The sequence below is a fragment of the Chenopodium quinoa genome, unplaced genomic scaffold, assembly GCF_001683475.1.
Source record: "Chenopodium quinoa cultivar QQ74 unplaced genomic scaffold, ASM168347v1, whole genome shotgun sequence".
Classification (NCBI taxonomy): domain Eukaryota; kingdom Viridiplantae; phylum Streptophyta; class Magnoliopsida; order Caryophyllales; family Amaranthaceae; genus Chenopodium; species Chenopodium quinoa.
The window spans coordinates 351,092-423,180 of NW_018743262.1; the positions used below are offsets into that span (position 1 = coordinate 351,092).

The window sequence follows — 72,089 nt, forward strand, 5'->3', positions numbered from 1 at the left end:
TTATTTTGGTAACGTTTTCTCCTCTCTTAATCTTAGTTGTTAATTTTATTCCTTTAATCATGTCTTTCTTTATTGCTTTGATTAGTTTAATCTCTATTATGTGTAAGTAGTTTTCTTTCTAGGGTTTATGGGGATTCATAAATAATATGAAGGGGTAATTTATTGTTGTTAATTATCAATGCTAGATTAATTTCCTATTGTTCGATTTAATGCTCTGTGACTAGATTAGGCCTGATCTTTTATGCATGAGTTTGACAATATTGATTCGAGATTCGACAGATGAGAATTGATGTTTAGGTCTAGTTTCAATAGGCAAGTTAATTTATAAATGGTTAGGTCGAGATTCGAAAGAGATTTAATACCGGTAAATTAATTGTGTGATTATAATACGTAGCGAAAGCCCTTTATAATATGATTAATATATGCATTGATGAATGATTATTATATTCTACCCTGGAATATTATTTATTGGTGAACCTATGCCCTAGGTCTTTTTATATATTATTTTCTCCCTATTCTTGATCTCCGTAGTTTAGTTTATTATTCAAACTTATATATTGGTACTTCATAATCTATATTATATTAGTTAATTAGGAATAGAAAGATCTGTTTCTCTGTGGATTCGACCCTACTTCCCTATCTACATTATTTAGAAGATTTAGGAATTATCTTTTATTTGGTGATACGACTTTACCCTGTCAAAATTTGGCGCCGTTGCCGGGGAAACGGTTTTTATTTTTATTTCTGATTATTTTTGTAGTCTAGGTTATTTTCTTTTTGTCTCAGAGAACGTTAGTTCTTTTAGGAAAATCTCACATTTGCTTCTAGTTTTTTTTTTATGCCCAGGTGTTCCAGATCAGGGTACATCCCATTCGATCCTGAGATCGAACATTCCTTCCATAGACAGAAAAATCTCTACAAGCAAATCCTGGCGGATTCTTGTGATAATAATAATCACCGCGATCCTCCGACTGGTTCTAGCGATTCAGAGGTATCATCAGACGCAGAATCGGAGATTTCGGTTCCAAAGAAGCTTAGTGATTATTCACAACCAAAGCTCACAGATTTTCCACATCTCACTCCCACTTTGGCTCTTGATGGGGTTCAATTTGAAATTAAACCTTAATGTATAACGATGATAGAAAGGAAGCAATTTAGTGGAGCAAAGGGTGAAGACCCAAATCTTCACATTGCCGACTATTGTCAATATTTTAACACTATCAAGCAAGCCGGGGTCACTCAAGACCAAGTCAGGGAGATTCTATTTCCCTTCTCTTTAACTGAAAAAGCTAAATTGTGGTTTAATGGCTTAAATAGAACTGCACTTGGTATAACTGACTGGGAAACTCTTGTTTTGAATTTCTATAACAAGTATTATCCTGAAGAGAGAACAGCCGTACTACGGAGTGCGATTCAGACTTTACCCAAGAAGCCGATGAATCTTTATATGAGGCTTGGGAGAGGTTCAAGGACCTACAAAGAGAATGCCCCCACCATAATTTAGCACAATGGCAGTTAATCCAAGCCTTTTATTATGGCATTGGAAATTCTTCTAGAATAATTTTAGATTTTGCAGCTAGTGGGAGATTTATAAATCTTAATGTTGATGATGCAGGTCATGTTATTGAAGATATGGCGATACATAATTCCCAATATTGGAATCCTAGAGGATTTGCTAACAAGGGGAAACATAGTGTTGACTCTGTATCCTTCTTGCAAGCTCAACTGACCTCTATATGCCAAAAATTAGATAATCTGAGCACTGCTAATGTAGCTAATGTTTCTGCAATTAATAATAATTCTAATGAGGCTTTATGTGAAAATTGTGGTATTATAGGTCATTGGGAACAAGATTGCAGGAGTTCCGTGGAGCAAGTTAATGTCTTTCAAGCTTATAGGCAGAATAACCCATACTCCAACACCTACAATCCTGGGTATCGGAATCATCCGTACCTTTCCTACTGGAGTACTAACGTTCAAAATCCACCACCACAAGAACCACAGGCGCCACAACAACAGCAGCAGAAATATTACCATCTCAATGCTGGCCAGAAGAACCAACAACAACAAACCTCCTCATCTTCCGACCCTTCTTTGGTGGAAATTAGAGCGATATTGGTTAATAAGCAGAAGCACATGAAGAGTAGAGATGCGACAATTGATCCAATTCTAGCGCACAATAAAATTGTAGATAATCAAATTGCGCAACTTTCCGCTACTCTACAAGCCCGCCAACAAGGAGCTCAACCGGCACAGCCGAGCAGGCCTACGGATCAAGCCTATGCAATTACTCTTAGGAGTGGTTCAAACTATGAAGGGCCCTCTATGCGCAGAGTTGATGAACTTGATTTATTAAATAATGCTAATCTTGATTCCGTTAAACCAAACAATGTAGTTAATAGCCCTGTAGGGATAAAGGATAGCACTAACATATCTAATTCTACATTGCAGGGCACGACTCCAGAGAAGGTAGCTACTCCAGACAAGAGCAACAATGCTCCAAAGCCAATTATCAAACTTCCATTCCCCAATCGTCACTTGACGACAAATTTGGATAAGCAGTTTGGTAAGTTCCTGGAGATGGTAAAAGATTTGAAGGTAACAGTTCCCTTCACTGAATTAATCACACAAATTCCTTCATATGCAAAATTATGAAAGAAACATTGACAAGGAAAAGGACTATTAGTGAGATAGAGACAGTAGCTTTCACTGCAGAGTGTAGTGTCGTACTTCAAAATAAGTCTTCACCTAAATTAAAAGATCCGGGTAGTTTTTCTATCCCTTGTCATATAGGCAATCTAATGATTGATAATGCATTGTGTGATTTGGGTGCTAGCGTTAGTGTCATGCCATTATCTCTGTGTTCCAAGTTGAATATGGGTAAATTAAAAGCTACCAATATAACTCTACAAATGGCCGACCGTTCTTTCAAATACCCCTTAGGTGTTTTAGAGGATGTCCCCGTTAGAGTAGGTAAATTTTATATACCTGTTGATTTTGTTGTTCTTGATATGGCTGAGGATATGCAAACCCCAATTATTTTGGGTACACCATTCCTTAACACTGCAGGAGCAATCATAGATGTGAGAAGTGGTAAGTAAACACTATCAGTAAGGGATGATAAAATTGTTTTCGATCTTAATGATACCCCTAAAAGCCCCATGACTGAGGAGAAATGTTTTAGTGTTAATGTGGTTGAGAATTATTCTAACAAGCCCCAAGCTCTTGAAAAAGATCCCTTGGAGGCGGTATCTTGTGTTGCATCCTTTTCAGATGAGATAGACAAATGGCAGAAGGAATTCGATGCAATAGAAAGAGCCCTGTACACTGTTGGTCTTGGTTTTGAGGACAAAAAGGTGGAATCAATCAAACAAGTTGTGCAATTTGAGCCTACGGTAAGTGTTTTGCCAGATCGAGTTGCAAGTGTTAAATACAATTACAATCTGAAGCAACCCTCGATCAAAGAAGGATCTTTAGTGCGTAGCATTGAAGAATCCCCAGTCCAAGTCAAGGAGGATCCACCAGATAAGGTGAATTGGCGCCCCACAAGGCATGTCAGGAAGCCGCGTCGCAGCCTAAACACCGCTAGACCGGGTGAGAAACCGCCCGATCAAGCGTTAGGCCAAGGGTCCTAGTTGTTATACTTGGTAAGAAGGTCATGCGGGACCTAGATAAACCAGCGCTTTGCGGGAGGCAACCTGTATTTTTAATGCTTTTTAGATTAGTTTTTCTTTCCTTTTTCTTATGAGAAGACAGATGAGAGAATTTAATGAGTTTTATGAGTGTTTGTACAGGTTTTAAGGAAAAGAGTTAGCCAAATTTTGGAGAAAAGAAGAAAACAAAAGTTCGACAATTTAGCCTCGGGCCCGATCAGGCGAAGCTCGCCCGATCGGGCACGAGAGCAAGGTTTCGAAATCAAGTCATTTTGCCCGATCGGGCGATGGGCACCCAACCGGGCACGAAACTCATCGTATACGAACTAAATTGTCCACCCGACCGGGCGCGAGAAGAGGTGAAAAATTCGAGCGTTAGATCGCCCAACCGGGCGAAAGGCGCCTGACCGGGCGCGAGAATCAACGCAAATCGGGCATTTAGATCGCCCGATCGGGCGATGGGCGCTCGAACGGGCGCGACAGCAGAAGGAAATTCGGGCTTAGATCGCCTGACCGGGCGCGAGAACTAATTGAATCGAAAATTCCAGATCGCCCGACCAGGCGACGCACCGCCCGACCGGGCACGAGGTCGTCCGCCTCCTTTTCTTCTCTCTTTTCTTCTTTCTTCCTTCATTTCTTCTTTCCTCCATTACTTTCTCTCTTTAAAACTCAAATTCTCTCTACCATCTCTCTAAGATTTCTTCTTCTTTTCTCACCCATATTCAAAACTTTTTACATATTTGTAATCCCCTCTTCATCCTCTACATTTCTATATAAAAATTTTCTGATTTTATTCAAATAAATTTTCATACCCATTTCTACCATGGCTTCAAAGAGGGATCGGTCTATTTTCGGTAGGAGCTCCAGTTTGAGGGAGGAATACGACCCGGATTCGCAACTCCCGTATTGGCCGACGATCCGTATTGCTAGCCGAGAGCAAAAGGAGCGGCTAGAACACTTAATTGGGCATGAGGTAATTCCTTCTCGGTGGTTACACCGCCCTACTTTAGAATAATTTAGTTTGTATGATTTTGTAAAACGATTTTTAAATGACATTGGCATGAGAAAATTTGTTGATATGCACTATCCTACATTCCGAGAACTAACTTGTGAATTCTTGTCTTCTTTACAAGTTGTAAGTAGTAGAAATGGGCCGAATTTAATTTTTAGGTTGAACAATAGGAATATTAGTTTAACTTATGTAGAATTTTGTAAATTATTTGAATTAAATTCTGAATTACCTCACCAATAGCACGCAGACTATAAAATGGGTGACATATATCATGCTTTGACTGGTATGCCTACTCCTGTCCCCCAACATACTAGTACCAAACCTATTCATCACCCTGTCCCAAAAATCTGGCAAAGATTTGCAGGTTTGTGTTTTTTAGGTAGGAACGAGCCCCATAATGCCCAAACTAACGAACTAGCTGTCATAGGACACTATGTGTATGGGTTCGGGAAATTGAACATAGGTAGGTTTATTATTCACCATTTGAGTAGGCATGCCACGGCAAGCACCACATCAAAAAACCCCATCCGTTTAGGAGGTCTTATCACTCGAATAGCAGTGAAAAAGGCCGGTTTTGTAGTGGATGGACCCAACCAATTGACCAACTGTGGACCAGATACCTACATGACTGCTAGGTATTTTGAGGAGTTAGGGTGGGTACGACCGGATAGCGAGCAGACACCCTTCTGGTGTATTAGGACTGGGAGCGAGCAACCTTTGCCCATCTTTTCCCTACCCAGTCCTAACTTGACCACCTTTCCCCCAGGGCAACCATCCTATACATATGATCTTTTAATTGCCAACTTTAGGGGGCAATCACCACCACCACCAGTACCACCACCCCAGCCTCAGCCCGAGGTGGCATTCTCTCCACCTCGCATGTCTCACTCCGTCCCTCATGTTGACTCTGACCCAGTTTGGGACCTTTAGAGTATAGGTCAGACCTTAGGACGTATCGAGCATTCCCATACTAACCTTAGGAGGATGGTAGGCTCCATAGACCAGAGGTTAGGGTACCTAGAGAGGAACCAGGGTAGAGCTTTCTACCCTATGTACGATTATTATGCTCGCCGGGGCAACATTCCCGACGACGCTATTCACCCTGACTGGTTTCAGCCTCCACCCCAGGGATACGATAGGGATCCCACTTCCCATGGTATTTACACTGACTATTCTTCCTTCCATGGGTACGGCCAGAACAATCCTTTCGGGGGACTGGCGGGGGGGAGTTTTCATGCTGATTATTTTGGTGGTAGCTCTTCTGGTGCAGGTGGCAGTGGAGGTGCGGGTTTCGGCTCGATGGATGAGGATGATCAGGACTAGCTATGCTGGGCTAGTTCCCGAGCCAATGAGGACATTGTCTGATTCTGGCTTGGGGGAGATTTTGGATTTGGTATTTTTCTTTTTCTCTTTTCTTTTATTTTTTGTGTGTTTTCTTAGGGTAGATTTATTGCTTTCTTATATATGAAAAATACAAAATAAAATTGAAAAATTAAAAAAAATCAAAAATACGTTCCAATGAATTGTAAATTATGCTTCCCTGTGCCCCTTACTTGAGAAAATTGTTTTGATTCTTGGTATATGATGATAAGCATTGTGGATTAGTTGATCATGATTTGATGTTTGATTGCCTTGAAATCTTAACATGCGTCAATTTTGTCCAACTACTTGTGAATATAGTGCTTGACTAGTTGATTTGATTAGGAACGTGTGTTAGTTCCTGGTACGTCAATGAATTTGAGTATTGGTTTGCAACTATAAGTAATGTTTGTATGATTCATTATTATGCACATTGTGGAGGACGAAGGCATTTGTTCTTTTAGGTAGCCTCTAGATGATTGTAGATACATTTGTTCCCTTCTTGCTACCCATGTTCTTGCCTTGACTTTTTGTTGTTTTATTAGCCACATTACAAGCCTATTTTTCCCCATTGGTTACTAGTCCCAAGCTTGGCTTGGGGGAGCTATTAGTGAGTGAGGTGAGGGAGTTTGTAGTGTGCTTATTATTTGCATAATTTGGGTGGGTTTTTGAGAAGTTGTTTTGTTTTTTATCATGTTTATTTTTGATGAGTTTGAGAGTTATATTTTATTGAAAAAATAAAGCATGATGTTATGAAAAAAAAAAGAAAAAAAAAATGTGAAAAAATAAGTGAACTTCAATAGAAAAAAAATTGTTCAATGTTCAAATGTTCTAGTTGGAGGTTGATCAAAGGAAAGAAAAAAAAACAGAGCTTCAATGAAAAATTCAAGTTTGGAAATAAAGTTTGTTTATTCACTCCACTTCTTCATTATTATATTTCTATGAGTGAAATTGTAAGAGTTGGGATTGTTTATATTGTTGGGAGTATATTTGGTGGATTTTTGTTGGAGTTGGTTATGTAAGGAGATGTTGAACATTATTTATTTTGATCATGGGTTTTATTAGTATTTGCTCCCTTAAGCATAGCTTTTCTCTCACTTATTCCCAAATTTATCCTACCCTTTACCCTAGCCTTACATTACAAGATTTAAAGACCTTCCGACCTTTGTGCAGAGAATTGTATGAATGTGAAAGTATTGCTTATCAATGCAAGTTATGATTTAACATATTTCGAGTCGACTAGTAGGTTGAGCGTTCATTGTTTTATACACACGAGAGTGTGAGTTGGGAGGGCATTGCTCACATAAAGGGTTGGTTGGAGAGCGATCGAGTACATCTTTTACTCGCCACATAAATGAGAGTTGAGTGTGTGAGCACTAGTCTTGAATTCTATATGCTCTTGTGGTTTGCTCTATTTGACAATTATTAGGGGAGATTGGTAGTTAGATGGATTTGATTGGTTGATTTTGAAGCATGTTTATTTGATTTACCCTGGATCGCTTGTGCTTGATTTTTACTTTTGGGGTGAAGCATGTTTATTGATTCATTGATGAGATCTTTGCTTAGGGACAAGCAAAGGTTTGGCTTGGGGGAGTTTGATGTGTCTATTTTATATAGTATTTAACCCCCATCCCTTGGTCATAATTAGTAGTGTTTTTGGCTCTTTAGAGCCACTTTTATTACTAATTGGTGTTTTCTAGTGTTTTCGTAGATTTGGTTGACTTTTGCAGGAAATTACACTTTTGGAGTATTTTTCCGAGATATTTTGGAGCAATCACGAGCACTGGAGAAGCACGACCAGATTTTTATAGCCCAAGGCCGGTTAGAGTCATCAAACCGGTGATTAAGGGCTTGGTATAGGTGATACCGAGGCATTTGGATCGAGTATTCAAGACCGGAAGAGGAATCCCAGATTGGCTCGAAGAATTAGAGCCCAATCATAGTCCAAATAGTGGCCCAAGAGAGCCGCTCGGCTAAAGAGGCTGGAGCCCGGAGGCGCGCCCGGCCGGGCGGGAGAAGCAAAGGTCGGTGCCCGGTGACGCGCCCGGACGGGTGCAAGATTCAACTTAAAGAGCAAAAAGGCGCGCCCGATCGGGCGATGCCTCGCCCGATCGGGTGCCTGTAAATATTAGGAGTTAATTTTTTCGTTTAAGTTTGCTTTAGTTTAGGATTTGTACGGAGTATAAATACTCCTCCGTAATACGATTTTAGGATCTCTCTCTCTATCTCTCTCTCTCTCTCTCTCTCTCTCTCTCTCTCTCTCTCTCTCTCTCTCTCTCTCCCTTTACTCTCTTAGTTGTTTTCTTAGATTTCTTTCTCTTAAACCTTTGTTCTTAATCTACTCTTAATTCCAGATTTATTTTGGTAATGATTTCTCCTCTCTTAATCTTAGTTGTTTATTTTATTCCTTTAATCATGTCTTGCTTTATTGCTTTGATTAGTTTAGTCTCTATTATGTGTGAGTATTTTTCTTTCTAGGGTTTATGGGGATCCATAAATAATATGAAGGGGTAATTTATTGTTGTTAATTATCAATGCTAGATTAATTTCCTATTGATTGAATTATTGCTCTGTGACTAGATTAGGCCTGATCTTTTATGCATGAGTTTGACAATATTGATTCGAGATTCGACAGATGAGAATTGATGTTTAGGTCTAGTTTCAATAGGCAGGTTAATTTATAGATGGTTAGGTCGAGATTCCAAAGATGAGATTTAATACCGGTAAATTAATTGTGTGATTATAATACGTAGCGAAGCCCTTTATAATCTGATTAATATATGCATTGATGAATGATTATTATATTCTACCCTGGAATATTATTTATTGGAGAACCTATGCCCTAGGTCTTTCTATATATTATTTTCTCCCTATTCTTGATCTCCGTAGTTTAGTTTATTATTCAAATTTATATATTGGTACTTCATAATCTAGATTATATTAGTTAATTAGGAATAGAAAGATCCGTTTCTCTGTAGATTTGACCCTACTTCCCTATCTACATTAGTTAGAGGATTTAGGAATTATTTTTGATTTGGGGATACGACTTTACCCTGTCAGCAACCACCAAAACAGTCGTCCCCCTTGATGAAACTAGTTTCACAACAAACTCTCCCATGGTTGGGGAACATTAGCATCATCCATTTCTTCATCATCAGCCGAACGAGGACTTTCACCCTCATTGTCATTAACATCATCCTCTTCAACCGTTGCAGAAACAACACCCCCTATACCACCCAGCTCTCTATCCTCACCATCAACACCCTCCAACAAGGCATCCTTCAGACACTCATCTGCAACCTTCTCAACATCAACTTCAGTGGTTTTCTCACCATCACCAGTTGCATCATTACCAGCTGCACCATTAGTAATGCTTTCCACCAAAACATTCTTATCCCCATCTGTTTTACCAACCTCCACCACCATGGTATCAACCTTAGAGTGTTTTTCCATCGGTAAAGTTTTCTTAACAGTCATTTTCAGTGGTTTCCCTATCGCGACCGATGCGGCCAAACTCTCTTTAAACATTTCATTCATACTATACAACATCTTACCCATTTTCTCATCAATTGCATCCATGAACTTTGGAGTTAACTGACGCACCACCCTAGAAACCACCTGTATACATTCAGAATTAACTAAGCAAGACAACCAACCAACCATGACTGAAAATCTTTTTAGCAGTAAAATTAAACTATAAATAGAAAAATTATAGTGGGAAACCAGATCAAGAGCCAGGATCAATTACAACACCAATAACTCTTCATTTTAATAAACCAAAAATAATTCCAGACCTGCTCAGTGATCCCATCCACATCAATAGCAGGTGCAGGGAGCTATCACTGGACCGTCACGAGGTGCCAGCGGATGCTCTTCACCATAGGCAATATTCACGGACTGCATAGCAAACAAACTTAATCAAACAAATACACAACAACACAATAAACACTGATGTCATGTAAGAGAACAATGATTTTAACACTAACCAGTGACAGACCATAGTCCCCCGTCTTCTTTTTATCATCTTGTACAACTTTGTTAATTTCTTCCTATGACCATGCCGCCAACCTCGGAGTCAGTCCCCGAGACTTAGGTACCCGATCTAGATGGTCAATATAAAATATCTACATCATGGGATTACAACATGTATGCATTAAATATTATGTCAACAACTAATAATAAATAATCCCTCCACTTGTAACAATCTAAAACATTAATCAACAACGATTTATAAGATACAATACTACATTGCTTACCAACGCAAATAAAATGCAACCTCCAGAGCCTGCAACATAGCCATTTTCAGTAAATTTCTTCTAGAACTTCCTCGCTGTTGTGCACAACCAAGAATAAGTCAAAGTGCACCAATCGTAGTTCGCAGCATCATATTAAAACAGTTAAAGCAAGTCCCAGAGAAGCAGTCAGATTTGATGTGTTTGTTGTGGTACATAATATGTACCCAAGAGCAACAACCAGAAATGCAATCTTAAACTTAGCCTTCTCCTTGTCTGTTTTAATAAAAAACAGCTTCCCTTTTTTATCAACACGAATCACCGCAGTTGTAGCTACTGTCACAGGAATGCTCTCCCCAGGCTTGCCAAACAGTCTAGGAATACGCTTCATTTCAAATTTCACCACTTCATCATCCTCCGGAATGGTAGATGGAACTGGCCTGGAACCCTTAGGTATACCAAGAACCCACTCCACCTGAGCTGGACACAGAGGACATACATACTCATCTCCAAATACCATGGAACCATCTCCATCAACCCTTGACAACAGGTCGTAAGAAAATTTATGAGGCAAATATTCCAGTGGTATGCTTAACATCCCACCAAACCCCATTTCATTCACCAAATCCTTCCTCGTCTTATCAAATTTCTTAACAAAACTTCTAAATGCCTTTACACCATTCATATTAAAAGCCTACACAATACAAAACAGATGCATAAACAAATTGATCGTATTCCGGATACATATCTAAGCTTGTCCTAATACCTCAAACACTATCACTTTAATAATGGTGGTACATTTAATTTATTTTCACATGATTACCTCAAATGCATAAACAACTGAAACATATTCAATCAACATATTTAAGCTAGTCATAGCACTACATGTAATAAATCCACTATCAATAGAGTATTGGTGGTACAATACATTTCTTTAGCCATTAGTATTACTTGGAATCATTTTCAACAATATGTTAATAAAAAAAACACCACTGAGTAAAATAATGGTACATTTATACATTTCTTTTCCCATTATTATTACTTGGAATCATTTTCAACAATATGTTAATCAAAAAACACCACTGATTACACTAATGGTACATTCCAACAACCTCAAATGTATCATTCATTCTCTAAGTGTATTTACACCAACACATGAGTCAACACAAATTAGATACATTACCTTCTGAGTCCTTCTAGATTGGGTTTTAACAACAAGCTCTTCCTCCTTCACTAAATCACCTCGGTTTTTCAGAACGTAACAAGAATTTTACCATGAATTTCATTAAATTCACAATACTTACACACTATGCATACAACAAGAATCATAAACATAACCTTTTCCTTTTTACCTGTTTTATTTACTAATTTTCCACCCTTCCTCTTTCCGTTTTGAAGTCGTTCGTGCAGCAACTGCATACATAGTTTCTGCCACTTGTTTTGTTGACCAGAAGAAGGAATATCATCCTCTTGTTCCTCACCATCTGATGAGTCTGAATCATCCTCTTCATATCGTTTATCTTCATAACCGTCCCCAGTACCGGAATCCTCCAATTCCCCTTGCTCAAAATCAGGATCATGATCTACATTTACCTTCTTCTTGCCTTTATTAGCACCTTTGGGTTTAACCCCATCATTCATCTTCATTAATTTCCCCTACAACCCAAAAAATTACAAGAATTGGCAGCAATTAAGTACACATAAACCATAAACAAACAAAAAAACACAGTCAACACAAACACATCAACTCACCACATCCTTTCTACCACCAACACCACTTCCACCGGCTTCAGAAGATTTCCTCTTAGTCATTATTCAATCCTGCCATGTTAACACAAGAACTTAATCATCCATTTTCATACAACCAATGGAATCAATAAACTTCATTTACACAATGATTTCATCCTATATTCCCTAATAGCTTAAAAAGGGTTTCCAAACAGCTAAGATCAAACTCTAGAATAAGGGAGGTACATCATTACCCTACGCATAAGTTCAGAATTTAACATACTCAACATTCCTTCGATGTATAAACAATTAGTTAAAAGTTTCAACCTCCTCATGCATGAATAACTAAATAAGAGAGTATAAAACGCATCCAACTAAGATTTACAGCAGAATTTAATTTTTTTGAGTTATACCCTAATCACAAACACTAGGTGACCAGCTTTTCCCAAAGTTCGAAGGTAATAAAACGGAAAAACAATAATACACTAAACAATTTCGCCACAATTGATATTCACATAATGGAGATGAACACCACTACCCACAAACCCTAACTGACTTGCATTTTCTAAAATTAGAAGGTAATAAATCGCAAATAACATTAAATTCTACTCAATTTCACCAAAAATGACATGAAAACCACTCGCAAACACAAAATCATACTAACTCACACCCTACCGCCGACCAAGTTAAACACCCACACAAATTTAACAAGCCTAGAAAATGAAAAATTCAACGACTTACCTAAGAAGACAGGAATTCACTACTTCACTTCACTTAATAAAATCCGACGGTATGCTCTGATGAATCCCTTGAAACGCAGACGATGAAGGACGACAGAGGAGAAGAAACCAGAGAACTTTAAGAGAGAGAAACAAATAAGTTACAAGAGAGAGAAATAACTAAATGAAAAAGAAAGAAAGTGAAACAAAAGTTAGAAGGACATTTTCAAATGTCCCGTTACATTTCAAAACATAACGGAGTCAACATTAAAGTCAACACTTTAAATAAAAGAAAACATACTGCATTTTATTGACTCAGCTAGCCAAATTACCATTGTGCCCTCCTATTTACAATCTTTGTAAATAGTTCCTATGCGCCTAGATGGACACATTAATAGTTTATTGAAAAGTAATGAATGTGAGAGGAAAGATATAATAAAAAAGTAATAGTGGGTTTGGGTGGGGACCATGAGAGGAGAGAGATATAATATTTTAATATAGCTTTTTGCGAAAAAAGGAAGTGTAACACTTAAAAAAACAAGGCCGGAAATGGGAAGTGTAAAACTTAAAAAAAAACACGGAGGGAGTATTAGATATTATTAATGTCATATATTAGATTTCTCATGTTAGATATTAATTTATTAATGTCATATATTAGAATATTATTTTCACCGGATATTAGAATAGTTTATTGTCAAATATTAGAATATTAATGTCATATATATTAGACTCAAGGTGAGTCTGATCTCACGCAAAAGCTTCTCTATTTTTACACTATTGCTCTTGTAACTACTGTTTAATGGCAATCTATACTATATACTAAAGAAATCACTGGAGGAACACTAAACACATATAATATGATTTTATGAAAAAAATTTCCTTCCAAAATGTTCTCCTTTTTTTAAAAAAAAAAAAAAAAAATCTATTAAAAGAATTTTAAAGATTGACATTATTTTTTTTTTTTTTTTAAAAAAAAGATTGACATTATTAAATTCAATTTTTTTTAAAAAAAAAATATATTATAACATAAGTCATTTAATTTCAATTGACTATTATTATATCATAATTTATAAATTCGTGCATCACTCGGAGACAAAACTTGTTTTTAGTTTATTTTAATTTATGTTCATAGTATGCAGGTTAAATGATCATTGTAGCTTAGGGTTTTTTTTTTTTTTTTTTTTTTTTTTTTTGCACAAATCTTAGGTTCATAACATAAAGTTATGATAGACTTTGTATATAATGAGAATAAATGGGGATTTTTTTACGAAAATAAGCTTAATTGGCAAACAATTTACCAATCTAGACGCGTGGCCAAACTATTTACGAAACTGAGCTTCTGACATAAAACGCTGCCTCGGTCAGCGTTTTACCTTTGTTTATTATTTTTTTTTATAAAATTTCGTATTATGTGAAATACAAATTTTTTAAAAAAATTGGAAATACAGTAAAACGCTGACTCAGTCAGCGTTATGAGTCAGCGTTTTTCTTGTATCCATAACAGAGAAAAACGCTGACTCAGTCAGCGTTTTACACCTAAGCATAAAACGCTGCCTCAGTCAGCGTTTTATCTGCTGGCTGAAGGCAGCAACAGCAGGCCCCAACAGTAGCCAGTGCAGCCCCCTTCCACATCCACCACCCTCTCCACATCCACCAACACCACCACCCTCCTCCTCCACATCCTCCACCACCCTCCTCCTCCACATCCACCACCACCACCACCACCCTCCTCCTCCACATCCACCACCACCATCACCCTCCTCCTCCACATCCACCACCACCCTCCTCCTCCACATCCACCACCACCATTCTCTCTCCATGTCGTCTCACAAGGGATAGGCCAGAATTGGGGAGCGTATGTGTTTGCGTAGGCCTTTGATTGCAGTACCCGGTCCACCCATGGCCGCTCTGATATCGAATACTTCACACAAACTGCTAGAACATGAGAACATGGGAGGTGGAAGATCCGTGGTTTATTGCATGTGCACGTTCTTAACTGAAAGTTAACAGTATGTCTATGGCCTCCTTTTCTACCAATTCTATCTCCCCTCTTTGTTTCAACTTGATATATATGCAGTCGACGGTTATACACTTCCACTTTGTGATATCTAGCCTTTGCAATGTTTTTCTCCATAATGGATGTGACTTTGGGGGAGTATGCAAGTCCCTGTTCATATCTAGTCTGAGATAATTCCCTTCTATCAGTGAAATACTTATTGACTCTGTGGAATGTTAATTCAACAAGGGACATGATAGGTAGAAATCGAGCACCCTTCAACACATTGTTTAATGTTTCTGAGAAGTTTGTAGTACATATCCCATATCTGCGACCAGCATCGTGAAACAAAGACCACATAGGCAAGGGCACTTGGACAATATATTGTATGGCCTTGGTACACGCCTGACCGATCAAACTCATATAGCTAACCAGTTTTCTTTCCTGCCTTTGGTACGCAGCAGCCTTGAACATATCTCTCATGTCGTTTCTTCGCACGTGAGTCTTCAAGTTAGAAGCCAAGTGTCGAACACAAAACCTGTGATAGGCTCGCGGCTCGGTGAATCCAACGTTAGGGTCATTCATTGCTGCAATGATCCCAGCATGTCGATCAGATATAACACAGAGGCCATCCCGTTGAGTGACATGAACCCGAATGCAGCCCAGAAATCAAGACCAGCTGGAAATGTTTTCCCCTTCGACTAACGCAAATGCAAGCGAAAATACTTGGAAGTTTGCATCCACACTTGTAGCAACCAACAATGTTCCTTTAAATTTCCCGTACAAATGCGTCCCATCGATACAGATGACAGACATACAATGTTTAAAACCTTCAACACAAGGGCCGAAGGCCCAAAATACTCGTTCAAACACTTCCATGTTGCTGTAATAAACACCGTCTACCAGAGCTTTGTGTTTCCATACAACAACGGTTCCCGGGTTTGATTGTTTGAGTGCTTCCATGAAGTGTGGAAGTCGGCCATAAGAACTCTCCCAATCTCCAAATACTTCAGCTACGGCTTTCTCCCTAGCATACCATGCTCTTCGATAAGTAACGTTGAACTGAAAATGCTTGGATATGAGTTCCTGTATAAATTCAACTTTCAAGCATGGATCTTTCTGCACAAAATACTTCACAAATCGGAAATTATGGATGAATCCAAGTGTGCATGATCTGTAGATAACACTTCAGTGACACAGGTGTCCCGGTGCAGGCCTTTGTATGTGACTATGGTAAAGCCGTCTGAGTGCTCACTTTTTTTGGTACCTCGTAGCGACCAACCACAATTCTTCTTGCACCGCAGATGAAGGACCTTCTCATTCGAGGTCACTATGGTGTAGAATTGGTTCCTTTGTATAGAATACTTCTTCACCATTTCCCGAAGCAGTTTCTTAGATTCAAAGAACATACCCTTCTCAAACTCCCCCCCCCCCCCGATCACAAATGTTGTATGACTACCTGATTCGGCCCAATATTGATCAACCTCATAATTCTCATTTACTTGACTTAACCAAGGAATAGGAGTTCTAACCATGGCCTCCCCACCTTCCATGTCTGTAGAATCAACATCCATGTTATCCAGAATTGGTTCCTCCTCTTCTCTCTCAGCCTCATCATTTGTTTCCCGGAGCACATCATACAGAGACAACTCGTTATTCAACATATGTTGTAGATTTTCAAGATGATTCACCAATGGTTGAGACGGTGATGTATGATCATCATGCTGCGTAGGTGAATAACTTTGGAGTTGTATGGGAGAAGATATAACTGTGTTCGATGTCGAAGGCCCAGATTGGCCAAACATTGTCGTAGATGTTCCACCATATACAGGTGAAGCTATATGTGAACTCAACGACATCTGGAACCGATCGTCATGAAGCAGTCTGCTGAAAGACCCTATCCCATATTCAGTTGATGGAATATCTTGTGAGGGTATTCGAAAGGACTCTGTGTAACCGGAAAAATAAGTAGTTTGTTGATCTGGTCGAGTACTTTGTTGCGTACACGTAGACACTATTTCTACATATATCTCATGTGGATAACCCCTCATTAAAACAGCGCTCCTCAAAGCTTTCAAATGTCTATCGTTAGAACAAGGTAACACTTGAACCGCATTATTAGTCTCAAACCTCATTTGAATGTTAAGTTGTACATTCATTCGGTTTAAGCCAATAATGCTATGAACCTCGTTCATCAGATCGTTGAAAGTCATGTCTGGTCCAAGTGGAAATGGTTCCATATTTCCACCACTATACTGGACATTCGGTCCATCAGACACAAATTCACCCCCCCATCGGCATAACAAAGTTGCGTTTTGTGCAGCCATATTCTATACAACAACCAAAAACACATCTTAATTGCATGCAATCTCCACCAATTCGCACAATAACAACCAAGAAATTCACACTACAAACATAATTAACCATCATTGTTCCAATTCACATAACAACCAAAACAAAGTACACAACGAACATATTCACACTAACAACCAACGTATTCTACATAACATAATTTTCGTAATTAAACGACAATGTAGGCTATTTTATCAAATTAAAACAACAATTTCATCAACAATATCAACAATTTCATCAACATTTTCAACATTTTTACCAAACATTTCCACAATTTCATCATAAACTTTCTTACTAAACTAACATCAATTTAGGGCTTTTATACTAAAGTATTATCAAATTACAACAAACTAACTTAGAATTATCAACATAATTATCAATTTACATCAAACTAACTTAGAATAATCAACAACATTATCAAATTAAAACAATGTACTATATAATTATCAAACTAACCTAGGTTTTAAAATTTTAAAAACAAAGAGAAGTACCAACAATGTCATTAAATGAAGAGGAGAGTTTGAGAGAGAGTACCAACAAGGCGGCGACGGCGGTGGCAGCAGCACACTTTCCGGTGGCGGGGAGGCCTAGTACAACAACGGAATATCCGTTTTAGAGAGTTTGAGCAAGTTTGAGAGAGTTTGAAGTAGAGTGAATAATGTGATGTCACGGTTTTTTGTGGCAATATACCAGCAAGAACCGCTGACTGAGGCAGCGTCTTTCCCTTGTTAATGAAACGCTGCCTCAGGCAGCGGTTTTAGGACCTACCTAAAAACACTGCCTCAGTCAGCGTTTCATTGTATTTCATGTTTTTTTAATTTGGCATTTTAAAATACGAAATTTTTAAAAAAAAAATAAAAAGGAATAAAACGTTGACCGAGTCAGCGTTTTACCTCTAAAGCTCAGTTTCGTAAATAGTTTTGCCACGCGTCTATTTTCGTAAATTGTTTTTCAATTAGGCTCAGTTTCGTAAAAAATCCAATAAATGGTATGTACATGTTCATTATTTTCAATAAGTTGTAGGATAAATTAGAAAAAATAATCCTAACTTTTATCAATTTTGGTACAATAATCCCAACTTTGGATTATTCTGGAATAATCCGAACTTTGGGGGGTCTTCTTTTTCTTCAGTCCTTATGACCGCTTACCTGTTGAGAAGGTTACTTTTTTTTTATGTTATTTAAATTAAAAGCCACGTGTCAGCACATGATTAGTCCAAAATTTAAAAAAAAACTTAGAAATTTTTTTTTTTAAAGAAAAAAAAAAAAAAAACATAAACCCACCCACTTTCCCCTTAACCACCAGCCCTCCCCCACCCCTTTCACCAGCCCCCACCCGAAAACACCCCCCACGTAGCCGGAAAACCGCCCCCACCCCCTAACCACCACTCCCCACCCGCCGAAACACCTCCCCCTCCCTTCCCCCACCCACGAAACCCTCCCCCTCCCTTCCTCCATCCCGTAAAAACTCCCCCCTCCCCTTCTCACACCAACCTAACCCAAACCCTGACTGACGCCGGCCACCCTATCGCTGACAAACCTCCATCGCCTCCCCGAAACTCCCACGCCACCAGCCAATCCCTAAAAACCACTAGCCCCACTCCCAAAACCCCAAAAACCAGCAGCTCTACTCTCGAAATATCCCTCTAAACCACCTTTCCCACTCCCGAAAACCACCAAAAACCCCTTCAACACCGTCGAAAATCCTAGCCGCTAGGGTTTTGAGGTGGGGGAGGAGTAATTGGGGTTTTCCGAGAATGGGAAAGGGGTTGCTTTGGTGGTTGCGTGGGGGGGTTGAACTCGTTGAAGGGGAGTTCGGGAAAGGGGGAAAACGGCGAGGGAAGAACACGGTGACTGTGGAACGAACGACGGCTGTCCGGTGATGGAGAGGCGGCGGTATTTCTTATTGGTTGAGGTTAGGGTGGAGCGGTGGGGGAGGGGAGGCTGCTGGCTGGGTTTTTCTTTTCTTTTTTTTTTTATTTTTTTTGTTTTTTTTTATAAAAAAAATTTAGACCAATCAGGACTTGACACATGTCAAGTGACCTGATATAATGGGTCATTGACTTTGGTTGACCGGTTAGGGATTGAAGAAAAAAATAACCCATAAAGTTCGGATTATTCCAGAATAATCCAAAGTTGGGATTATTCAAGCAAAATTGATGAAAGTTGGGATTATTTTTTCTAATTTTTCCTAAGTTGTATGTTCATTTTAGTTCTTTTTTCATATATATATATATATATATATATATATATATATATATATATATATATATATATATATATATATATTATCAATTTATAAGATGATTTGATCATAAACTATGTATGTTTATTTATAATATATATTTTGTTCATTATCACTAATATTACATTTACTAATCGTACTATAATGCATCCTGCAACAATCATGACGATATTGAACATCAAATATTGTACTCAAATTAATATAACAAAAGGAAGATTCAATGTTGAAAATATAAACAATATGACAAAATATAATTCACTTTAAATTTTACAAATGCAATGCCTACAAGGCTTAGATGTTCTACGTAGAAATATGTCATTTTCATTTGATATATAATTATATAATGTAATATTTCTTATTGAGAATAAAACCAATGACGTTAATGAATCAATAAATGTATTGTTCGTTAAATACCATTCGTATAATTAACATTTATATGTATTTATATATGATATGCTATATATTCATTTCCAAATACTACCTCCGTTACATATTATTTGCAACGATTTGACTTAAAGTAGAGAGGAAAAATATCTAATCCTTGCAAATAATATGTAACGGAGGTAGTAATTAAATGTTAATTTCTAAATTGATAAATGTTCATTTCTTATCGGCTCTCGAGATTGGCTCGGTCTGGATTGAGTCTTTGGGTTATGTTGGGCTATCTGGTTGACTAGGAATAGTGTGCGTTTTAGGCCAGAGGTGTATTCTCCTCATTCTATTCTTGAGTTGGCCTCTAGTTGGAGTGATAGAAGTGCAGCGGCTCGTGTAGTTTCTTCTCCCTTATCGGGCCCTCCACCGGGTTTTTCCTACTCACCTTTGGTTTATGTCCTTCGGGGTAGTCTAAAGGATGACTGTCTTGTCTCTTTGTCCTTTGATGGTGCCTGGGATCAAGGAAATCATAATGCTGGTGCTGGTTGGTGTTTTTGGAATTCCTCTTCTACTCAGTCTTTAGGTGGGGGAGAGCGTGCTTGTATGGCTAGTTCGCCTCTTCATGCTGAGTAATTGGCTTGTTTCTTTGCTCTGAAACATGCTTGTAGACAGGGATTTTCTAGCGTGTCTATTCTTACCGACTGCCAGAGTATTCCTCGGCTGCTTCTTGGTGTGGGTCCTATGGATATTACTGTGGTTTGGATTTTGCAAGATATTCGAGTGCTCCTTGACTCCTTTGTTACTTGTCTTATTCGCAAGGTGCCTAGATCGTCAGTTTTTGAAGCTCATGCTTTGGCGGGAGCGGCTCGGCGTAGGACTTTACTTTGTTTTGTTTTTTAGTTTCTTTATTGTTTTTTTAATTCTCTTTGTCAAAAAACAAATAAAAAAAATTTGTTAATTGACAAAACATCCTAAACATGACGTCATTTTGTGCAGGGACCTGGCTGGATTTGGGTCTACCTAAACATCTGCAATTTAATCTAGTATAGTAACTAAAAAATTTATTTTAGGCCCTCAAAAATCATCCCAATTTGCAAATCATTAATATCAACCCTTAAAAAATTATCAAAATCAATTCAATGATTACAATAATATTGAAGAACTTTTTACCGAGAGAGAGAGAGAATCACAACAGTAATCAGGATCACATGAGAAAACAACTTTCAAAGAATCATATTTATCTAAAGTTTGGGGTATATATCATTCAGGATCTTGATCCAGTCTCATTTGTACAATTTTTTTTCCTAGATTCCTAGGAATTTGCCTCAAACTTTAGGCAACATGCTATTTTGCCACACTCTATTCCATCAGAAAGAGCAATTTCATGAGTGAAAAGCCATTGCTGATCCATGATCACTATTTCTCCTATTCACCACTTCTTGACGAACTCGGTCTTGGCAACTGTGGACCTATAGGCTTCTGTAGCGGCTTCAATGCAGCCATGATGTCGGTAAAAGTAGGTCGCAATTTTGGATCTCTGGAATATTAAGTTCACATGAAATTAGTTCGTATAGCATAAGAAATAGGATATAAAATCTAATGGCATAACTGGAAGTGAATTTCAGCCGGAGTAGTTCATGTTAAACCATTTCTTTCTTTTATGGAAGAGCTTCCACAGATCAACTTCAACTGTCATTAATCATTATTAAAGGATAACACACTCAAGCTTATCCTAAGTAAATTATGTTTTAGTTCATAAATAATTCCAGGGGAAAATCCATGCCATGAACAAACAAAAATTCTTTTATACCACTATCCAACTTCACCAAGGCTTAACAGAAAAGGGACTCAAAAAGTTTGTATATAACTTAAAACGCTTCAAGGGGCAATTAACAAAGTATTAGAGCTGAAGCAAAATCAATGAACCTTGAACACAGGAGATGTGAATGAAAAATGATACAAAAAAGATCTACCAAACAGGGTCCAACTCAGCTCATTTCAAATAGGCTCATATTCTATGGTCAACTAAAAATATTTTCCTTTTTATTTTTTCCTTTTCACAGGTCTTATCGGGTTTAAAGATGCAAAATCTTATTCTAAGACACTAATATCAACCTCCATTTCTAAATGTTATAGCTCCTACACACTCCTAGCCAGGGCCCTATCATTTCAAAAACATCAAAGCTAATATCAGTACCACCACCATGTAAATAACTCTTTAGATTAAACATTTTTTAAACAACAAATCATGAATCGAAGTCCCTCAGTTTAGTGTGGAGCATCTACTGCAGGTAATCTAAATAAATATAATAGAAAATACGGACTAATTTTCGAAGATTCAGTATTACGTTTTTGTTCAAACATATTTCCAGGGAGCTAGGGATGCAGTATAAGGTTTTTCAATAAACACGAGAGGAAATTTAGTCAGCTTTTATCTATATTGAAATTCTGTAAACATTTTGACACACGTAAGCAAATGAAAGACAGCTAATCAAGTAATCAAGTGCAATCAAATAATCGTGGTAATTGGATCTTTGGAATAACGCAACCAGAATATGTAGCAACTAAATCAAAGATAAGCAAAAAAAAATATAAATGAAGAATGCTTCAGTAAAAGCAAAATAATTGCAATCATGTACTCACGTTTGCCAACATTTACAAATGATATCAGCAATTGTGGGATCAATATCATCTGGAATGTCCAAACGCCGATGCTGAAAGCCAACTGCACCAACCACCTGCATAGGATTCATGCCTCCCCATGGCTGCTGGAGAGTGCAAAGCTCCCAAAGTATAACTCCAAAGCTATATACATCGCACCTACAAGTATTAAGTCATTAGATGATGGATTAAATCTTATTACTTTATAAGTACTATACCCACAAGAAATTTGTCAATGTTAAGAGGAAAATGAAATATATTAGGGAACATGAAATATATAAAATTACGCATATTATTTTCTCAAAAGTTCCAAGTGAGAAAGAGTAACACAATTATCAACAGATTAGAAAATTAAGAATTGAGACTGGCATAGATAAAAACAATGTGCTAAACTAAAGGTGCATATAAAACGTTTTCAAACATTTTTAAGACACAGGACATACTTTTCATCCGACGGTTCATTTCGAAGCACTTCTGGAGCCATCCATTCAGCCTGCAGCAAGCAAATACATTTCAATTCTTTGCACACCAAGTTCACAAGAAATGTGTGAGTGATGTACCGAATGCATGACAAAAACAGCAAACATATGAAAGAGAATGACCACGGTGAGAATTATTGAATGATAATATACATTGGCAGGTCCAATAAACAAGGGTACTGGCCAGGTCATTTCACATGTGTTTTGCCCAAGAACAATGCAACTTCCAAAGAATATTGGGTATAGGCAAGTGCAGCACTTAGGAGGTAAGCCTAAAAACTAACATACACGATTACCTGAATGGAATCAGTCAGCCAACATCTGAACTGTAACCATAACTAGATACAGCACTTTGACTTTCACCTGGAATGATACCAGAAGTTCGCGCCTGATCAGGCAACTTGCCCAATGGGATTGCACCAATCGTATTTGAAGTATTAATTGATTTCCCCTAGAATTGCATTCGTGCCAAATCAAGCAGACTTCAGGAGAAATTTCAGGAGCCTATTATTCATACATTCGTGACTTTTCCAATTTGCCTAAAATACGTTGCTTGCACCTTTGCAAGTCAGGGTACTGTACTCAAGATTAATAGGTACTCATTTTTGTCAAGGATTTGGTCACTATTCTTTCCAATGCACTAGTTCAAAATAAATGACTCAAGTTCAATGGCTGCAATGGTTTAAAGAGGACATTAGCTACTCAAAGATCATAATAAGAATGTATGTGAATGACAGCCAGTATATCGTTCTACAAAGATGGAGATTATCCTAGTTATGATAATTCAACTATTTTTGTACGAGATACTTGCGATTCAGAAAATTTAGCTGTGGTTCAAATTAGTGCGAATGCTCAAGAGGAGGAAATCAAATAGGAAAATTCATGTCTTCCTATATATGGTGGTAGATAAATTAGATGTGGTGTAAATTGATCAACATGTTTCAAATATTAAAACGGATTTAAGTAGCCAGTAAACCTTAGGTCATCAAAAAACAAATGTTTGTCAATGATTTCGATTCTATATTCGACCCTACACCTGATTAGTTGATCAATACTTTTGGGATTGACAACTTGTCAAGAATGATATTGTTAGTGGTTGTGAAGGTAAAATTGTGATTTAAAATTGTAATTTTAATCCTCCAATTTTTGATCCTTTTTGGGGGTTCATGAATCGTGGTTCAACGTATTGAGGTTTTGATCGTTTCTTGCTGTTGAGAATAGGTAAATTCAAGCAGCAATTCCTTTCAAAGAAGGTGAGAATGATACAAAATCGAAGTGTCAATTAAAGATTAATCATTTAATTAATATTTACATTTTTGGGCATGGTTAATTTACAAATTAAAGTAATAAATTCAGATACATAAATGCATCATGTTAAAGTGAATCATCAATTAAGTAAATTGATCAAAGTCATAGTTTTTCTAGGTTTCTAGAACCAACTTGAGAAGGCTTTCATTACGAGTTTCAGCTTCATCGCTTGCTTATTTTGCTTATTCTTAATTACAAGAGTAGTTTAAGATCATTTCTTAGAGAGTGTTTGGTTCAGGGTATCCAGAGAAGGGTAGGCTGATGTTTTTAATGACATTTAGGTCGTTTCCTTTACCTTCCCCATTCCCCCAAAGAATACTAGGTTGACTCCCACCCCCCCTCTAGGTACTTGAATTACCTTTCATTAGCCAATGCCATACATCTACCTCCATCCTCCTGTCCCACCCTAACCAGCACCGACCTCACCAACACCATCCCACCACCCAACTACATAACCCACCTAAACTCCAAAAATCCACGAACCACCACCATCGACCTCCACGAAATTCACCCAACCACTGCCCATAACCCCACAAAACCACAATCCAACCCACTTGTAACCCTACTTCAACCCACCCATAACCCCACGGAACCCTTCCCTTGCCCACTAGAAGAAAAGATTTGAAGAAGAGTGAAAAGAAAGATATATAAAAAGGGGGATAATGGTGACAGTCTTCTTATTGGTGGTCGCCGCCTCACCAAAAAGTGGGATGATGGTGGCTGTTTTGGGTGTTTTTGTCCCTCGGGAGAGTTACAGCTCGAAGATTGATCCGACGCGGTCCGTACCTACAAAACACGAAGACTCCGGGTGGTTGAAGCTCCGCCTCCGACGATCAAGTTAGAACGTGCACGGGAATGTAAATAGTGCGGAAAAGTAAAGTGAGATCTTCTCGGGTTCCGAGATCAGGTGTTTTCTCTAATGAGAGAGAATGTAGGGTTGTAATAAATGAATGTAGTTGTCCCCAAAATGGGGGAAATCTCCCTATTTATAGGGTCATGGGAATACGTGCTCATTAGTTTTCCGTTTTGCGGCTTTCTCGAGAATTGGGCCTTGAAGGTCGCAATTCTAGCTGATATCTGAGGTTGACACGTGTCAGCTAGTGAGTGAGTGGCCCATATTGGACCTACGACACATGTCCCTCTCTAATTGGGCCATGTGTCTAGGGTATTTTTACCCTAAACATTTGCCCTTCACAGGCACACGTCACCCTTCCCCCTTCTGAGGTATGACGGGAATGCCCCCATTTTACCTCTCTATAAATAGGTTTTAACCCCCCCCCCTTCTCTCCCCATCTTTAACCCTTTTGCAAATCTAAAGAGAGAAAGAGAGAACATTTCTAGAGAGAGTGCTCTGTGTCCCATTTTACCGGTCTCCTGGTACGGCTAAGTCTAGAGCCGAGAGTGCTTTTTCTGGACATTTGGACCTGCCTTGCTCAGCTCCGAATCCCTCCGTCTCTGTGTCTATGCAGGACACGATGGCCAGAGTAAAACAAACGGCTACCAAGCCAAGGAGACGGCGTGCTCGGGAAGTCCAGGTTACCACGAATGGGGAGCATGAGGGATCCAATGAGCAAAAAGGATCCTCTCTAGGCGGTGTCCCATCCACTCCCAGTGATGGGATCTTAAGAGAGTTAGGAGGCGGAGCCTCCAGTAACGATTCCGAAGAGGAGATAGGCGGCGAAGAGGCCGCCAAAAGATCTAGGTCATAGGCTTTTAGCTCTGACCATGAGGATGTTGCGGCTAACTATCAGCAGCCGGCTAGGGGACTGTTTGTGACCAACCCTACACAGGCGGGTATGTCCCTTAGGGACATTGCTACCTTGCAGCTTCCAAGCTTTTAAGGACAAGCATCCTATAGGAGATAGCTGGCATATAGAGGTGCCGCCTGTCGTTGCCTGGGAGAATAACATTGAGAACGCCGACAATTACTTCGGCTGCTATGAGGCCGTTATTAGAGTCGGCCTCCGCTTCCCCCTACACAAGGGAATAAAGAAAATTTTGAAGGGGTATGAGTTAGGCAACGGGCAACTCACCCCCCAACTCATGGATAAATATATTAAGTTATATTTCTGCCTGTTAGTTCCAAGACCTTGAGCCTACCTTCGAGGCCTTTTCTCACATGCACTACATGAACCGGGGTCGGATTTGGGGCATGGTACACTTTGAAAACAAGCACTCAAGGTGGACCGAATGGAAGGAGAAATATTACTTAATTTCCTCGCCCACCTTAGTACACAACCGGTTTCTTTGCCAGTACAATAAAGATCCAGCTCTATTTGGAAAGAAATACGCTCTTCCTCGCATTTCTTGTAAGTCCTGGGAGGAGATAATGGAGCCGCGATTTTTTAGACCACCACCGAACCTTTGGACGATGGGACTTATAATTGTGCCCAAAAAATTGGATATCCCATCCGGACTTCCTGAAAGATGAGCAACCTCAGTCCTGCCGGAGTGAGATGGCCCGACTTACCCACGCTCAACGGTTGGATTTGCTGGAACAGGAGATCGCTGAGGTCTCGAACCGGGTAGCCCACGAGATCACTTCAGCATTGGCAGCATTCAAGACGGATCTCTCTGCTTAGCTCGGAGCTGCGCCGGAGAAGACTCGCTCTGCCGCTGCTAACGGTTCTCCATATTAATGGGATAATCCGTTTGTTAGATCACAACCGCAACTGGCGCCGAGAGATGGCGGAGGAGATGGTGGCTAGGCGAATTAGCGATTGAGAAAGCTCGATTTTCCCCTGTTCGATGGAACTAACCCAGATGGATGGATTCTTCACGCGGAGAGATTCTTCCATTTTTACCGGTTGTCAGCGTGTCAGCTAAGGTCGTAGGCGGCGATCGTCGCGTTAGAGGGTGACGCCTTGCTCTAGTATCAATGGGAGCACAGGCGCCAACCCGTGTTGACTTGGGAAGCCATGAAAAAGCTGGTTCTCTGGCGATTTCGAACCACCGGCACCCTCCACGAGCAGTGGTTAGCTCACCAGCAAACGGGCACGGTGGAGGATTATTGGCGCCGCTTCATCGAGTTGCTTGCTCCAATTGAGGGGGTGCCAAAGGAAATAGCTAAGGGTCAGTATTTGAATGGTCTACGCGAAGAAATCCGGGTCGAAGTTCGGATCCTAGATCCGGTTACATTGGACCAGGCCATGGAGCTTTCTATAAAGATTGAAGAGAAGTTAAAACTCAGCCCAAAACACAAGCCCACTGGCAGCCTACCCACTTGGCACACCCCATACCCGACTACCAAACCCAACCCGCAAAATACTAACCCAAATAACCCGAACCTAAACACGAATCTAAACACAAACCCAAATCACCACAACTCGACCATTCTCTCCCCTCATCCACCCATAAAACCACCGGCGGCATAAGACGCGTGACGGAGGAGGTGCAGCAAAAAAGGGAGCAAAGGCTTTGTTTCCGTTGCGATGACAAGTGGCAGTCAATCACCGTTGCAGCCGTCGTGAGCTTAGTGTTTTGCTCATGGTTGATGACGATGTGGGCAAAGCCGAGGAAGCTGGAGAGCTCTCGGCCGCAGAAATTAAACCACCCCTACCGCCACCTTTTTTCCCACGAATTGAGCCACCACCGGGAGTTTCTCTTTGTTCTGTCATGGGCATTACTAGCCCTAAAACCATGCGCATGGAAGGCAGGATCAATGGGGGTAAGGTGATTGTGATGGTAGACCCGGGGGCGACCCACAACTTTATTTCAACGGTGGCAGCGGCTCACTTGAATCTTCCCGTAACTGAATCCAAGAGTTTTGGGGTTACTTTGGGAACTAGAGCGGCGGTGCAAGGTGATGGAGTGTGTGAAGGAGTACTATTTGAGCTGCAAGGAGTTACAATAGTGGAAGATTTTCTCATCCTTCCCTTAGGCAATTCGGACGTCATTTTGGGGGTCCCTCGAGAAATTGGGAACAATTTCTTCAAACTGGAAAACGCAAACACTCCGATTTCAGGCAGGTGGTGAGTTGGTGATTTTACGAGGTGATCCACAGCTGGGGCGCACTTGCATTACGCTCAAGGCCATGGTGAAGACGATCCAGAAGGCTTGTCATGGTGTACTGGTAGAGCTGAACCACCTTGGAAATTCTGTAGAAGAGGAACCACAATTACCAGCAGCTCTCAGGCCTTGGATCACTCAATACTAAGGGGTTTTTCACATGCCTGAGGGATTGCCTCCTCAACGGCAGATTGATCACTCTATCACATTGAAGAATGGTGCCAACCCGGTGAGTGTTCGACCGTATAGATACCCCCAAGGACGAAATTGAGAAATTGGTGAGAGATATGCTACAAGAAGGTATCATTCAAATATCCACTAGTGCCTTTTCGAATCCTGTCCTTTTAGTTAAAAAGAAAGACGGTTCGTGGCGTTTATGTGTGGATTACCGTGCATTAAATAAAGAAACTGTTCCTGATAAATTTCCCATCCCCGTAATTGATGAACTGCTGGATGAATTGTTTGGGGCAAAGGTGTTCACGAAATTGGGCCTCAAATCAGGATACCATCAGATTCGGGTTAAGGAAGCGGATGTTCATAAAACTGCTTTTAGAACCCACGAAGGGCACTATGAGTTTTTAGTGATGCCATTCGGCCTCACAAACGCTCCTGCCACCTTCCAGTGATGAACGAAGTTTTTAGACCGTTCCTTAGGAAGTTTGTATTGGTTTTCTTCGACGACATTCTGGTTTACAAAGCATCAGGTTCATTTGCAGCAAGTGTTGGTCACCTTGGCTTCAAACCAACTTTATGCTAACTTTAAAAAATGTGAGATAGGGAAAGAACGTGTTGCCTACTTGGGACATGTAATTTCAGCAGCCGGGGTGGAAGTTGACGCCACTAAGGTACAAGCTATGCTAGAGTGGCCTGTCCCTCTTAGTCTCAAGGAGCTACGTGGTTTTTTAGGACTCACGGGGTACTATAGGAATTTTATCCAGAATTATGCCTTGATTGCGAGGCCCTTGACTGACCGGAAGGAGTGTTGGGGGTGGACGGAAGAAGCAACAATTGCGTTTGAATCTTTGAAGGCAGCCATGACTCGAGCCCCCATCCTAGCTATGCCAGATTTCTCTCGGCCATTCATTGTGGAGACAGATGCTTCTGGCCATGGACTAGGGGTCGTATTACTTCAGGATGCCCACCCCATTGCTTACTTTAGCAAAGTCTTGGGAATGCGAGCTAGGTCGAAGCCCATTTACGAAAAAGAGTTGATGGCCATTGTGTTTGCTATTGAGAAGTGGAGGCATTATCTCTTGGGTAGACAATTTGTAGTTCGAACCGATCAGAAGAGCTTGAAGTTTTTGTTGGAACAAAGGGAAGTAGGGCAAGCATATCAAAAATGGGTGAGTAAATTGTTGGGGTACACATTTGAGATCACTACAAGCCAGGGCCTTGTAACAAGGTAGCAGATGCTCTATCTCAGCAATTCTCACCAGAGTGTTCCTTCTTAACCACAACCTGTGGTCTAAGTTGGGAAGTGGTTCAGGAATTCATAGTCATGGATCAGGCCCTACAAAAGCTGATTTCTCAGTTGCAAAATGGTGAAGTGGTTCCTAAATGGCTCACCCTAGAGAGTGGGATTTTGAAGTATAAGGGCAAAGTGGTTGTTCCCAAGAATTCTAGGCTCATTACTCTTTTTCTTAAGGAGTATCATGACATGCTGGTGATCTGAAAACGTATCAACGATTGGCAAGTGAATGGTATTGGGAAGGTATGAGGAAGGATGTCACTAATTATGTTAAAGGCTGCCATGTTTGCCAACAAAACAAGGCTTCTACTCTCTCTCCCCTCGGATTACTCCAACCTTTGCCGATTCCGGACAAGGTTTGGGAGGACATCTCCATGGACTTCATAGAGGGATTACCCAAATCTTTGGGTTGGGATTCTATCCTCGTGGTTGTAGACAGGCTGTCCAAATATGGTCATTTTATACCCCTGAAACACCCATTCACTGCTCAATCTGTGGCTCAAAGCTTCTCTAAGGAGATAGTCCGACTGCATGGAATTCCTTCTTCAATTGTCTCTGACAGGGACAAGATTTTCCTGAGTGTCTTTTGGTCAGAATTATTTAGGCTCCAAGGTACACATCTAAAAAGAAGTACTTCATACCATCCGCAGTCTGATGGGCAGACCGAGGTGGTAAATAAGGGTGTGGAGTCTTATTTGCGTTGCTTCGTTAATGGCAAGCCTAGATCATGGGCAACCTGGTTACCTTGGGCAGAGTATTGTTACAATACCGCCTATCACACAGCTACTAAATGCTCTCCTTTCAAGGCAGTCTACGGCAGAGACCCACCTCAATTAGTGCGATTCATTTCTGGTAGCACTAATGTTCCTTCCCTGAAGATCAGTTGGAGAGGGATGCTATTCTAGATGAACTTAAGTTTCATCTCACAAAAGCTCAGGTGTATATGAAGCAACAGGAGGATAAGGGTAGAAGGGAAGGCACCTTTCAGGTTGGTGATTTGGTATAAGTGAAGCTCAGGCCATACAGGCAACAAACTTTGGCCAGGAGAAGGTATGAGACACTTTCCCCTCGGTACTATGGTCCTTACCCTGTGATGCAAAGGATTGGGGAGGTTGCTTATAAGTTGGAACTTCCTCCTACAGCACGTGTCCATCCAGTTTTTCACATCTCTCAGCTCAAGCAAGCCCTGGGAACAGGACAGCAGGCTGCTCCTCTGCCTCAGCAGCTTACCTCTGAGCTGATACTTGACACTGAGCCAGAGGCGGTGCTTGGGGTTCGCACCAACCAGACTGCCACTGAAGTTTTGCTGAAGTGGAAAGGGTTGCCAGATTGGGAAGCCACCTGGGAATGTTTTTCTGACATAGACCACAGATTTCCTCACTTCCACCTTGAGGACAAGGTGAATCTTTGGGAAGGAGGTATTGCAAGGAATCAGCCCAATGTGCAGCCCAGCCTGTGATCCATTACACTTACTCCCGCAAGAGAACTAAGTCAGCTGGAGCATCTAAGTGAAGAATGAGCTGGAATAATTATGTTATGAGTTTGTTAGCCTTGAGGGCAGTTTTGTAATTCTCTTCCCAGTTTTGCTATGATTAGTGGTATTAATAGGAGGTTAGCTTGAGAGGGAGGATATGCTGAAAAATAGTGTTAAGCTTTTGCTTAGTTTTGGAGAGCTACTCTTCCTCTCGAATGAAGAGTGATTGTATTGTTTGATTACCTTGATCATCAATACAAATATCCTTCCCGTACTTAATTTTCTGATCAATCCCCTGTTTTTCTATTTCCTGTTTTGGGTTAATTCCTAGCATAAATTTTGAAAAGCCTAGTAAACTTTTGTTCTAAATGAAACATTGAGTTGAGAAAGTTTTAAAATTCTAGATAGTATGATCATCATTATTGTTATTGATATGTCCTACATTCATATTGAACCTATGAAATAAGATTTAATTAGTTGATTTACCATTCGTATTTAGTCACTTGTTAGGTTGTAGCTATAGACATTCATATGGTACGATCTTGGCTTCTCTATTAACATAGTAACGTTGCTGGGAATTTTTTTTAGGGGTGCAATTAGCCTTGATGCATGTAAAGGAAAGTGTAGAGCAATGACTAAATTGATTTATAATATGAAAGGGAATAAGGCATTTGATTGTGTCCCCTTTCCTGAAAAATACCAAAACAAGCCCCTATTTCAAGCTTTGTGGTTATAAAATTCCGACTTTTTGTGAATTTCAATTTTCTTAGTGAGGCCAAAATCTACATTCACCCTTTAATCTTAGTAATTTAGGAAAAATAATCTAACTATTTGCGGAGGTAGAAGGGTAGTTTACGGTCTTTTGATTAATCCCTCCATTTCAAAATGATCTTCTCACATTGACTGTACACAATTGTCAAACACATCATTTTGACCATGAATATTTTTTAATTGCATGATATTAAAATATATGAGAAATGATTTTAATAAACTACTCATTGAGACGAATCAAACAATACCCAACATAACTATGTAATATTTCATATATTAAGAGTAATTTAATACTTCCTCCGTTTTTTAATACTTACAACACTTCCCTAAAATAGAAATGTCCAAATACTTGCAACACACTATAAATGAAAAGTTTTTTTTGGACAAAGTTGTACTATTTCTCTTATATAAAGCACATGGCCCACTAAATTATACTCCAAATGTGAACCCCACTTTTCTTAAATAGTGTGAAAAAGTGTGTTGGAACTATTAAAAAAACGGAGGATGTAGATTCTTTCATCTTATGAATAGTGTCAAGATTCCAAGTGATAACAACTTTTTGAAATAGAGGGAGTATAATCTGTATGTGATAATACGCTCCAGATCCCTTGTATTTAAGCTTCACGGAGATTTTGTTCCTCCAAGATTCGATCATTTCTCAAAGACACATGAGTTAAAGATACTCTACTTATAGGATTTAGATCAATATTCATATTTCGAAAGCATGTGAAAAACAAACGCATAAAATGGGTGAACTATCCAAATGAAGGTCAAATTTTCTTTTGCTGAATTAAATGCCAACTCTATGACAACTGAATCATAACTTACCGTTCCTGCAGTTGAACGAGAAGAGAGATATGTGTTGTGCTTCATACGAGATAACCCAAAATCACAGACCTAACAAAAAAAGGTGTTAAATCATTAGATGAAAATCCGTACATAGAGAACCGAACCATAAGAGCCCAATTCAAAATAAAAACACAAAAGAGGTGGACCCAACCTTTACCACCCAATTCTTATCAACAAGAAGATTTGGAGATTTCAAATCACGATGAACAATAACGGGTGAACATGTATGAAGATAATTCATACCCCTTGCCTGAAATGGAACTTTAAATACTGTCATTGAGTGTATTACAATTGGTTGACTAAATTGTACAAACACTAGACGAATGAAAGACACTTACAGCGTCAAACGCCATCCTTAAACGCCGCCTTTCATCTAATTGATTGTTAGGTCGGTGAAGTAATCTGTACAAACTACCCCTGCAAAAAAGAAAAAGGTGTTATACCATGTATACAGCCACATCTCTGATATTTGAATTATTTATTTATTAAAGGGTAGTCCTTCCAAAAATAAAGATCCATACTACTATAAAGACATCCTAAATTGAAGTTACCTTTTTTCAAGTTAAAGGCTTAAACATACACTCGATTTCTCCCCCATCACCTAAAACCTTTCTTGTGAATGATACATAAACATATTAGGAAACCAAGTAGGTGCCACTAAGGTCTTGTGACAAAACGTGGAAAACAACAAGCCCTACAACTATCAATATATGGAAAATTCAAGTGCTTATCACTACAAAAAACGACGACCAAGTGAATATGAATGATTTCAGAAAAGTTATGGGTCACAAAGATGTCAAAGATGATGCTGAAGCACATCAAGTAAACAACAAGGGTGCAATAGGTAAGTTTTCTGCCTAAACCAAAGCATGAAATTCTTCACCATAATGTCAATTGAATGAAATTTCATTGCTTACAGTTTCAAGTTTTTTATTAGGGAGTACCTATCACGTGTCATATTGAAGTGATATGCTCAAGAATCCCAAGCTTGTACGTGCATACCAAATTTTGGTTCGTGCAGAGTTGAAAAAAATTACACTTTTAAAGGTCACAATAGAAAGAGAGCATACCTATGAAGGAACTCTGTAACAATGGATAGATTTGGTGGACGAGTAATAGCTCCCATGAACAGAACAACATTTGGATGTCTTAGTCTTTTCATGATACGAACCTAGTCATGAGAAGGTGTATATTATCCACTGACAATGTAGACCCAATAAAAAAATCATTAAATGACCCTACATCAGAGGCAAGGTAGGATTTATCTTAAATGTATGCAGCATTACCCTTGACAATTTGAACAATTCATCATATATGTTAAACAATCCGAATCTATAGTGAGTGTAAAGTTCTCATCTTAAAGGGCATGCATAAAGAAATCTTAATTTGCAGCCTGAATTTCATCCAATATGATTTTCTAGATCTAGTGAGAAATGCAATAATATTCAAGCTCATTTAAAATTCAACTGCTATTCCAAATACAGCACATGTAGCAGAATTATTGTTCTATTAGGTTCCCTAGGAAACTTGGGTATATTGTATTGATTAACATTTTCATTCTTTGCAAGAAAATGAGACCACAAAATTTAATGCGTAGTATAAATTATGGCATTCACAAAATACTTGAAACAATTCCACAATGAGAGCAGTTAACGTCGGTATTACTCTGTTGTAAAAACTGACAACATTGACCCCTTCTTTTGATCTGATGTTAACCAATAACAAGTAAAAGCAAATACTCCCTCTGCCCCTTTTTATAGTTCCTATTTGTAATTTTGACACTATTCATAATGTGAGAGAATCTTTTTAATTACTCTTAATATATAAGATATAAAATAGTAATGTTGTGTCTTATTTGATTCGTTACGATAAATAGATGATTGATATTCAATTGTTATATTTTTTTACTAATAAGCAACTAATGATATTTACGGTCAAAGTGTTGCATCGGCAAACGTGCACAGTCCAAATGAGAACTATAAATAGGGGCGGAGGGAGTAACTGCTATCTTGTCTTAACATTTTGAACTATAAAGATACTGTGATTGCTCTGCCAAGTGCACTCAAAACGTGAGAGGGGTGGATATTTACCTCACTTTTAAATTCTTCAAGAGACTCCCCGTAAATGTCTTGGTCTAAGAACCTCTTAACAGCTACTTCCTGACATTCAAAAATTGAGAATATATGAAAAAAGATTACAACAAATTAAGATGGAAAATTATAAATTCCAAATAAACCATGCAGACAAAACATAAAGACAATTAATATCTTGAAACAGATAAGATAAAGGCCACAGCAAGAAGAGCAACAAACTTAACAGCAAATTTCCTTCAAGTCATTACAGCTTTCTTTATCAAAATGACATTCAACACTGGAGATGTCAGGAAAGGGGGAGGTAATTAACAGCCTTATTTCACTAAGATGTTGTTTATAGGACTACAGCTGCTCATCAAGTAACTGACCAAATAATATGAGAAAAATCCACATGTTAAACCCACACATTAAGAGTATGGTAAAACCATGTAGTTCCTAAGAAAGCTATACAGATAACTAACAAGCCCATAAGTTGTCCATGACCTCAGTCATACAGGAGACAAATGCAAATTTCAAAGGGAGCCTAGACTAAAGCCAAAAATAAAATATCCATGGGTTTGTCATTACTTCATATCCGGGTACAAATCAGCCACTTTACTGAGATGTACCTTTGCTGACTTGGTAGCTTTATCATTTCAAACTGCTTCATTTTTATTTCAATCAGTCACATGCTTCACTGTTCCAATTGCCACTTATTCTCATCTTGTTTCTCCATAATATTAAGGATTATATTGAAGCTTATACTTTTAGCATTAAAGGTATATGGTAATTAATTTCAAAGGATAAGTAATAACTAAAACTTGAAGTTCCCGAACATAGACTCGATCTTCATTTTTCCAATGTGCTTCTTTATCATGAGATAAGCATGTACTTTATTTTTTCCAATAAATAACCTTTTATCAAAAGGAATGTAAAGTAGTAGAAATCATAGCAGATACGTGAACTCCTCTATGAGATCTTATTACAATATAATGCCATGTCAACCATACAAAGCATCACCGGGGGAAACCTGACGAAATGTTCCTTAAAGCGGCACCAAAGGAAAGCCCGATAAAAATACTCTACCCCAAAAAACTCACACCCTGTACATTATAAAGATTGATCTGTATATGCTGCAGTAGTCTTACAAAACCCAAAAAATATTGGGCAGGCTTACCTCCAAAGAAACTTCCTCATCTTATTCCCTCCAAAACATACGCAGGAAACTTTAAAATGCACCAAATATTAAGAGAAAAGACCCACCCTAAGGAGGACCACGACACTGTATTGTAGTTTATCTCTAATTCAGAAAAGATCTTTATTCTTCTGTGCCATTGCCAATTCTGTAATTTGGAACCCCAATCTTTTTTAAATTTCACATATTTTAGAGCAGGATACAGTAATCAGAAAGTCCTTTCCCAAGCCCAGCTTTTTCAATTATCCTGAAGCACCACAATGGGCACCATCCTTTACAATAACAATTACATTTAACGCCTTTGTACGTTTTAGATGTTGGTTGTCTGGTCAAATGTTGAAGAATTTACTTCAACCAACAATAAGCAAAAAACAAAGGATAAATGAACTCCTTGAGACAAAAGTATGTAATGTGAATCCTTGATACACAAGTATAGATGCAATCAGATGTCAAAATCAGCATATATTACTTACAGTTCCACGCCAATCTCCGCGATAAACTTCTCCATATGACCCTACAAGTGCGAAGAAAAGAAGAGAATATGAATTTAACTAAAAATAGGTGAATACAGAATTCCTGCAAAACAAAGTGTAATGTCTAGTACCAAGTCCGATACGCTCACCCAAGGTGATTTCATCCCACGAAATCTCACAATCTGACACATCATCTGGCATTTCAGATCTTACACTGCTTGCACTATCTCCCCCTGCTGACCTATCAGATGTTCTGTCCTCTGAATTTGCTGCAGAAGTGTCTCGCTCCTTGCCAGAACCACGCAGATCCTCACAAGCATCATCTCCTTCCCCAATCCTTGAGCCAACTATTTCATTGAAGAAACCAACATCTCCATCCGGAGAGCGAGGAGAAGCATCCATATGTTCATACTGCTTACCAACAGCAGCGGTTGTTGCTACCACAGCGGCAGCAGTAGCAGTTGCAGCAGCTGCGGCAGGGAATTCAAACTTTGGATCAGGGCTCGATTTGGCCACAGCAACTACCATGGATGAGGCAATAACAGCAGCAGCTGCTGCTGCAGCTGCTGAAACAGGAACATTCTTCCCATATTTTATTGGAGTCACATCAGATTGCATTACAAAAGTATTTGTGCTACGTTTGCCTGCATCTACTACTATGTTGTCAATCCCAGTATCTTGTACGGGCTTTAAACTTTCCAATTGCGGGCTAGGAGTAGCCCTTGGTGGCTCTTTATAGAGAGGCAAAGGAGGCAAGAATTTTGGTTGAGCAGAATCATCCAGATTATTAGGCTTTCTGCTTTCCAGCCTCTTTTTATTTTCTTGCCTTCTTTCTCCTTCAGTCTTAGTAAAAGTGACTGATACATCTGAATGATCTGAATAAACTTCAGTGAACAAATTGGGAGGAGCGACAACTCCACTTTCGAGCAACACATCATGGAGTTTCTGAGCTAATTGGGGATTTTCTTTGGCAGCATCAATCATGTATTGTGAAACATCCTTCACCTTCATTTTTCGAGCCGCTGGTGAACTAACTCCTTCTGTCCAGGAAGGGGATCTTGCATGCGAAATAGGATATTGACTTCTAGATGGAACCGCCTCTGTTGGTAGCTTTTTGACTTCACTAGGACTGAACTTAGTAGATGTATGCGCTTCGTCATCACTAAATCCTGGTCTGAGAAGGTTAGCAGAAGTTGTGGAAGCAAGTCTGTAACTGGAATCTTCTATATTAACAGGCTGCTTCTTTAAGTAAATCTTCTCATCTAGTGTACCACAATCTGATGGCTCATCAAATGAACTCACTGCCTCACTGCTACCAGTGCCCATATTTGACTCAATGTCCCGAGACAAGGGACTAGTAGAAGAAAGGGAATCCGCATAGTCAACATGGGTAACTGCCATATCGGATGGAATCAGTGTTCCTGGATCAGACATTAGATCAACAATGAATTCCCTGAAATTAAAATCAAAGGTTAGACTACTTAAAGTTTTGTGAACCTTTAAGTAGCAGGATTTTAGAGGATGAATTTTCTGGAAGAAAAATAATATTACCAAAAGTTTTGTAGCTTCACTTCTCTATTTCTTATATAAAATAATAATAATAATAATAATAATAATAATAATAAATAAAAACAAAAACAAAAAAAAAAAAAAAAAAAAAAAAAAAAAATCTACACTAGAGGGATAACTTGCTTTGATTTACCATTGAAAACTAGAGACTAGCCAAAGTCTCATCAACATTCCATCCTAATGCATGGAGAATAGAGAAAATTGGCAGTGCTTTTGTAGAGTAACCATATGCAACATAGAGCATTTAGATGCCAAACAAAATGAGCAACCTACATAATTTTAAACATGAAAAGTAGGACCCCATATAACTGGACAAGACACCAAGGTAATAAGCAAATGCTCAATTACAAACTTATCCCAAAAGAATTGTACCAAAATCCAGAACTCCTTAGTCCCTCCATCAATTAAAAAAAAAAAAAAAAAAAAAAGAGTCCAGCTTAGATGCTACATTTGGTTCACCAGAGCATGTAAACCATACATCCTAAAAAGCCCAAATTTCTCTACTTTGATCCACCTCACCCCCACCCAAAAAAGGATTTTTGTTCCCCAATTTTCAGATATCACAATAACTGAAAATTAAAAACCAACCACCAGAATATTCATTATGAAATCATATGAGATACGAGAACGTGCACCGAATAAGACACAAGAAAAAAATAGAAGATAAGAGTAAGAAAAATATACAATAAAATAATACACTAAATATTTTATTCAATTACAACCTCCAAAGTAGTCCGAAACAAATCCTATTTCAGCCCAATAATGATCCAAAGTTATGCAAGTTAATTATAAAACCTAAATGTTAGAAAGCTAATCACCAAATGTCAAGAGTTACAGAGTAGTATATTTCTTTAAGCCTTTAAAATCACCTCCATCAAGTAGTGAAAACAAAAATGACAATAATTTCCTAGAATCTGACAATTGCAATCAAACAAATCATAAGCATGAAGTTTGCTTTGAGTTAGCTACTGCAAAAGAGCCAAATCCCACACCAGAGGATGATATGCCATTGATAAATTTTGATTAAAGAACTATGCAGACTTTAAATTGGAAAGCATCACCTCCATTAAGATTTCAATACTTCTTTATTGGACTATAGAGAACAAACAAAAGCCACAAAGCAAGCTTTCTGGACACTTTCATTGTACAAAAAACTTACACACAGTGTCCTTACCTTCCATCATCAATCCTTACAAAGCTCACTGCAACATCATCGAAGCCTGTATATAACTGGCCTTTCATTAAATGACATGGTATATCCACACTGTCGGCTAAAACCTTCAGAAATAGATTAAACAAAAAGATGTGTCAAAGATATAAGAATGAGGAATTGCAACACAAAATAAACAACAATCAATAAATTAAGGAATAAAAAAATCTCTATGACTCAACTCAGGAAGTAGAGTTAATTTAATTTAGACTGTCTTCCTGATGTGTTCGTAAGCATTAACGATTCCCTATAGATTCTCTATGATGGCTTAAAATAGATTTTCTATGAGACTATGACTGCTATGTTTTGGCAGTAAAATGTATGGGATCTAAATAAAAATTATTCAACTTCAATTTTTGGCTAACTTCCTAATGCCTCTAGTTTTTATTCAACAGCCACAAGCTTTTGAAAGCATTAATGACTCCCTACAAATTAATTTTGCAAGTAGTCAAACACCAGATGATGCTAGAGACTACTATCTAATTAGGAATGTAATTCGTAATATTTATTTTGATATTGTATGTTCAATATTCTCAGGTTGATGTAAGAGCATGGTGGTCCAATTCAACAGCAAGATGGAAGAAAGATCAACACTAGATAACTATGAAGATATTCATGTTACTCCAAGATAAGGCCGTAATTGTTGATGGGCAAGTTTTGCAGGATATTGGATTACAATCGCCATAATTAAATTTTTAATTAATGCCTCAATTGCAAGTATAAAGCTAGACTTAGGCTTGATTTTGGGGCAAATTTGAATTGAAGAGAGCCAGGATTGAAGTAAGTACCTTGAATAGTAAAGCACGATGACGAGCCAGTCCAATTGTTAAAGAACCTAGCGGCAACACCATGCTCCTAAGAGTTGACTTCAAACTATAACTAAGGCTTTTCCATGCTCTTAACATGTTTTCCGGTTCCCCAACGGGTCCACCCATGTAGTCAGATACCATAGTCGCAAGTTGTCGCACTAGTGCAGAATCACCTAGAAGAAGAGGTTCTGACCTTGCCTTGGCAGCAAAAATAAGGGCCTTCTGTTCAAGCTTAAGCAGATTAGCATCATCAGCCCTGTTGACCAAAATTGCTTCCCAACTAATACCTTCAGATACTGGTATTGCTTGAAGATCAACAAGGGTAGGCATCCTTGATGACTCACAGCCGGTGATCACACCGTAAAAGTCGTAGAAACCATCCAAGATCTTGTCATTATAGCTAAGAGCATTGTAATTCTGTCAGGCATGGACAAATCTAAGATATGAGACAGGTTAGAAAGGAATACAAGAAGATACATCAACCTCACAACAGTAAAGCAAGTTGTTCTAGTAAAAGATTGAGTTATTTGCTATAATGGCAGTACATATACCCAAATTTATTTTGGTAATTCACTTGGGAACGAAAAATGGCCAACCACAAAATGTTAAATGAATCCAAATTTAAATTGTAATCCTGGCATTGAAATAGTGTTCACTGTTTTGTATTCTTTCAAGAATTAACTTTACCCCATAGCATCCAGATGTATTAACACTATTAAGTGTCTTTTTGTTCTTTTTCATTGAGTTTAAAGGGTTGTTGTTTTTTCCTAGCCTTCCGTTTGTAACAGAATAACACCCACTTGATGTCTTCTTAATAAACGTCTTTATTGCTTGTCTTCAAAATTATAAAACCAGACAACCCTTAGCAACTGATGAAGTTTAATACCAAAATCCCTTCTAGAATAATAAGCATGCACAACCACTTCCCAGGAATTTATTTCCATTTAGTTAGCTGCTATGAAATCTACAGAGATAGATAGGAATGAAGCTGGATGTATCGTGTTATTCTATCCTTTTTATTAGAGTTTAAAAGGTGGCTGTCTATTACTAGCTCTCCCTTATGAAAAATAACACTCCCTTGGCCCCTTGATGTCTTTTATATACATGTCATTATTGCTTGTCAGTACAAAACTGAGAAACCGAGATAGCTCAATTTGACTGATAAAATTATAGTCCAACATCCTTTCCACAAATAAAGTTAATAAGCATGCATGAATACTTTTCAAGGAATTCATTCCCATGTAACTGCTAAAGAAATAAATAAATAAATACTTTTGTATTGAACAGAGATTTTATCAACAATTAAAATTCAATCATAACTATTTAAATCACTGTTGTGTGATAATATTGCCCTAGTACGAGCAATCTGCACTCCATAGTTATCTTTCAGACATCCAACTGAAATTAGAAAAAACCAATAACTACATTACAATGATCACTTAACAATATACATAACCATACAAAACCATCAGCCATGGTGCAAGAATACAGCCACAACCTTTCAGTTAGGTCATACTGTAAAGGATTTTTGTTGACCAAATCAAAAATCATCCAATTCAGTATAGGGATTTAAAACCCAAAATCATTTTACATCCCTACTCTACATCATCCGGCTTTTGAATGTTACATCCCATGTTTCAGTCAAATAATTATTTGCTATTAAAAGATATAGTTAAAGATTCCCCATGTCTCCCGCAATAATGGTTGTAAACCTCTAATAATCTACTCTAACTATTCTAATAGTGTTAAATCAAGATAAATTCCTAATACTTTAAAATCAAATTTGTATCACAAAAACCAAGGTAGAGTCCGCGATCAACCATCATTTCCATTCCCGCAACACTATGATCACTCCCACAATTGCAATTATAACTGTATTTTGGGACCATGCCATTAGCCAAGTTCGATTTACAAGGCTCCCTCATACTCTCATAAAATGGGGCAAGGTGGGTCATACCTATACCCACCCAGGCATAAGGGAGAGTGCACAGAATTTTTCAAAGTGGAGCAAATGAAATCCAAGTAGACTTTTTCCTAGTAAGAATTCTAATGTAAGGTTATTTCTGGGAGTGTTGCTGATGTGAGGTTATTTCTGGGAGTTTTGCTACTCAAGATAGAATCTTAGTCTTTGATTTTCATATCAACACAGGTTTAAGATGGAAGAAAGTTCAAGGTGAATCAACAATAAGATGGTGTAGCTTAATAAAAGGTAAAGGTGGACCATACTTAGGCCTTGTTTAATTCAACTTAATTCAAAAAAAATAAGTTAACATCAAATCATCGTTTTATATGCGGTTTCTTATCGCTAAATATCTTCATTTATGTAATGAAAAAAATTATAAAAATTACATATCAATAAAATACACATTATTACGAATCTAACAAGACCCCACTTGGTATATTTTTTCTGTATAGATTATCGTACACACTACACATAAGGTCAAAGTTTAGTTAAATTAGACAATCATATTAGATCAGATTAGACTAGACTAGACAGATAAGCAAAAATAAGTGAACTAAACAAGCCCTGAGTTCAAGGTGAAGAGAAGTTAATTTAGAGTGGCTGATGTTCTAGGAGAGGTAATAAGGAAAACATTGGTGCTGATGAAATAAGGACTTAAAAGTAATGAGATAGTTATTTGGCTTAGGGAAAATGGAAGAATGACATGTAAGTGAAGTGCTTCGACAAGTAAACAGAAGGGTGTGATGGTGGATGAGAGGTTTACAACAAAGTAGATTCTAATTTTGGCTATTTATAGGATAGAAAAATGTTAAATAAGGACCTTTGTAAGTGAAGTGGAGCAAGAATAAAGATCATAGGATGCAAAGAGTCATTTCAATTGAAGACCATGAAGTAAACTGCAAATATATACGAACAACTAAAGTAGAAGCATAGAAGACATTGAGATGAATGAAACTAAATAAAGTAGTTTATTCAGGTGGTAATCCTATTGAAGGTTTGGACTTTGGAGAAGGACTAATAAAATATCCTTTCGTAAGGATTTTAGAAGTCATTAGAGATTGAAGACGACTTAGATGGAAGGAGTTCAAAATGATATGAAGAATTTGGGTTCCTAAGTGCATGAAAGAAAATAAGGGAGAGAATCTCCATGATAGGATACGATGAAGTTATAGTGCCCGATGGATTTAAAAGCGTATGATGAGATATCATTCTCATTAACGTTCGGTCTAGGCAGTGAGGGCATGGTGCAAAAACATGATTGCATCGTTTCAATGGGGCTGCATTTTAAAAAAAATTCAATTGATCGAAATGAAATTATCCATATCGACAAGGGGTGTTTCAAAAACCCATAATCTCGTCTGATCAAACTTTCCAATGCTACATTGAAAATTACATCTAGTGTTTCACTTAAAAATTGCTGATATGCCTCCCTACCAATGGCTCCTCATGTCAACTATGCTACTTTAATTTATTTTTTTTAACAGCATGCCACTACTATAAAAATCCTAAAAGTACTTTGAAATCTAATTCAAAGTCACAAAACATGTGACACGGTCCCAAAATCAATGAATCATGTTCGTGCCCATGATCACAGCTAAAACCGTAGGTTAGGGTTTTGATCACAGCTAAAACCATAGGTTAGGGTTTTGAGCCCCATAAGGGAATTATGTCAAGTCATATCTTTTTTCACCTTATTCAATGAAGTGGTTGAAGCCCTTAAGGCCTTAAGTGAGAGAAGAAAATACAAAGATTACAATAACACTACACTTGTGATAAGAAGTCCATCTTTTAGGATGAGATAAGAGTTGTAAGCCTACAGACCATCAGTGAACTTCTAGTTTTTCTTGCTTCGATGTGTTAAGGTTCAACAACAATGTTTCCAGATACGTTCATCTTATAGAATGATACATGCACTGTTCTTCTTAGGTTGTTCTTTAGGACTCCTCCCGAATGATATTGTAGTGTACCATCATTATTAAAAATAAATTTTTTTAAATAGTTCATAATAGCTTAAACACCGGCCAATGTAATGACCATTCAATTAAGCTTCTAGACAAGAAATCTGCTAGTTCAGCATAAAGACGATACAAAATCAATCAAACAGCATGATGCACAAAAATAGTTTGTAGACATAAATAAAAAAATTATAAATCCGTCAAAATCATTAAAACAACGGCTATTTCATCAAATGCCACTGAGTAATTTCGAAATTCACCAAATGCCATCGAACTTTTCCAAATTCACCAAATGCCACCGAGTTTTAACAAAATTCACCAAATGCCATTAATGACTGACAACCGTTAGTTGACCGTTAGTGGACCCCATCACTTGCCACGTGTCACTTTCTAATTGGTCCATTTTTAAAAAAAAAAAGTAATTAAACAAAAATTATAAAAAAAAGTTAAAAAAATTTAAAAAAAATTAAAAATAGTAAAATACTTTAAAAAATTAATAAATTATAAAAAAAAAAAAATTTGTTGCCACCACCAGCCCGCCACCGGCCAGCCCACGAAGCCGCCACCGCACCCTTTTGCCGCCGGGGCTAGAACCGGCAGGCGCGCCGGCGACCCTTCCCCTAGCCTTATCCCGTCGCAACCCCCTCCCCTAACCCATCGCAGCCCCTTCCTCTCCCCTTTCCCGTCGCATCCCCCTCCCCTTTCCCGTCACAGCCCCCCTCCCCTTCCCCTCTCCCCGTCGCAGCTCCCTCCCTTCCCCTCCCCTTTCCCGTCACAGCCCCCTCCCCTTCGCCTCCCCCCGTCGCAGCCCCCTCCCCTTTCCTGTCGCGACCCACCGGCGAATCCCCAGTCCCCACTGTATTTCGGGGTGGTGGAGGAAGGGGGGTGGGGTTTTGCGGGTTAAGGGGTTGCAACGGGTTAGGGGAGGGGAAGGGGAGGGGTCGCCGGAGGCCAACGCGCCTTCCGGTGCTAGCCCTGGCGGCAGGGGTGGTGGTGGCTAGGGTTTTGGGGTGGGTAGTCATGGAGGAGGTGGTGGTGGCTAGGGTTTTGGGGTGGGCAATCACGGAGGAGGTGGTGGCTGCCACCTCTTAATTTTTTTTTATTTTTTTTTTGTAATTTTTATTTATTTTAATTTTTTTTTTACTTTTTTTAAAAGTTTTTAATTTTTATTTTTGTTATTTTTTTAGTTTTATTAAAAATATATATATTTTTTTAAAACGGACCAATCATAAGGTGACACGTGGCAAGTGGTGGGGTCTAACTAACGGACATTGACGGTCAACTAACGGAAATGGCATTTGGTGAATTTTGTTAAAACTCGGTGGCGTTTGGTGAATTTGGAAAAGTTCGATGGCATTTGGTGAATTTCGAAATTACTCAGTGGCATTTAGTGAAATAGCCGTTAAAACAAATTACCACATAATCAAACAGTGCTAAAATCATGCAAGGAGAAAACACAATATACCACATTTCATCCGGGATTAACACAGCATCACTTCCAATAATAAATTTGTCATTTCATCAAGGAGCAAATAATCTTTTTCATAAAGGCAAACTTCAAAACCTCATCATACACACACTAAACAAGCAAATCAGTGAGTCGTAGTTCAAGATAATCACAGAAGCCTGGAAACTTACCCAGTACCTATATGCAACAACTTCTGCAGGAGTATTCTCTGGTGTAAAAGAGCCTAAACTAATTTGCTTCACTGCTTCAATCTGAACAGCCTCAGGATCTTCCCTAGCACTCATCTCCATAGCTAATTGAATTTGATACTCTTCCTCAATGTCAGGATCCTTCGCATTACTAGACTCCGAGTCACGCCTTGCAACCACATCAGAACCAATACTCAAACCACAACTGCTGGCAGATTCTAAGTGTTGTTGCTCCTCTATATTATCATGTGCCTTAGCATTTGACGAAGACGGGGAACTACCACCCTTCCTATTAGTAACTGTATGAAACCATCCAGCCAAAGTAGTAAAGGGTTTATTATGCTCAAACAGTTGGTGTGCCTGTGAATGAGGAGATGGTCCAGCATTCAACTTACTCGATTTCGACAAATTAGTACTATTACTATTATTTTTAGAGCCTTCTATGTCGTCACTTTGATTTGGCACAATATTCAGCTTCTTCAACAGATTCTTCATAGTATTTTCTAGAGCAGCAAAACGTATTATTACTAAAGATATAGAAATCTGGCCATATACACCTCCATTGTCTTTGACCAAGCATCAACAACCCCAGAAAATACACTGATTCAAACTCTATTTAAAGATTAAGAAGATACACCCAATAATCACTCCAATATACCGCAAAAATAAGGAAAAACTATATACCACTCCATGAATCTAAGAACTTTATTTTTTCTTCCTCAAAAATCAAATTTTCAGATGCCAAAATCTTGATTCAATCAAACCCTTTTCCTCACAATTTACAAAACCCACAACAGTAAGCAAATTTGTTGACTTCAAATTCAGCAAATAAATATATAATTACTATGAAACTTGTTAATGAAGTACCCTTTATATTACCTTTCGATGAAATCGGCTTCAAGTTTATTGAAATTTATACTCAAGCAATTTGGATTTTCCGTTATAATTTGAGAACTTCGAGAAGAGAAAGATGAAGAACAATACTCTAATGAACAGAGAAGAGAAAAACAAAAAAAGGGAAAAAAAAATAATTTGAAGGACTAGTCTTTGATAATGGCTAAAGGAGAAGGTGACATAAATTCAAGACGAACAAGTGGGATGGAAGGGACCCACTGTTGTAGGCACACCAAGTTCAAAGGATTATTATACAGTAAATGTTTTATTTTATTAAATACGTAGTATAAATTGTTACTTTTAATTTTCAGTGACCCATAAAATTGATTAATGTGAGAAAATAAAAAGGCGGTTAAATAAGGTGGGAGAAGTTTTTAATTGGTTGATTCTGCCTACCAAAACTGAGCAGAAAAGTAATTATAAAGAAAAGTTTAATTGGGTGAGCTTTTGTACTTTACTTTTTATTTATTACAAGTATGAATTTATAGACTGGAAATTGGCAAACTTCCAAGGATGAGGGGGGGGGGGGCCATTAAAAGGAATATATAATCATCAACTTGCAATTTTTTTTGGTTTTAGCTGCTGAGTAGGTGAGCTTTGCTTGTAGTCTCACCGTTCACTTTGGTTTGATCTGTAAGAGTAAATTTTTTTTTTTTTAATACATTTACAAAATAAAACAATTGGGTAAAGGTTGTTTGGCATTGCTGTGATTTTATAATGAATAAAAAATTATTTAAACTTATTAAAATCATAATAATTTTAAGGGAAATTCTCTTTGATAAACTTCAATTTTACAAAATTCTAAGTGGTAAACAAAGTTTTTTAAAACTATCTTTGGTACTCATCAACTTTTTATAATTATTACTTATGACATTAATTATTATATTTTATTAAAAATTTAACTATAGTTAGTTTTTTTTATTTTTTTAACAATAACATTTAACTATAGTTAGGTTTTTAATTATTTTTTTAATAATTTAATAATTATACTAAAATTTTAAAAAAATAAAAAAAAAATCAACCACCCCTTCCCCCCACCCCTGCTAGGTTGCCACCACCTTCACCACCGTTCCCTCTCCCCCTGACCTTCACGCAGCTCCCTTCTCCCCAGAAACCGGACGACGGCCTCCAGCTCACCCACCGTCGGCGACTCATGCCCAGTTACCTCGACCACCCCTTACCGTCGCGCCACCCATCCAAACAAACCCTAACCCGCAAAAATCGACCACCGCTACCCCGATTCCACCACTTCTGGACTAGCCCCGATTCCACCAATTCGCGACCACTGCAGCCCCAAAACCACCCCCTCCCCTGTTTTCCGCTGATTATGGCTGTTATGGTGGTGCATCTAGTAGCAGCGAAGGGAGATGCGCGGGTGGTCGAGGTAACTGGTTGGAGTTTTGCGGTGGGGGTGGTGGTGGTTTTGTTGGAGTTCGTTGCTGTTTTGGGGATCGGGGTGGCGTTTTTAGGGGTCGGGGCTAGGTCAGGTGATGGTTTCGGTGGTCGGGGGTTGGGCTTGGAGGTTATTCGGTGATCAGGGGTTTGGCTTGGAGGTTGTTCGGTGGTCGGGGCTAAGTGGGGTGGGGGTTTCGGTGGTCGGGGGTTGGCTGGGAGGTTATTTGGTGGTCGGGGGTAAATCAGGTTGGGGGTTGCGCTGGTGGTCGGGGCTGACGGTGATGGAAGGGGAAGGGCTGCTGGTTGGGTGGGGGGGTTTTGGTTTTTTTTTTTTTTTTTGGAAAATATTTCTATAATAAATTAATTATTGAAAAAAAAAACTAACTATAGTTAAGGATTTTTATTAAAATAACACTTATCAATGGTAATCAATAATTTAGGTTTACCATTGTTAATAAAAGTTAAGAACGTTTACCACTTAGAAAAGTAAAAACTTGGAGTTCACCAAAGAGAATTTCCCCTAATTTTAAAAACTGACCACAAAAACGTGGAAACACCTTTTTTTTTTGTTTCCTATTTTTGGTTTTTAGTTTTCAAAAAAACAGGAAATTAAAAACCAAAAATGATGTCAAACAAGCCCTAAGTCAGGGAGATTATGAATGGTTTTGGGTGCAACTCCTTTTTTTTTTTTTTTGAAGTATCTTGGCATTCCCTTAATTGCTAAGAACTTAAAAGTGATTGATTTGATGCAATAATTGATAAAATGCTTGCTAGAATCACCTACTAGTCTAGTAGGAATCTCTTATATGCTGCAAGTGTTGTGCTGGTAAACTCGGTGCTTATGAGTTTGCACGCATATTGGGTTCAATGTGTGTGTTGCCAAAGACTGTAATTTAGAAAATCACACATCTCTGTAGGGCCTTTAAGTGGTGTGGGGATGCTGCCCTTTCTAGGTTCCCTCCTATGGCCTAAGATTGGGTCTGCAAGGCAAAAAGGGCTGGTGGTTTGGGAATCAGAGATTGTGGTCTGTGGAAGAAAGTTGCCCTGGGTAAGTATATCTAGGAAATAGCTACAAAGGAAGACTCTTTGTGGGTCATGTTGGTTCATTATATGAACATCTAAGGTGCTGATTGGTGGACTTATAAGCCAAAGAAAACAGATGGCTGGTCTTGGAGGAAACTTTGTGCCTGTAAGGAGGAATTGAAGCTGGGTTTTGAGCAGAATAAATGGATGGAAAGCAAATTCAAGATCTTTGAGTGTTATAAATGGTTGTAAGGTGATAGTCCTAAAGTTGACTGGCATAAATGGATTTGGAATAAATTCAATGTGCCTAAACACTCTTTTATCTACTGGTTGGCTATGCATAATAGGCTCGGAAAAAGTGATTTGGGGTATTAAATACCCCAAGTGGACCAATAAGAGAGCGACACGTGTCGCCCTAGGAGGCGTCCAAATGGACCCTCCAGATGTGTGGCACGTGTCACTCAGATATTCCTCCTTTGAAATGGCGGCCTTCAAGGGCGCCGCAAAACGGCGCTGCCTTAATCCCTAGGTCATCAAACCCTAGGGTAGGGCACACTTCCCAAGGTCCCTATAAATAGGGACATTCCCCCATTTATTGGGGGACGTTCCAATCATTACTGAGTTGTCACTCTCAAGAAACAGACAACACCTGAGCTTGGAATCCGAGCAGATAACTTAATTTCCACACGTTTTACTCCGAATCCATACTAACTTAATCTTCGGAGGCGGACCACCGACCATTCGGTGCTCCGTTTGTTTTGCAGGTACAAGCGTCTTTGCTGAATCCAGTCTTGAGTTGTAACTCTCCCGAGGGACACAAAAACCCCGAAACATTTGGCGCCGTCTGTGGGGAGAGTACCTCTAAGATGGCTTCACAAGAGCAACTTGTGCCGCTCTAGAGACCAATCGGCCTCTAGAAAAAATAGTGGTCCAGACGGACCATGACTTAGGTGACGATGGAGACAACGAAACCTATGTGGCCCCAGATGGGTCACTCATCTCTAAGCGCCTCCGTCACAAAGATAGGCGGGAGCGCAATGCTAACCAGGCGGGTCCTAGTAGGCCCCCTGGACAATTGAGTAAGCCTTAAGGGCAGCCGGATGATCCCTCCCAAGCGGCAGGATCAGCCCCAGTCACCCGCGATGAGCTCATGAAGTTCATGAGCAGCCTCAAGGGTGAAATTAAGGGTCTAATCAACAAGCGGTCGGCTACTCCTAGAAAGGAACAGTCGGCCACCAAGCCTGCTCAAACTGGAAAGCAAAAGTCGGTCCGGAACCGACAGCCGACTCCTCATCCTGCTCCAAAGGAGAAGGCTCGGCCCTAGTTTGACCTTTCTAGACTCTATTTGACCTAGCCGACTCCTCATCCCAGAAACGATGATAAGAAAAGCCATCCGGCATGTATAGCTGGATGGTAGCAAAAATTCCTTTCCTGATGCTCGTCAGTACATTGACCAGCTAACGACTCAACAGCTGTCAGAGTCGGCTTCTACGTCGACTTATCACGATAGCTTTCAGAATACCTCTGTGAGGAATTCTCCTTCGGTACCGAGGACTTCATCAAGAGCCCCCCCCCCCCCCCCCGTACAATCTAGGCCCCATATAATCAACTCGGCGCAGTATATGGCACAACCACTATACCGACCGCCTGCTTTACCCTACATCCAGCCTGCCTTCTTCAGAGGGCATGCGGCATACAGCTACCAGCCTTTGGACTGGCAGCTTCAACCACAAAACCTTGGGGAACAACCCTCTGCATTCTCCAGGGAAATAGCTGAAGCCGAACAGCCTGCCAAGGTTAAAAATATAATGGTTGGGACCTATGATGGTACCTATAACCCAGAAGACCACCTCTTGGCATACATCCACCTCATGTACCTACAGGGGTTGGATGATTCCACCTGGTGTCAATGCTTTCAAGCAACCCTGAAGGGCATAACCCATCAGTGGTTCGACAATTTGCCGGTTGGTTGCATTAACAGCTTCAAGAAGCTTGCGTTCTTGTTTGCTTCTAACTTCTCTATGAACATCCCTGCAAAGAAAACGAGCCTTGATTTAGGCCATGTGCAGCAAGGAGATAGAGAGGGGCTGCGATCATACGTCAAGCGGTTCAGTCTGGTGAGAATCCAAATCCAAGGACTGTCTAACGAAGGGCCTTATATAGACTTTTTCAAAGGTCAGAAGGACAGGTCGAATTTCAAGTTCGAACTCGTCCGCAAGAAAATATTTACCCTCCAAGGAGCCCTAATGGAGGCGGACTCCAAGAAGTCTGACCGGCAGAAGGAGAGTCGGACTGCTCAGCCGTCTCTAAAACCAGATGAGAGCAAAAAGAAAAAAACAGATCTGACGGTTGATAACTCTAATTAGCTGGCCCAAAAGAAAAAGAAAGAGTGGAAGTCGTACGTCCGAAGGTACGAGTTCCACAAGGACATCTACTCCATCCTTATGGAGATAAAGGATCGGCTGACTCTTGAGAAGCCGACTCCTATGAAAGGTTCCGCTGAAAATCGTAACAAGAACAAGCATTGTCACTATCATGAGGATGTCGGCCATGACCCAAACGACTGCTTCAGCCTAAGTGGACGCTTGATCGTCTAACCGACAAAGGAGCGCTGAAATTCTATGTGAAGTCCAAAGTGACTTCAAAATCGAATCCGGGGAGTCAAGCGAAAAGGATCCCCAACCTGCTATCAGCTCTGAAACGGACGAGGATCCGGTCTATACGATAGCAGGCGGATTCGCCGGAGGTGGCCCAATCATCCGAGGCAACAAGGACCATTTAAGAAAGATGGTCCATTCTAATAATGAGGGTCAGGTGGCCAAAAGTAATCATCACCGAAAAGGACAGAGGAAAAGTCCGTCGGCCGCATGATGACCCTGTGGTCATAGAATGTAAAGTGGCCTACCAGTTGGTTGGTCACATCTTGATTGACACTAGAAGCTCCTCAGACATCATCAGCTGCAAATGTCTATCCAATCTAAAGTACAAATGGAATAGCATGATGAATGTCTCCTATCTCCTTGTGGGTTTTTAGGGGAGGAGTTGTGCATCCAGTCAGACGCATTGATTTGCCCATCCGACTGGGCAAAAAGGTAGCGGTCGGCACATGACCATTCGATTCCTAGTGGTCGAAGAGCTGACCGCCTACAATCTTATCCTTGGCCGACCCATTCTTAACGAGTGCAAGGCTGTCATCATTCCTACTCTCATGCTTGTTAAGTATGAGAAGGATGATGGAACAGTTTGCTCCCTGAACGGGCACCAGAAGATGGCTCGAGAATGTTATCTCTCAGACGACAAGCCTGCGGCATCTGCAATCGGTCAAGGTAAAGAGCCAATAGAACTTGATGATTTCAAGGATGATCATCCTACCCCACCACCCGCCAAGAAAAGAAAGCATGATCCGCTGGTGGTGGTAAAAAAAGAAAAGTGTATAGGATAGCTCCCGCTGAACTATCGCCCAGCTCCCCAGGGTGCACACTCATTGTCGAGAGAACAACTGTGAGGGGCTCACCAGCCCGATGGAGTCAGCCCGCAGAGCTGACCAGGTCGAACTCTCCACAAAGGAGATCGTACACCTATAAATAGAGGGTAAAGTACAACGGAAAAGAGGTTAGACAGACAAGTTATTACACTCTCTACATCTCTCTAAGTACACTTTCTCTCTTGAAACACTCTCTAACTTGAGCATTGGAGGGGGGTTCCTCGAACCACCCCCGAGGGCAGTTAACGTGTGTTGCCTTGTGTAGGTTGTCGACGGGGCCCAGCTCACCCAACAGATCCCTTGGATCCACACCTGGAACAATTGGCGCTAGAAGGAGGGGATAGGATCATCTAACCTGAGGTTCACCAACTGAGTTAGGGACTAGTTGACAAACCACCATGGCCAGGGAGGAAGCTGTACAAATACCTGATTTGGGTATTTTATACCCTGCCAAGTGGCCCAATCAGAGCATGACACGTGTCACTGGAAGGGGCACCTACTTGGACCTTCTAGATGGTGACACGTGTCGAGCATATATTGCCCCCTGGGAATGGCGGCTTTCAAGGCCCAAATCCAAAGGGGCCCTTAAAAAACGGCGTGCCCTAATCCCTAGGTCACCAGATCCTAGGTAGGGCACACTTTCCAAAAAGAACCCTATAAATAGGGACATTCTTACATTTATGACAAGACATAAAAAGATATACACCGAAAAAGAGAGAGAATATTCACGCACTACGAGACAATACGTCACTTACTATAGAGTTGTCATTTTCAAAGAACAGACAGCACTTTACCTAAGCTTGGAATCCAAGCAGATAACTTTACTTCCGCACGTTTTATTACCGAACGTTTACTAACTTAATCTTCGGAGGCGGACCACCGACCATTCGGCGGTCCATTTGCTTTGCAGGTACAGACGCCCGTTGTTGAATCCAGTTTCAGTGTTGTAACTCTCCCAAGGGACAAAAACCCCCGAAACATTTGGCGCCGTCTGTGGGGAGAGTACCTCTGAAATGGCTTCACAAGAACCTGTACCAAATCTAGAGGCCAATCGGCCTCCAGATGATATACTGGTCCAAACGGACCATGACTCAGGTGACGACGCTGACGTCGAAACCTATGTGGATCCAAATGGATCCCTCATCTCTAAACGCATCCGCAGTAAGGACAGACGGGAGCGTCATCATGACCAGGCAGGGCCAAGCAAAACTGCTGGTCAGCCAAAGAAGCCCTCGGGGCGGCCGGTTGATCCTTCCCAGGCGGCAGGATCAACTCCCGTCACTCGAGATGAACTAATGAGGCTCCTGAGCAGCCTCAGGGGTGAAATCAAACAACTCGCCTCAAAGAAGTCGCCTACTCCTAGAAAGGAGCAGTCGGCCAAGAAGCCAGCCCAGGCTAGCAAACAGATGTCGGTCAGGGACCGTCAGCCGACTCCTCATCCTGCCCCTACGGAGAAGGCCCGACCCCAATTTGACCTTACTCGGCTCCGTTTCCTGGAAGCGAGCACAATAAAAGCCATCCGGCACATACAGCCGGATGTTAGCAAGAAAACATTCTCTGATGCTCGGCAATACATTGAGCAGAAGAGGACCCAGCTATCAGAGTCGGCTTCAACGTCAACTTATCATGATAGCTTCCGGAACACCTCTGTGAGGTGTTCCTAGTCCGTACATGAGACACCAGCTAGCATCCCACGGTTTCAGTCTGGTCCTCATATGATTCAGTCGGCCCAGTACATGGCACAGCTATTGTACCAGGCGCCGATCTTACCTTACATGCAGCCTGCCCTCTTTGGAGGACAGGCGGCATACGGCTATCAGCCGATGGACTGGCAGCTTAGGCTGCAACACCTTGGGGATCAACCCTCTGCTTTATCCAAGGAAATAACTGAAGCCGTACAACCGGCTAAAGTTAAAAATGTTCTGGTTGGAGCCTATGATGGGACTTCCAACCTAGAAGACCACTTGCTAGCATACACCCACCTCATGTATCTACAGGGGTTGGATGATGCCACATGGTGTCGTTGCTTTCCAGCCACCCTAAAGGGCATAGCCCAGCAGTGGTTTGGCAATCTGCCGGCTGGTTGCATAAATAGCTTCAAGACGCTTGCGTTCTTGTTTGCTTCAAACTTCTCTATGAATATCCCTGCCAAAAAGACAAGTCTTGATTTGGGCAATGTTCAGTAGGGAGATAGAGAAGGTTTGCGTTCCTATATCAGGCGGTTCAATCTGGTCCGAATCCAGATTCATGGGCTGTCTGATGAGGTCGCCTTCACAGACTTCTTTAAGGGTCTGAAGGATGGGTCTACTTTTAAGTATGAACTCGTCCGCAAACAAATCTTTACTCTGCAAGGGGCCTTGCGAGAGGCGGAAGCCTATATACAGGCGACCACACTCTACTCCTCCAATAAGCAGACGGACCATAAGAAGTCTGACCGGCAGAAAGAGTGTCGGCATGCTCAGCCGGCTCCTAAGCCAAAAGAGAGCAAAAAGAAAAAGCAAGTCTGGGCCATTGATAACTCTGATCAACCGGCCCAGAAGAAGAAAAAAGAGTGGAAACCGTATGTCCCAAGGTACGAGTTCCACAAGGACTGCTGCTCCATCCTCTTGGAAATTAAGGATCGGCTGAATCTTGAGAAGCCGACTCCTATGAAAGGTTCCGCTGAAAATCGGAACAAGAATAAGCATTGCTATTTCCATGAGGATGTTGGCCATGACACGAACGACTGCTTTAGTCTCAAGCGGGAGCTCAACCGTCTGGCCGACAAAGGACAGCTGAAGTCCTATGTGAAGTCCAAAGTGACTTCAAAGGCAAATCCGGGGCAGTCCAAGAAAAAGACTCCTCAGCCTGCTGTGAGTGCCGAAACTGATGAAGAACCGATATACACCATAGCAGGCGGCTTTGCCAGTGGTGGCCCGACCATTCGGGGCACCAAGGACCATCTAAGGAAGATGGTCAACTCTGTTGAGGAAGGGGATGTGGCAGGCACATCCGCCTTCCCTAAAGTTGTCATCACCGAGTAGGATAGAGGCAAAGTCCGTCGGCCGCATGATGATCCTGTTGTCATTGAATGCAAGGTCGCCAACCAGCTGGTTGGCCGAATTCTGATTGACATAGGAAGCTCCTCTGACCTCATCAGCCTCAAATGCTTATCCAATCTCAAGTACAAACCGAATAGCATGATAGAGGTCTCCCACACCCTTGTTGGGTTTGGGGGAGGACTTGTGCACCTAGTTGGACGCATTGACTTAATTATCCGCCTGGGAAGCAGGGGAGACGGTCGGCACATGACCATCCGTTTCCTCGTGGTTGAAGAGCTCACAGCTTACAACCTCATCTTTGGCCGTCCCACTCTTAACGAGGGTAAGGCCGTCATCATCCCTGCACTCATGCTACTCAAGTATGAGAAAGATGATGGAACAGTCGGTTCCCTTAATGGGGACCAAAAGACGGCTCGAGAGTGTTACCTCTCGGACGTCAAGCTTGCGGCCGTAGCATCTGGTCGGGGCAAGCAAACGATCGACCTCGACGATGTCGAGGAGGAACAGTCGGCCCCACCAGCCGGAAAGAAAAGAAAGACTGATCCGCTGGTGGTGGTCAAAAAAGAAAAACAATAGCAATCACTAATCGGGGAACGGTCGGATGATCTCCGTCCCCAGCCTGCTGGTGAGCACATCGATATCCCTCTAGACGACAGCCGCCCAAAGCGGACGGTTAAGGTGGGGACGGTTGCACTTGCAGAGCTGGGTGAAAGCCTTCATCAGCTGCTGAGAGAATTCAAAGACATCTTTGCCATTGAAGTGGAGGAGATGCCAGGCATCAGCCCGGATCTTGCTGTCCACAAACTCGCCGTGATCCTAAAAAGAAGCCCATCCGGCAAAAGAAAAGAAACCATGGCGAGGAAAGAGGTCAGGCGGCTGCTGCCGAAGTAAAAAAGCTGCTGGATGCCAAGTTCATTTGGCCGTGCAATTTCCCTGAATGGGTAGCTAACGTTGTGTTAGTAAAAAAGCCGAATGGAACTTGGCGGATGTGTGTTGACTACACAAACCTCAACAAGGCATGTCCAAAGGATAGTTATCTATTGCCCAAAATCAACAGTCTGGCCGACTCAACAGCCGGACATGCCTTGATGAGCTTTATGGACGCCTATTCAGGTTTCCATCATATCCCCCTGTGGAAAAAAGATCAAGAAAAGACGGCATTCGTCACTGATCAGGGGTTGTTCTGTTATACGGTGATGCCGTTTGGTTTGAAGAATGCGCCAGCTACTTTCCAACGAATGATTAATACGGTTTTCATTAATCAAATCGGAAGGAATGTAGAGGCGTACATTGATGACATGATAGTCAAATCCAAACAAAAGGCGGATCATCTTGCTGATCTCCGAGAAACATTCGCCACACTCAGGCGACACAAGGTCATGCTAAACCCAAAAAAGTGTGTCTTTGGTGTTGAGTCTGGGAAGTTTCTCGGATTTTTGATTGACCAAAGGGGAATAGAGGCCAACCCTGAGAAAATATAAGCGGTAATCGACATGCAGTCACCCCGTACTTTGAAGGAAGTGCAAAAGCTAACAGGTTGTCTAGCAGCCTTGGGGAGATTTCTCAGTCGGTCAGGCGACAAGTGTCTCTACTTCTTCCATGCAATAAAAAAGAAGACCAACTTTGAATGGGGGGATGATGCAGAGGCGGCCTTTCAAAAGCTGAAAACTCATTTGCACTCTTTGCCAAGGCTTGTCAGCCCCTTGCCCAAAGAGAAGCTCTTCATGTACTTAGCCGTCTCTGACCATGCCCTCAGTGCCGTTCTCTTAGCTGAAAGAGACGACACTCAGCTCCCGGTGTATTTCATTAGCCATGTTCTTAGGAATGCAGAGCTTCGGTACCCCATGGTTGAGAAATTTGGCCTTACCCTACACATGGCCATCAAGAAGCTAAAACCCCACTTCTTGGCGCATGCGGTAGAAGTCTATACTGACCAACCGATCAAACGGCCACTCACAACCATGGAGTCTTCTGGACGAATGCTTAAATTGGCTATTGAAATGCAAGGATTAGAAATCACTTTCGAACCAAGGAAGGCAATAAAGGGGCAAGCATTCGCCGACTTTATTGTCGAAATGACAAGGCCGACTGTATCGGACAATACAGACCAGGTTTGGAAAGTGTATGTGGATGGGAGCTCCACTGTGAACGGCTGTGGTGCGGGGATTATCTGTCAATCTCCTGAGGGAGATAAGTACGAATACGCACTACGGTTCAAGTTCCTGGTCTCTAACAATGAGGCCGAGTATGAGGCCCTGCTGGCCGGCATTCGATACTGCAAGGCGGTAGGGGCAAAGAAGATAGCCTCCTGCTCTGATTCTCAACTGGTCGTACTCCTGGTTAGTGGAACGTACGAGGCCACTCATCCGGCCATGATAAAATATTTGCAGGCGGTCAAGAGTGAAGTTGGGACACTTGAAGAATTCCATCTAACTCAAGTGCCCAGTCTTCAAATAATCAGGCGGATGCTTTGTCGAAACTAGCATCATCCGCCTCTTGTGAAACGCCTTGGTCGGTCTTCTGGGAGGTCATGGAAAAAATAAGTATATCTAATGAAGACCCCATTGGAATTCTCGACCGAAGCTCTACCTGGATGGACAACATCCGGGCTTATCTTGTAGACGACACGCTCCCTGATTCACCCCAGGAGGCGGCTGTTCTAAAAAAGAAAGCGGCAAGCTTTGAGCTGAGACAAGGGGAACTTTTCAAAGCTGGTTTCTTGAAACCCCTATTGAAGTGTGTTACTCCAGAAAAGGGTAGAGAGGTCCTCGGAGATTTTCATGCGGGATTCTGCGCCTCCCACATAGGCGGCAGGTCTTTAGCTGCCAAGGCCAGGCGGCTCTATTTCTGACCAACTCTGGAGTCGGATACTATGGAAATGGTTAAAAAATGTGACAAGTGTCAAAAGTTTGGCAAGCTCATCCATCGTTCTGCCACGGACCTGACGGCCATCCACAGCCCAATTCCCTTTGTTAAATGGGGCATGGACATACTTGGGCCTTACACCGCGGCCCCAGGCGGCAAGCGCTACATATTGGTAACTGTGGATTACTTTACTAAGTGGGTAGAGGCGGAGGCGGTAAAAAACATTAAGACAAAAGATGTCATTTCCTTCATCTGGAGGAATATTATCACTCGTTTCGCGGTGCCCATGTCTATGGTTTTTGACAATGGTCCTCAATTTGAGACGCCTCAACTCAAGACTTGGCTGGGAGAGCAAGGGGTCTCAAGCGTCTTTGTATCAGTTGGCCGCTCTCAAGCAAATGGCCAGGTTGAAGCCTTCAATAAGCTAATCTCAGACGGGATTAAAAAGAAAATTGAACGGGCTGGTGGCCTTTGGGCGGATGAACTACCACACGTCCTCTGGTCCATCAGAACGACTGCTAAAGGGGCGACTGGAGAAACCCCGTTCCTCATGGTGTATGGTGCAGAAGCTGTCCTGCCCATTGAACACTATGAGCCGACTCTTTGAGTCATGTTGTATGACGAAGAAGCTAACTGGGAGGCCATGCGGCTAGCATTGGACTCACTTCCAGAGCGAAGGGGCAATGCCACCTTGCGCCATGAGATTTACCGTCTGAGAATGACACGGGCTTACAACAAAAGAGTACACAAGCGTCCTCTCAAAGTGGGGGACTTTGTGCTACGGAAAATGGAGGCAATCGGTAGGGCGAATGAGCAGGGAAAGTTTACCCCAAATTGGGAAGGTCCCTACCGAATATATGAGGAAGTAAGAGACGACACCTACCGCCTGGAAGAACCAGACGGCAGGCAGCTGCCTAGAACTTGGAATGTGGACAACTTGAAAAAGTACCATTTCTAAGTAAGAATGTAAATACCTCAAATTTTGTCATTTCAAACTTTGCTAATGAGAATATGCCTTCATTTTCCAACTTTGTCTTTTTATTTTAATGTCGCCTGTACAAAATACAGACGACCAATGTATTTGGGGAAAGTCTGTCCCAATAACAGACGCCCCAACCTTTATGAAGGAACCGACTACTCTAGAGCAGTCGTTCCTACGAAATTCTTACTGCATTATGTTAAACACTTAATAAATATTTGCTTAAATCATTTTGAGGCCAATGGCCGGATATTAAGAAAAACGCATAGAGGCCGAATGGTCATAGTCTACTCCAATATGAGTATGACCGTCTGCTCCAACATGAGTCAGATAACCGGCGACGCCCATTCGGGCGAATTCGTCGAGGAGAAGCATCTCCCATTTGGGTGGCACATTGCTCTACAAATACATCAAGCGGCCCTACCGAATGCTAAGGCAGCATTCGCAGTCGTTTGGTTTAATCGAAAGTGAAATCCAAGAGGCCAAGAATTTTCTAACTGTTCTAGCACAGTCGGAAAAGGATCACTATTTCACAAGTAGAAACTGTTGAGGCATTAGGTCGGATGCGCCTGTTTTTGCTCCAAGGCAAGACAGGCGGAAAACTTTTACTGACCTACAAGTCACCTAATGAGGCCTTTGGCCAGACACGCCTGTTTCTGTCCGAACGTAGAATAGGCGGACTATTAATTACGAGAAAACGAGCTAAAACACTTAGCAGATTAAAACAGAGACTTGTGGGTCGAATGTGCCTGTTCTTTGCTCTTGGGGCAAGACAGGCGGATTATTCTAAAGAAAAATCAAGATTAAGTTAAAACTTAGCACCTTATCTCGTCAAGGCCTAAGGCCGAATGCGCCTGCTTTTAGTTCTTGGAACAAAATAGGCGAGGGATTTCTTTTTAGAAAAATTTGCTAAGTCAAAAATATTATATTTTGCCTGAGCCAATGGCTGAATGAAAATAATTATTCATTCGCTCCTGATGGCCGTCTGTCGCATGGTTTGGGGCAATCACCATAGTGATTGATTGTCTTAGAAACCATATATACTCTTCTAAGTATCAATAATTTCTAAGCCAATCAATCCACTCAACCGAAACCACTCGACATCCGTCCAGGGGCAAGAACATTCGCATGCTATACAGGTTATAATACTTAGCCAAAAAACATGCAATGAAAAAATTTAAAGAACAGCAATATGAATAACTTTAGCCAATGGCCGAATGATTTTAAATTAAAAAGGCCCAATCACCATCAGACGATTAGGTAAGATTGTTAGCTGGCAAAGCCAGGGGAATTGTCAAATCACCCGACCCCTCGGTCGGTAAAGATACATGGATACTCGACACGCAGGCTGGAAGATGAAATTAATGGCCATTCGGCCGCTTTAAGGGGCAGAGGGATTGCCAGCATTGGCAGCAGCATCATCAGTTGCCGGCTGCTCTTCATTGTCATCACCATCCTCTTCCCCGTCTTCATCACCGGAGGAGCCTGAAGAGGAGTTGGCCTCTTCACCATCCGCATCCTCCTCTTCAGCCCGGCGAAGGAGTTCAGCATTGTAATCCTTGTTTTCCCGATCAAACTTGGATTTCCAGATGCCAAAATCAGCACCCGGCTGTACCGCCTCCCATGTCGCCCGCATGATGGATTCGTAGTCTTCCATCATTTGTTGGACAAGGGCCTGTTTCTCCTCCTCAACCCAGGACTCGAACTTGGCCTTCAGCTACTGCTCCTTGTTCGCTAGGCGCCCCTCCAGGCGGCTCACCCGCTCCTTGGCCCTCTCGGCCTCATTCTTGGCCTCTTGAAGAGGCTCAAGTTTTCCCTTAAGGCCTTTAACCTCGGCCTTAAGTTCACTGACTTTGGAGCGGGCCGAATACAGGTCCTTCTTCACCTGCAGGTTGGCGTCTGCCTAGGAATACATCATATCAAGGGTTAGAAGCTCATTCTGAGCAATTTCAAATTGAGCTCGGTCTAAGGTGGACTCGGCCCGAGCTTTAACGGCTGTTACCTCTTTTGATTTTTCTTGGATTGGCCGTTTGAGCCCTTGGACGCGCAACAAGGCCTGGAAATAAGAAAAGACCGAATGGTCAAGACCAGTCGGATATGTGTTAAATATTATAGAAAATTTAGCCAACTCTTTTACCTCGCAGAGGTTCCCTAAGATAACATCCAAGTTAAGGTTGCCGACTCCTCTTACGGACGCCCTGTCCTCAGGATCAAGCGACCGTAACATCTCCTTGGCCATCTGGATGACGGTCGGCCTTTGTGGGGGGGCTGAAAAATTATAAGTTAGTCAAGTTCCAAGAAGCAACATTAAGCATTGAAGTTTAATAAAGATGCGGCCCATACCGTCCGGCTGGGCCTCCTCCTCCTCCCTTCCCCTGACGTGTCTTCTCTCCTGCTGAGCCGACAGCAGTGCTGGGTTGCTTAAAGCCACCCTTTGATGCCTGAGTAGCATCCGGTTTGCTGACCTCCCTGCCAGCTTCGAGAGTAGAGCCGTCCCCTCTCTTGGACTTTTGAGCAATGTGTTTCCGGTGTTTGTCGGATGCACTCACATCACCCGCCCTAGTTTTTTGAATTTTGAGTTGGGATTATTTGGAGGGAGAAGGCCTGACAGAACCTTTTTGTTTGGACGAAAAGAAAGGCGTCAGAAAAGCAGGCGGACAAAATTTAACCCTTTGTTTAAAAATATTCCAAGTATCATAAGCAACTACCTTGGGAGTTCCGGCTACTTTCTGCTCATCATTCACCCTGTTAAGGACGTTGGTGCGGTACTTTGCTGCAGAGACGACAGAAGGCTTCTTTGTTGCCGAGAGCTTTTCCATTGCTTTGTCTGCACCAAAAGAAAGAGTTAGGTTTTATAAACAAACACTGAAAACAATTTTAAGTTTACTCAAAGACAGACGACCGACTACCTCTCGGCATCTTAGAACTTAGACCACAAGCGACCAAGAACACCCCATCTTCTAGCCACTTGTAAAGGGGAATGTAGCTTTGGGGGACGACTATTTTCTCCCCATGCTCGTTTGTCCGAACGGACACTGCAAACAGACCCCGGTCGAAAATTTCCTCCTGGGCCCGCCTAGGGAGAGGGGGCAAGGCACTCTTGCCAGCCAGAAGGGGTGGATCCTTGTTCCACCGATTGTATTTATGGTTCAGTCGACTTTCAGTGGAATGGACAATGTAGAACTTAGTTCTCCAGTCCTTCCATTTGTTCTCTTTGGCGACTGCCATCATGTACCCCTTGAGCCTTCGCCGCCCTTGGCAGGCGCTCGGCTGAGATAGTGCATGTGGGCGAATGCCTCAAAGCTGGGATCCACCTCCATCATTTCACATGCGGCAACGTACCCGATGATATTTATCCATGAATTCGGGACAAGTTGCCAGATACCCAGTTGGTATCCATCCAGTATCCTCTCCACGACCGGATGGAGAGGGAAGCGTAAGCCAGCCTGAAGGACCGCCTCGTAGCAGCCGAAGGCTTTGTCCTTAAAACTGGCCAAGGAGGGCCAGGTTATTGTATCCTCCTTGTTGGGGACGGATAAGGAGAAGCCATGTCCCATTACGACCTTGCGCTTGTAATTGGCAAGACCAGATGCCATGGAGCCATATTTTTATAAAAACTGGGTCAAGCCCAAACTATCTAATGACAAAATCATACCCTAATAGCGTTTCTTAAATTTCCTCAGCCGTCACTCACTATTTCATTTCCTCTTTCATTCAATTCTCTTTCTCTCTCCTCTCTCTTATTTTCAATTTTTTCCATTAAATTTGCTAAAAGCTCATGAATTTGATTATGATAAGGTAATTAACTTGTTAAGGTAATTCTCTTCACTTAATTTTTCTGTGTTTTATGCGTTTTGTTTCTTCAATTTCTATAATTTACTTGTTTTTATGTTTTAGTTTCTTCAATTTTAGTAATTACTTGTATTAATCTGATTAAAGTTCGTTTATGCTATAAGTTCATTTGTTTAAGAGATTTTTTCATCATCTAATTATCCGGTTTTATTTGATTTTATGAGCTCATTTGTTATTTCTTCATAATTTGTTTATGCGATTTACTTTGATTTTTTCATGAGTTCAATTTCATAGTAAATCAGTTTAATTCAAAGTTTTCTTTAAGTGTGTGATAATTGTTGATGACTCCTATATTTTGTTATGTTTATTTAGAATTTCTTTATGGATTTAATATAAATCTTACACTTTAATTTTGATTTTTTCATGATGATTTGAATTATTATTAATTGTTTATTTTTGTTTGTGCTTGCAGCATAAATATATTTCTTTTTTTTAACCGATTGTGATGGATTTCCCCTGATGATCTTCCAAGGGAGGACTTGGATAATGGGTTTTAGCAATAGACGACGAAGTTTATTCGGACGAAGATGTTAAAGAAGTTTGCGATTTGATCTTTGAAATATTCCTTTTTTTTTTCTTTCATTTATTTTTGGTCAGACCGCCGATGACGCCACCAAGCATTGCCGGACGCTGGTCTTTTTCAGGTTTGTCTTTTTTATTTTTCTTTCAATTTTTTTTATTCAGATCTAAAATTTCTGGTTTATTTTCTTTAATTTAATGTAATTTTTTTTGATAAATTTTAATTTCGTCTGAATTTGTTTTAAATAATTGCATTAATCTTTTTTAGTTTTTTTATTTGATTTCGAATTTAGTTTTTAATTTTCACCTTTTTAATTCTGCAATTTTAAATGAACTTGCTATTTCAAATGTTTGTTCGTTTATCATTATAATTATTTGTTAATTTTGGATGTTTTGGAAAAATTTTCAGGGTAAAAAGTGTAATTGAAGAAGATTGCTTGTTGAATAGTTCGCATCGTGAGATTGCTGCACAAGATCTACTAAGTACTAAGAAGGCTTTTTTTTTTCTAAACGAATTTGGATTATAGCATTAATGTGTATTTTTTAGTATGGGGTTTGTATAATTTTTTGCAAGAATATTGATTGTAGTATTTATATTATTAATGAGTATGTTGTATGAGTATTGAGTAATGTATAAAATTTTGCATATGTAAATTACATGTATGTATTTTATTGTAAATGATATAGGAATTGTATATAGTATTTGTTTAATTGAAATTATATATACTAAAAACGAATAATATTTTTTTCAAGAAAAAAAAAGAGACCATCTATTTGAAATAGGTGGTCTTAGTTTTTGAAAAGTTGAGACCATCTATCTGAAATAGGTGGTCTTAGTTTTTGAAAAACTGAGACCATTTATTTGACATAGGTGGTCTTAGTTTTTGAAAAAATTGAAACCATTTATTTGAAATAAGTGGTCTTTTTTTTTTAAATAAGAGACCACTTTTGATGAAATTGTCTCTTAGGCCAAAGAGACTTGTGAGCTAGAGACCACCCCTAAGGTAGTCTCTTTGGCCATTTTGATATGGTCTCTTTGGCCAATTTTGTAGTAGTAAGTTAGGTTTTTATCTTTGGTAGGCTCGACGACGGCCTATCAAATTTTGCCGTCGTCGAGCCTACCAAAGATAAAGTCCTATCTTGGTCTCACTAGCTAATAGAAAGGGTAAGAAAGGGTCAAACCCAAGAGAGGCTTTGAATCAATCACCGAAATACTACCGCATAAATAAGATAATTGAAGTCGAAATTGGTTTGGTTTTATGTAACAAGTGCTAGTTCAAGTCAACTAAAGCTAGGGGGAGATTAACAATATTTAGAGAGTTCTAGGGCTTGGGATATACCACTCAATTTTGTCACAAATCACAATTAGCAATTAGCAAACAATGGTAATGTGAGGGGATAACATAGGGGAAGTCATCTAAAGCACCCAACTACTCTCTCAAGCTAGAGGGATTACTCGAATTATGAATACAACCTACTCTCGTGGTTATAAAGCATAAAACAAGTATTAAAGCATAATCACGATGACAAAAAACATTCCCTTGACTGGAAATTCCTATCCTAATGGCATTTCAAGTCAATTAAGCATAAGGGAGCTAACTCAAGTTCATCTCTCGATCCTTTGTTGAGAAAGCTTAGATAATAGTTCTAGCAATTGCCATATACAAGAACTAAGTAATTAAACCACTTAAGCTCAACTAATTAACACCCAACAATTACCAAATTAACACATGCAACAAGTAATTAGTGACTCCATTGAGGGTTTTACCCAAACCCTAGAAAATTAGACTACTCACAATCCATGGAGATTAAAGCAATTAAGGATTTCAGGTAACTCATGAACAAGAATTAACTAAATATTAAGCTAAATAACAATCTAAGCATACAAGAATTAAGTAAGATAATTAACAATTAAAGCAATTAAAATGGAAGAGAACAGTGAGAAAATGTTACTAGAAGCTTCAACTTGAATATCAATGGTGGAACTTGTCTTCTACAATGATTGAGAATGAGATTTCCAAGCTAATAATTATTATCTAACTAATGATTTGAGAATATTTGTGTTTCTACAATTGCAAACTAAGAGGAAGCACTAAAAACTTGGATGTCGTACAAATGAGCTCAAAGGGTTATTTATAAAGACCCCGAAATAAAAAGGACGGAGAAAACAAGAGTCGGGCACGGCTACAGGTCAGCACGGATGTGTTGAGGTTGGAACGGACGTTCAGCTATACCTGCATGGACGTGCTGAGGTTGGCACGGGCGTGCACCTGGGAGGCAGAAGGTACTGTTTTAGTCAGGGCATCCTGCACGGACGTGCCAAATATGGCACGGACGTGCAGGCCTTGTTCAGTAGAATTAGTTTTGAAACTGATTTAAGCTGAGCAACCTGCACGGACGTGCAGGATGAGGCACGTACGTGCTGAATATCCTGCACAGACGTGCTGAGCTTTGCACAGACGTGCAGGCCTTGAAAGCAGTAGGAAGTAGCTTCTGGTCGTGCTGGAACACTTCTGCACGGACGTGCCATACTTTGCACGTCCGTGCAGACTCTATAAGGCCTTTATCTTCACTTTTCTTCGGTTTTGCTCCATTTTTTCGGCTTCTAACCTCGGTTTATCATCCAAATGCCTCAAATGGTCGTCTTTGAACCTAAAAACCCAACAAAAACACTAACAACCCGTGAAGCAAGGGATACACAAAAGTTGAAAAAAAAATAGAGTAAATGTGAACCAAAATGCCAATATACCAAGTAAACAAGGTTCGAAATCACTCTAAAATCATATTAAATAACAAGTTATCAAATCCCCCCAAGATAAGCTTTTTCTAGTCCTCGAGCAAAACAAACATGTCAAATCAAGAAGGAAGATTACTTGCTAATGATCAAACCAAGAAAAGATACTTAAAGAGAAAACACAAACACAAATCCGCATGGCAAGAACCATTAAACACTTTTAGCACAAGTGAAAAGAAATTTAAACCCCTAAGTCGCCTAAGAGGACGAGTTTTTATCTCGTGAGGGTTTCCCATGAGCTTAACCCACAACTCTCACAAACCATGCCAAAATTGCCGTAACACGTCATCATCATCAAGGTGACCAATACACACCAAAACCAATGTTTTTATTGCCCAAGTCAACTCATCGGGATATAAATCACAAGCAAGACAAGTGAGCGACTTTCAAGAATTACCGATCATAAAAATGTGCACATGAGTTGGGGGTAGAAAGGAGAATTAAGCAAGGTTGCACTAGGATACTTCCTTATACATTTTGCTAGTTCATTAGAGCACGTCTAGATATTCCAAAGTTGCAACAACCACTCTTTCGGTTATAAAATCTCAAAATGCAAGTCCACCTCCCAAAATGCACTCCTAATCCCCTTTAACTACACTCTAACTCGGAAATTTACACAAGAAACATCAAAATAGACAATGTGTGGGAGGCATCCACAAATTGACCTCTAGAGAAGAAAAGGTGAAAACTTTGAGAAATTTGGAGGAGTTTTTTATCTCCTTTTCTTTTTCTATTTTTTTTCTTTTCTTTTCTTTTCTCTTTTTTTTAGCATTCATTGCCCTCGCCTCTTTTAACTGTGAGCGGCTCTTTCTTTTATTCGATATATGTGGCTTATTATGCCACTTATTACACAAGATACAAATAGAACCAATTCCCTAATAGAGTTTCATTTTGGGGAGGAGGGGAGGAACATCAAGGGCACAAGGGACCGCAATTGGATTCAAACATATCCTACTTTGGGCAAGTTTGACAATATCCCATGCTAGACATGCAATTGAGCATTCATCGGTTTTCATCTCATATACTCTAATGCAATCAAGATTAATAAGCCTCTAAATGACCCCAACTCTTGCACACACCCTTCTAAAAGAACTTTTACTCATCACTCAAGAGTCAAGCAAGGAAAACATATAACATCGTCATTTGAGTCTCATCCAAGGGCATTTTTCAAATTTTTTTTTTTATTTTTTCAATTTTTTATAAGTTATAATAAAGAAAGGGAAAAAAATAAAAAATAAAAAGCATGAATATCCATCTGTACAACTATGAACAAATTTAAGCATCAAACTAACAATCAATCCTCCTTCATGAAAGGGTGAAACTACCCCCCCCCCCTCCAAGCTTAGACGAAGTATTGTCGTCAATGCTTTGAAGAGATAATCAAGGGGGAGGGAGGGAAGGGAACACAATCAATCTCAACAAGTACATCTAATACAACATCCATAACTACAACGAAAAACCACAACATACAATAAAATCTAGCCCCAAGCCAAACTCTTTAACAAGCAACCAATGAATGGCAAAAATAATTATAAAATCATTAGCTTGAGAAGGGATGAAGAGAGAAAGAGATATTACATAATTTGATGTAAATTTCTTCATAAATTTTTCAAAACTTGGTAGAGTATGTTGTGTTTTTCCAATGTAGCAAAAACTCCAAAATTCTTGTGAATTTGAGACTATGAGATGTAATTTGGAGTGGAGAGATCATAGAGAGTACCTAATTGAGAATCATTTTCATAAAGCTCGTTAGTTCAAATCATCATACAATTAAAATCCATGCACATCATTATTAAAAAATAAACAAATAAAAAAAAGGGAAGAAAATTTGTCTTTCTTTTCAGTCTTTGGCTAGACCTTAGCTAGTAAGTAATTTGACAAACTCCTAAGGAGTTGATCATATGCACTTGAACACATTTCATAAATTAAAACCAAAAAAATAAGTAGAAAATTTAATAAGAAGAAGAAAAGGATATAGATTAATATACAAAGTTTCCTAAAATAAAAATGAAAAGATCTAAAAAAGGTCCTAGATTGAAAAGAAGAAGGAAAAATAAAAGTATAACTATCAACAAAACACTTTGGAGATTCATTTGGTAAATAAAAAACCATATCTACATCAAATTCACCAAATTGAGTATCATTGGTTAGAAAATGGTCATGCCATTCATAAATGAAGTACACAGTGGCTCATGTGAAGTGACCTTGGGAAGAAGAGGGGGGCAAAGGTTTTGGAAATGAGACAATAATATCAATAGTTTTTGAGAAAGGGACATGAGGCTCAAAAAAAGAATGTTCAATTGGTAAAGACTCAATAATTACCTCACTCTCAACTCTATGGTCCTCATCAAAAGAGGGATTTTCCTACACTTTAACCCTTTTATCCTTACTTTCACAAAATTCATCATGAATATCTAGGCTACTCTTTCCAAATTGATAGTTATCCTCAACATCCCTTGAATAATCATTAATACAATCAAATTGAAGAATACCATCAACATTACAATTGGACTTTAGTAGACCTATATCATTAGTGGAATTCAAAAAACAATCATCAACTTTGTCATCATTCATAATTAATGGTACATTAGGCTCATTATGAAAATTGATGATATTTGGAAAAATAGGGTCATCAACCAAAGGTTTTTCAAGAAGAGGCTTCTCAAAATTTTCATTTTCATTCATTTGAACCCTAGAAGCTTCACTATAATGATTCATGGATGTAAAGTGTTGTTTATGTCCATTTGGTTCCTAAACTCTTCACAACCCTCCAAAAAACGTGCTAGAACAAGCTCTAAAGAAGACTTGGGTTCTTGAGGATGGGAGAAATTTCAAAAATCACATTGGGAAGAGGTGTCAACATTATGCACATTAGCCACATCATAAGGAGTAAATGACATAAAATTGGAATCCAAGAAAAAATTTGGAGAATTTTGACAATTTGCATCACCAAAACTCGAAACATTAGAATCCAAAACATTATCACCACATTCTTCAAATGAGTTTGCATCATTAAAATGGTCATATGTCTCATGACTAGCCATCTCCCAATCATGAGTATCTTTATCTAGCCACTCAAACATACTCCAATTCTCATAAATAGTTTTAGACATATATTGACCTTCGGATATAGATTCAACAACAACTCGCATTTCATCATTTAAAACTTCAAAAATTACTTCACAAATATCCACTTTTAAAAGACTATCACCATAATTATAACCAATATATTCATTAACCCTATGGTAATATCTCCAAAATGTTTCATTCTCATATTGGGGAAGGGAAAAAATTGCCATTTATTTCAATGGAAGAAACCCCAAAAATAATTTTAAAAAAAAATAAAAAGAGAAAAAATTAAAAAAAAATATATGTACAAAGACCTAGACTCATCTAATCAATACCTAGCCAATGTCAACCGAAGTCCCCGGCAACGGCGCCAAAATTTGATAGGCCGTCGTTGAGCCTACCAAAGATAAAGTCCTATCTTGGTCTCACTAGCTAATAGCAAGGGTAAGAAAGGGTCGAACCCAAGAGAGGCTTTGAATCAATCACCGAAATACTACCGCATAAATAAGATAATTGAAGTCGAAATTGGTTTGGTTTTATGTAACAAGTGCTAGTTCAAGTCAACTAAAGCTAGGGGGAGATTAACAATATTTAGAGAGTTCTAGGGCTTGGGATATACCACTCAATTTTGTCACAAATCACAATTAGCAATTAGCAAACAATGGTAATGTGAGGGGATAACATAGGGGAAGTCATCTAAAGCACCCAACTACTCTCTCAAGCTAGAGAGATTACTCGAATTATGAATACAACCTACTCTCGTGGTTATAAAGCATAAAACAAGTATTAAAGCATAATCACGATGACAAAAAACATTCCCTTGACTGGAAATTCCTATCCTAATGGCATTTCAAGTCAATTAAGCATAAGGGAGCTAACTCAAGTTCATCTCTCGATCCTTTGTTGAGAAAGCTTAGATAATAGTTCTAGCAATTGCCATATACAAGAACTAAGTAATTAAACCACTTAAGCTCAACTAATTAACACCCAACAATTACCAAATTAACACATGCAACAAGTAATTAGTGACTACATTGAGGGTTTTACCCAAACCCTAGAAAATTAGACTACTCACAATCCATGAAGATTAAAACAATTAAGGATTTCAGGTTACTCCTGAACAAGATTTAACTAAAGATTAAGCTAAATAACAATCTAAGCATACAAGAATTAAGCAAGATAATTAACAATCAAAGCAATTAAAATGGAAGAGAAGAGTGAGAAAATGTTACTAGAAGCTTCAACTTGAATATCAATGGTGGAACTTGTCTTCTACAATGATTGAGAATGAGATTTCCAAGATAATAATTATAATCTAACTAATGATTTGAGAATATTTGTGTTTCTACAATTGCAAACTAAGAGGAAGCACCAAAAACTTGGATGCCGCACAAATGAGCTCAAAGGGTTATTTATAAAGACCCCGAAATAAAAAGGACGGAGAAAACAAGAGTCGGGCACGGCTACAGGTCAGCACGGATGTGTTGAGGTTGGCACGAACGTGCAGTTATACCTGCACGGACGTGCTGAGGTTGGCACGGGCGTGCACCTGGGAGGCAGAAGGTACTGTTTTAGTCAAGGCATCCTGCACGGACGTGCCAAATATGGCACGGACGTGCAGGCCTTGTTCAGTAGAATCAGTTTTGAAACTGATTTAAGTTGAGCAACCTGCACGGACGTGCAGGATAAGGCACAGACGTGCTGAATATCCTGCACGGACGTGCTGAGCTTTGCACGGACGTGCAAGCCTTGAAAGCAGTAGGTAGTAGCTTGTGGTCGTGCTGGAACACTTCAGCACGGACGTGCCATACTTTGCACGTCCGTGCAGACTCTCTAAGGCCTTTATCTTCACTTTTCTTCGGTTTTGCTCCATTATTTCGGCTTCTAACCTCGGTTTATCATCCAAATGCCTCAAATGGTCGTCTTTGAACCTAAAAACCCAACAAAAACACTAACAACCCGTGAAGCAAGGGATACACAAAAGTTAAACAAAAATAGAGTAAAAGTGAACCAAAATGCCAATATACCAAGTAAACAGGGTTCGAAATCACTCTAAAATCGTATCAAATAACAAGTTATTAATATCGGAGGAGATGAAATTCGCCAATTAATAAATATTGATCAACTTAAGAAATATTACATATGAAATCCGGATAAACTCGTTCACTCATACAACCAAATTTAATTAAGCATTCAATTGAAAGATTCTAAGTGTTATGCATTTTACCGAATAACACAGCAAAATGCATAACACTTGGGGGGGGGGTAATTAAGAAATAATAAGCTGTTCTAAGTGTTCAAATTTTTTCGAACATCAGGAAAAAATCTTAACACTTGGGGGCGTATTAGTACAGAATTTAAAAAAAAAATTCGAGACATTTGTAGCACAAGTGTCTCGCGCAACTGGAATAGTTGCGCACGGATGTCACACGCAACAGATTTCGTTGCGCGTGATAGGCTCGCGCAACTATAGATGTTGCTTGCGCCACCTGATGACAAACTGCGAACTCGAATTTTTACGTTTGAATGAAGTTGCGACTTCTACTTGCAAAAAAAGAAAGGGGGTTTCTTAAATATAACATATACT

At 39.9% G+C, this 72,089-nt stretch overlaps 1 protein-coding gene across 6 annotated transcripts; it reads right to left on the bottom strand.

The window, feature by feature from the left end:
* Nucleotides 1-20,748: 20,748 nt before the first annotated feature.
* LOC110735288 (probable serine/threonine-protein kinase SIS8) lies at nt 20,749-46,653 on the bottom strand. 6 transcript variants are annotated; one of them, XM_021915465.1, is made up of 14 exons: nt 46,467-46,652; nt 45,570-46,090; nt 39,993-40,430; nt 39,169-39,272; nt 36,557-37,878; nt 36,426-36,466; nt 34,776-34,844; nt 33,756-33,856; nt 33,024-33,102; nt 32,837-32,935; nt 32,665-32,733; nt 22,772-22,821; nt 22,311-22,487; nt 21,070-21,204 (listed from the first exon to the last, which is right to left on the bottom strand). In XM_021915465.1, exons 2-14 carry the CDS (start codon nt 46,080-46,082, stop codon nt 21,093-21,095), a joined length of 3,174 nt encoding a protein of 1,057 aa, XP_021771157.1. In that variant the 5' UTR covers nt 46,083-46,090; nt 46,467-46,652; the 3' UTR covers nt 21,070-21,092. The 6 variants fall into 6 exon arrangements, 5 of the variants coding, with proteins under 5 accessions (XP_021771158.1, XP_021771157.1, XP_021771159.1 ...); XM_021915466.1 differs by having other exon boundaries at nt 20,749-21,204; nt 45,570-46,651; XM_021915467.1 differs by having other exon boundaries at nt 36,575-37,878; nt 45,570-46,653.
* Nucleotides 46,654-72,089: the final 25,436 nt, after the last annotated feature.

Excerpts from the sequence above, each read along its gene's own strand:
- LOC110735288 (XM_021915466.1), bottom strand. The coding sequence starts at position 46,082 with ATGAAGAATCTGTTGAAGAAGCTGAATATTGTGCCAAATCAAAGTGAC. Across the intron at positions 32,734-32,836 it reads ATAAGAATTGGGTGGTAAAG|GTCTGTGATTTTGGGTTATC; the intron begins GTTGGGTCCACC and ends TTTTTTTGTTAG. Across the intron at positions 22,488-22,771 it reads AATGAACCGTCGGATGAAAA|GTGCGATGTATATAGCTTTG; the intron begins GTATGTCCTGTG and ends TAATACTTGTAG.